The sequence below is a fragment of the Schistocerca gregaria genome, chromosome X (assembly GCF_023897955.1).
Source record: "Schistocerca gregaria isolate iqSchGreg1 chromosome X, iqSchGreg1.2, whole genome shotgun sequence".
Classification (NCBI taxonomy): Eukaryota; Metazoa; Arthropoda; class Insecta; order Orthoptera; family Acrididae; genus Schistocerca; species Schistocerca gregaria.
The window spans coordinates 642,034,378-642,095,325 of record NC_064931.1 but is presented as its reverse complement, the minus strand read 5'-3'; the positions used below and the strand labels follow the sequence as shown (position 1 = coordinate 642,095,325).

At 39.9% G+C, this 60,948-nt stretch overlaps 1 protein-coding gene across 2 annotated transcripts; it reads left to right on the top strand.

The window, feature by feature from the left end:
• Positions 1-11,801: 11,801 nt before the first annotated feature.
• Positions 11,802-58,065, top strand: LOC126298811 (steroid receptor RNA activator 1-like). Of its 2 annotated transcripts, XR_007552685.1 has the most exons (5): positions 11,802-12,006; positions 18,934-19,244; positions 39,005-39,140; positions 44,045-44,150; positions 56,440-56,552. XR_007552685.1 is itself a non-coding variant. In XM_049990276.1 (4 exons), the coding sequence occupies exons 1-4, from the start codon at positions 11,982-11,984 to the stop codon at positions 56,568-56,570; spliced, it is 573 nt and encodes a 190-aa protein (XP_049846233.1). In that variant the 5' UTR covers positions 11,808-11,981; the 3' UTR covers positions 56,571-58,065. The 2 variants fall into 2 exon arrangements, 1 of the variants encoding a protein (XP_049846233.1); XM_049990276.1 differs by lacking the exon at positions 39,005-39,140 and having other exon boundaries at positions 11,808-12,006; positions 56,440-58,065.
• Positions 58,066-60,948: the final 2,883 nt, after the last annotated feature.

The window sequence follows — 60,948 nt, the reverse complement described above, 5'->3', positions numbered from 1 at the left end:
GCTGTGCCGTGCGTGTGATCATTGCTTGTACAGCCCTCTCGCAGTGTCCGGAGCAAGTATGGTGGGTCTGACACACCGGTGTCAATGTGTTCTTTTTTCCATTTCCAGGAGTGTATTTTCCACACCGTTTCGATTTATCTGTACCTGTTGCAGTTTGAGTGGACGTCTAGGCGTATTGAAACAGAATAGCTCAGTAGCACGTTTAACGTCTACGAAATAATCATGTTTCGTTATTTTCAGCTGGAATGAATGAGGTAATGCACATGGTTCCGCAGTTTTCTTGACTGAGGTTTCAGGAATTTCTGCAGTCATTGTCTTGTGCTTCTTATGACCTATCAACGTGAACCCTTGATCATTTTGGAAATACACGTGTCCTCGCACTGGAAATCAGTATGCGATTCTTTTTTAGAGCTTCAAGATGTGCGCTTTATTGTACAAGAACTGAATTATAACTATTTTTGACCTACTAGGACACCCATCACTAAGCATAACAAGCTCAGCTCTCCGATTTTATAATGGAATGGTGTTTAGATAGTCCAAAAGTCGTAGACGTTGCTTCGTTATTACCTTTCCTTTCTCCCTGTTCTAGACAGTGGTAAACTGAAACTGAGTAATCTGCCAGACCGTGAATCGAAAAAAAGACCATAATTGCTTTGCATAGTAAATGGCATTTGACTGCAAGTGTGGTAAGGCAACTTTTGCGTATAATCAAATTAAATACAGTTAATGAGGCCTTGTTTTGCTTTTAGAATATTGTTTCATTTAAGGGTTACGAAAACTTTTGGGCTTTTCCAGTGCTGTGTTTTTTTCGGACTACAAAATCACTCTTCTCAGTTCCGCGATCGGTTATCTCAATCTTTGTCATTTCGATGTTTGCTCGACGATTGAAAGGAGGGACAGTGTTACGATCTTCGATGGTGAAACAACTTTGGAAGACGGAATTCAGTATTTCGGCCTTCTCTGTGTTACCTTCCGTTTTGGTGCCACTGTGGTCGCTGAGAGAATGAATAGATCATTTTGACCCACTTACTGATATTACATATGACCAAAATCTCTTAGGGTTTTTACTCAGGTCGGTTTACAAACTCTTACTTTCAAAATCATTGAACGCTTCTCTCATTGCTCTCCTTACGCTCATTTTCGCTTCGTTCAGCTTTTGTTTGTCAGCTACGTTTTTAATCGTCTTGAATCTGAGATGAAGTGCTCTTTGCTTAAGTTGCGTTTTTCTAACACAGCAATTAAACCATGGTGCATCTTTAGCATCCGTTAATACCTTACTCAGAACATACTTGCTAGGGCATACTGAACGATGTTTCTGAATTTTTTCCATTTGTTCTCCACATCTTCGTCCCCATCACCGAATATTTGATGCTGACTGCTGAGATATTCTGAAATTTGTATCCTGTCACCCTTGCTGAGCAAATACATCTTCCTACCTATCTTAACATTCCTTGTAGGACCCCTCGTCATATATGCCATCACAGCCTTATGATCACTGATACCTTCCTCTACATTAACTGAATCGATAAGTTCAGGTGTGTTTGTTGCCAGGAGGTCCAAGACGTTACCCTCACGAGTTAGTTCTCTAACTATCTGCTCAAGGTAATTTTCGGACAAGACATCCACAACAATGCTACACAAATCCGTGTGGCACCAGTTTTTATGGCATAACATTCCCAATCTATACCTGGCAAGTTGAAGTCATCCCCTCTTACAGTGGCATGATCAGACAAATTACTAATGGTATTCTGCACGTTCTGTCTGAAGCGCTCTACAAGTACAGATCCTGACCCAAGAGGTCTATAAAAGCATCTGACCACCATTTTTTACTGCTCTTTGATACTCAATTTCACCCAGACTAATTCACATTTGCAATCCGTGATAACCTCGCTAGATTTTACAGAATTTTTTACTGCAATAAACACCCCACCACCATTGGCGACTAGCCTATCCTTACGATAAATATTCCAGTCTGAACTTAGGATTTCGTTGTCATTGACGTCTGGCTTCAACAAGCTTTCTGTTCCCAATATTATCTGTGCGTTATAACCTTCAGTATGCGATCCAATTCTGGGACCTCTCCTTGGATGCTCCTGCAGTTTACTAAAATCATATTAATCTTTTGTATCTCTGATCTGCGTGGATCAAGATTCTCCGAGGTTGCTGTGGTTGATTTAACAGGCAAATCGTCTTTCAAGGGAGGGGTCTTTTAACCTAAAGAAGCCCCATGTGCACGCCACACGTACTCTGCTACCCTAGTAGCCGCTTCCTGCGTGTAGTGCACGCCTGACCTATTAAGGACAACCCAACAATTCTGCACCCGGTAGCAGAGGTCGAGAAATTCGCATCCGATACCGTCGCAGAGCCGTCTGAGCCACTGGTTTAGACCTTCGATTCTGTTTCAAACCAGAGGACTGCGATCAACCTGGGGTACGGTGCTACAATTAGACAGCTTAGCTTGCACCCCGCGTGCATTGCTAGTTGCCTTCAGCAAATCAGCCAGCCGCCGAAAGGAGCCAAGGATTGCCTCAGAAGCCAATCGGCAGGCGTCCTTCTCGCTGACATGTGCCACTACTTGCAGCCGGTTGCACCCAGTGTGCTCGACAGCCACCAGCAGGGCCTCCTCCACATCACGGATGAGACCTCACAGCAAACATACTGAATGCACACTGGAATTCTTTCCTGCCTTGCCTGCTATCTCCCTGAGGGGCTCCATCACCCACCTAACACTGGACCTCCCAATGACTAGCATGCCCACCCTCTGTACTTGTCTGGACTGGGCAGGAAACTCGACAGCTGGCCCAACAGGAGAGGCATTCCATGCTAGCTCAGAGTTATCATCAACACTGGGAAGCACCTCGTACCTGTTGCTAAGACATAGGGGCCGACCGCACGGCCTGCTCCCTCTTTTTCTTTCTGCCCAGTGACACATGAACCCACCACTGTCTGCCACCCACTCTGGAGTGAGGATGAACTGGTCAGATGTTGTGTATCGGACGCCGCAGTTACGTCCAGGTCACCAGAGGATTTCAGTGGCACCAAAGCTGTCCCAGGTCTCATCACTAGCACCCCGGCGTCACCGCAACTTCGAGCATTAGCTAGAAGCTTGTCGACGGTAGACAACATAGCTTCCAGCTGTTTACAGACAGCAGTCACCTCCCCTTGTGTGCGCTCACAACAAGCACAGTCCCTCGCCATATCGTACTGTGTATAAAATAGATATGAGGCCTCAAATGGCGCTACTGAGTTTGAAAATATACCAAAGGAGAATAAAGTATCACTAAAAGTTGATGTGCACATTCCTCACTGTACTCTGAGACCAAAAGCTATTAAACAGAAATAAATTTCTCTACACAGAAAATTTACACAAGGAAGGCGCCCTACACAAGGATATTCACAAGAGCTATGCAACAACAAAAACTACAATTAATTTTCTAACCACTAGTCTACATAGTACAATACACATGTACAGTTCATTTCTTTGCCGAAGCAAGTGAACAAAAAACGATACAATACACATGTACAGTTCATTTCTTTGCCGAAGCAAGTGAACAAAAAACGAAGACTAAATTAATTTACAGTTAATGAGACAACTTCTGCTGCTGCTCTGCTGCGTATCCTCTCGGGTTTTAGCATTTTTCAGTGGGCCGATGTTCTCTGCCCATTTTGTCACATTTACTCTCCCTTCAGTCATGAAGAAACGTAAGTCTTTTGAGTAATTGTCTACTTTATCTACAATTGTGTTAATGAATAATGCCTTTGCTTGAATAATATCTTTTAAAGGGGTTTGCCGTTTCTAGAGGCTCTACCTCACTTTTGCCATCTTTCAGTTGACAGATGTCCTCTGCCAATTTTGTTATGTTTCCTTTCCCTTCAGTTATGAAGGACTATAAGTCTTTTGAGCATTTCTCTCCCTTACCTACAACTGTCTTAATGAATAACACCTTGCTTCTCTGATGAAAATGCAGTAATCTTTCTCTTTCTTTTTTACTACTTATTATTCCTATATGTCTCACTTCTTTTTTACTTACAGAAGTCATAATACACTTTCAATTTACTTCTTGGATGGAGAGTACCTCTCAAATCATCTAGCTTTTCTTTTAGGTACTTGTTTACCAGGCTTTTGGTGTCAGGATATGTAGCGTTTTAATAATTAAATAAAGAAAAAGTTCGTCTCATTTAGTATTAGCAGCAGTGCCCTTCCCATTTTTCTGCTTTCAGCATTTTTTAAATTGAATTAGGCTTGCGAGTTAATCTGCCTGTTTTGCTCACATATCCTCTGCTCAGTTCCATCAGTCTTTATATTAATGTCTATCATGGCTGCAAAATGGCCTGCTAGTGCGGAGTTTATTACCTGTGTGTCACAGCAGCGTGAAAGAATATTTGTTGTTATGTGATCAATAGTACTTTTACTATGCTTAGTTACTCTAGTGGGTTCATCTGTATTTATGATGTAAGTCTACAAGACGTCTAATAGTGACTTGCTGTTGTTTGTATTTTTCTTTGTGTCTTTGATCACACTCCAATAATCGTTAAATAAGGATTTTTGAAAGTTCTTAGATTGTAAATTCTAGCTGTTAAAATAAAGTTTTTATTTCACCATTTGCAGATCAGTGCACGCCTAATACACAGCATGTCTTCCCAGCAATTTTTATTTCCACTGTTGTAGCTTCAAACTTCACCTCTGTAGTATATTTTGTAGTACTTTGGATAGCTTTTTCGGTTGTAGCTAGAGAAAATGGCAACCCCAACCACCTTTATGGAATGCTCTGCCAAAACTGGTTGGATTTGCATAATTTTTGAAATTGTAGAGATCTCCATCTGATTTTCATTTAGGGCATGTTCTGTAACTACAAGAATGTTTGGCTTATATTTCTGCACTGTTACCTCTAATTCGTCTGCTTTATTGTTTGTGTACTGAACATTCTGGTGAAGTATTCTAAATGTTGTTTTCACTTTAATGATTCCTTTTCCTGTGATGCACTATTCATTTCGCTAGCTCCCCATGCTTTAGTTACACTGCAATAATTTGTTTCTGGTTGTCAAATTAAAATTGATTCATCTGCCTCTACTGAGTTTAAATTCTTGGCAAAATTTGTATACTGGCAACTGAGATGAGTACTTTCACTTACATATTTTTCTGAAGTCTTCCTCTGCTTACATGATGACATAAAAAAATCATCATTTAATGTAGCTGGTCTCCTAGGTCTTAGGCACCTACCTTGACTTTACACTTCTACTGCTGCTGCTGTAGTCCTCCTAGGCCTCGGGTACTTCTGTTGTGTGGTTGCTATTGCTGATTGCCCTGGTGTTCTTCATTTCTCTGGCTGACATTGTTTGGCTACTATTGCAGCCAATGATACTTCTGTGTTTACTTTTGACACTGGCAAGTAGCCTGTTTGCACTTCTGTGCAGGGTAGCGGAAGATACCAGGAGAGAAGGAGTCTGCAATCGACTTTCCTGTTTTTAGGCCTTTTCGGTAGTTTGAAGTAAAGTCTTGAAATCTTTACATAGGAACACAGAACAATCATTGTTAATTACCTAAGCATTTTTTGACATCACAAATTTTCCCTTTCTATTTAAGTGCATGCCATGCCTTGATGTCTTGTACAATTTTCTCTGGCCATATCACATGTTGCAGTGAATTACGGGTTTCGGAATCCCTTGCAGATTTTTCTGTATCAATAAATTGTTTTCTTTATTTCTTTGTTTACAAATGAAAAACAAGCAAGGTCGTATATATTTTAGGAACACCTTTAACAGTTACTTGATGTTGAAATAGAACACACAGTGTTTCATGTAAACAATGGGTGTGTTTAGATATCATCTGATCCTGCTGTTAACAAAATTTTCTAGGAACCTGGAACATTGCTGGGGCAGTTCTTCAGTACATCATACCATAAACTTTTGGCAGCTTTTCTGCTGTGGATGTTTGTATATGTTATTATGCCACAACATTTTGCATTATCTTCTTGGAGGTTATTTTATGTGGTAAAGTGCTGGGACGTGAAACAATATTTCAAAACATCTACATTCATTTAATAGCGAAAATATATACATACAGATACTTCAAACACTATTTATAAGGGAATAAACACAGCTTAGTCACCTTATCCATTATTCTTTTCCTTATGTAGCTAATAACGTCAGAACGGTATTTTTCGCTTTCATCAGAGCGGACTCTTTCACTTAAAATATTATTTGATAAAAATTGCTTCATCAACTTACGTTCTTGTTTATATATAAAATGGGCATCAGCTCTGTTCGGTCATTCTAAAACCTGAATAAATTTTAACTTTCAGATGTCTGACCTAGCATGTGGACGAACACTCAATGGAAAAATATCCAAGTTATCATGGAACATTTGCAATTTGCCACGAAAAACAGCACAATAATAAAATAAAGGTTCAGGAGTCACAGATGTTCAGAATCCGCTACTGTAACATGAGTAAACACGGGGTCATACACTGAGGTAACAAAAGACGTAGAATATCTCCTAATATTGTGTTGGACATCCTTTTGCTAAGCACAGTGCAGCATCTCGCATGGTGTGGACTCAAAATATCATTGGAAGTCCCATGCAAAAAAACTGAGCCATGCTGCCTCTATAGCTGCCCACAATTGTGAATGTGTTGCCAGTACAGGATTTTGTGCACAAACTGACCTCTTGATCATGTTGGGCGATCTAGGTGATCAAATCATTCGCTTGAACGGTACAGAATGTTCTTCAAACCAAACACGAACAACTGAAGTTTGAAAGTATAATGAAATGTAGACCGTTAGCTGGTGACAGGCATTGATAAATACCAACGGGGACAGTTGAAAAATGTATGCCTCGACTCAAACCTGGGACCTCCTGCTTATATGGCAGACGCTCTATCCGACTGAACCACCGAGGACATAGACGATAGTGCACACATACCAGCTTCAACTGAAGTTTGGTGACATGGCGCATTGTCATCCATAAAAATTCCATCATTATTTGGGAACATGAAATCCATGAATGGCTGCAGATAGTCTCCAAGTAGTCGAGCATAACCATTTCGTCAACGATCGGTTCAGCTGAACCAGAGGACCCATTATATGTAAACACAACTTACACGATTATGGAGCCAAGACAAGCTTGCACAGTGCCTTTTTAACACCTTGGGTCCATGGCTTCGTGGTCTGCGCCAGGTGTGAACCACACCATTAGCTCTTACCAATTGAAATCGGGACTCAAGTGATCAGATATGGTTTCCCAGTCGTCCAAGGTCTGGCCGATTTGGTCACGAGTCCAAGAAAGGCTCTTCAGGCGATATCATGCTATTAGCAACGCTACTGGTTGTCTGCTGTCATAGCCCATTAACGGCAGATTTCGCTGCACTGTGCTAATGAATACGTTCGCCGTACACCCCACATTGATTTTTTGCAGTTATTTCATGTAGTGTTGCTCGTCTGTTAGCACTGACAACTATTTGCAAATGCCGCTGCTGTCGGTCATGCGGTAAAGGTCGTCTGCCACTGTGCTGTGCATGGTGAGATGTACTGCAAGAATTTTGGTATTCTCGACACACTCTTGACATTATGGAATGTGGAATATTGAATTTCCAAACGATTTCCGCAATGGAATGTCCCATGGGTCTAGCTCTAACTACGATCTCGTGTCAAAGTCTTTATATTCCCTCTATGCGGCCATAATCTCGTCGGAGCTCTGTATATGTATATATCGCTATCCCATGACTTTTGTCATCTCAGCTTAAGTTAACTTACGATGTTAGCAGATGTTGACTCCTACAAAACTTTCTTCCCAAGAAACCTTGACGTGACACGGCGCTCCGTTACGAGCCGGTTTGAATACCAACATTTAAAATGCATGGTGGAGAAGGTTTTCACGTGACGGCCAATGTGAATTTGCCTTAATACTCGTATTTCGCAAAGAAAGAATATGGATTTCGCATCATATTTTCCCATATTCGAAGGCCACTGCCAAGTCACTATGGTAGTTACAGTCGTTCTCTGTTTCTGTACCATAGGGGCCATGCACCTCTTCTTAGTTAGTTGGTTGGTTGGCTGTGTGTTCCATTGATCAATCGTACGATATGGTAGCTGTAATGATGTGAACGTGCCAAGTGCACAAGAAATGCACACATGAAACAAGGTTTATATATATATATATATATATATATATATATATATATATTACAGAGGTAAGATTAATATTTCAATTATTTACCCCATTCCATTAAATGGCACAAATGCATATACTATATTAGTAGATTTATTTATTCCTGTTCAAGAATTCATCTATGGTGTAGAAGGAGTTGTCAAGGAGATATGATTTCAGTTTAGTTTTGAAGCTATTACTGCTGTCTGTCAGACATTTTATTTCATCTGGCAAATTTGTCAAAAAATTTTATAGCAGCATATTGTACCCCTTTCTGTGCCAAAGATAGGTTGAGTAAAGGATAGTGTAAGTCTTTCTTTTTTATGGTATTATAATCATGAATGTTACTGTTGTTTTTAAACTGGTCCATGTTGTTGAGAACAAATTTCATTAGTGAGTACATGTGCTGTGAGGTTGTTGTAAGAATTCCCAATCTTTAAAAAGATGCCTACAAGATGTGTGACTACGAACCCCACACATTATGCTAACCACTTTCTTTTGAGAAGTGAATACTTTTTATCTAAATGTTGAGTTACCCCAAAATATTATTCCGTATGACACCAGAGAGTGAAAGTATGCAAAGTATGTTAGCTTACTAATTTCTATATTCTTATAATTGGCAATTATTCTGATTGCAAAAGTTGCTAAACCTAGTCACTTTAGAAGATCAAAAATATGAATTTTCCAATTAAGATTCTCGTCTATATGTACCCTAAAAAACTTAGTATGCTCTATCCTGTCTACAGACTTCTGTTGAGGGTATTAGATTAGGAAATGAGACACTTAAAGTAGTAATGGAGTTCTGCTATTTGGGGAGCAAAATAAATGATGATGGTCGAAGTAGAGAGGATATAAAATGTAGACTGGCAATGGGAAGGAAAGCGTTTCTGAAGAAGAGTATAGGTTTAAGTGTCAGGAAGTCGTTTCTGAAAGTATTTGTATGGAGTGTAGCCATGTATGGAAGTGAAACATGGACGATAAATAGTTTAGACAAGAAGAGAATAGAAGCTTTCGAAATGTGGTGCTACAGAAGAATGCTGAAGATTAGATGGGTGGATCACATAACTAATGAGGAGGTGTTGAATAGGATTAGGGAGAAGAGAAGTTTGTGGCACAACTTGACAAGAAGAAGGGATCGGTTGGTAGGACATGTTCTGAGGCATCAAGGGATCGCCAATTTAGTATTGGAGGGTAGCGTGGCGGGTAAAAATCGTAGAGGGAGACCCTAGAGATGAATACACTAAGCAGATTCAGAAGGATGTACGTTGCAGTAGGTACTGGGAGATGAAGAAGCCTGCGCAGAATAGAGTAGCATGGAGAGCTGCATAAAACCAGTCTCAGGACTGAAGACCACAACAACAACAACAAGCTTCCTCTGAAGTGCTCTATAGATACCGGCTGAGCGACCTCATACTTTTACTTAATGGTTTCTGAACTGTACACCCTGTTAGGTTTTGTAAGTTAATCAGTTGTGCATCATGGTCTGACAATTCATTTACCACAGGGAAAGCATGTGTTTGTTTTATATTCTCTTTCTGTACAAATACATTATATATTAGTGTGCTACTGTCTTGAGCCATATGTGTAGGGAAAGTGATCACTGATTCCAAGTTATATGTTGTTAATAACACTTCTAGTTCACTTTTCCTATCAGAATTACATAGAAAGTTTACATTGAAATCACCACAGACAGCATACAGGCAGTCAAATCTTTTTATGAACAGCTCCCAGCCTCCTAATGGGGACCTGTACATTGTTGCTAACATCAATACTGCATTATCTAGGTGAAGTTCACATGCACAAATGTCAAAGTGCTGATCAACACAAAATTTGCTTACTTCTACAGTTTTGCATTTACACCCTTGTTTTATGAAAATGGCAACTTCTCCTTTATCCATCCTGGATCTACAAGTGTAAGACGCTAAATTATACCCACTTATACTGACACTATGCATGCCCACAGTTACATGGTGTTCAGACAGACAAAGTATATTAATCTCATTCTTATTTCTGAGATCATCTAAACACACTAATAGTTCATCTACTTTAGTTTTTATTCCCCTGATATTTTGATGAAGTAAGTTGATACTGCCCTTAGCTTTACCCCTATTCACTGTACATGAAGTTTCTTTTATTATATTTATCTTGATTGTCATCTGTCTGGACTTTGGCTTTAACCTAAAAAACCTGTCTGCCTGGACCCATTAACCACAGGGATCACCCCATACAGTTTCTGCTAGTAGAGAAGCTAACTTATTTTTCCCCATCCTATTCAGGTGCAGGCCATGTGTAGTGTATCCCCACCTACCAATAGCATTTACTGGAACAACACTTATGTGAGATTTTGCTGGTGTCTGGAGCATCCTGTTCAGCTCAGTGTTAACATGCCTTACAGCAGTGCTTACCCAGGGCTGATCATGGCACTGAAAGACCTGCACAAACCCCACATTCGTGTGCTCAGTTTCTGCTCCTATTTTATCCAGTTCATTCCTAATACTGTACCTTGAATTCATAGCCAGGCTGTTTCCTGCTCCCCCAACTATAATTAACTGATCTTCCTTCTCAAAGTCCCTGCATAGCTGACCTAAATTTTCTGTCACCTTCCTTAAGGCTAGCACTTGGTTTCACAAATTTGTGACCTGGTGCCCAGCAACTAATATCTCCTAAAGGTACTGGCCCACATCCCTCCTATGACTGCTGCCTATAAGCAGAATTCTTCTTTTCCTATTTTGCTTTGATCCCGATCTGTCTTTGTTCTTTAATCTAATATTCTGCTTCAACCTACTTTCAACTACATCTGGATGAGGTCCTTCCTCCACTTCAGATAGCAAGCCAAACTGATTTACTAATTGAATTTCTGGAGTTTTTCAAGTGTTTCCCTTTTTCGCCCTTTGCTTGTCACCTTTTCCCATTTCCCAGTCTGTTTTTCCTACCTTAATCTAGATAATTCCAAGTTCGTGTTTTCTAATCCAGCCTTAAAGGCACAAATTTTTGCCTCCTGTTCAGCGATTTTTCTGTCCTGTCCACATAATCTACACTACCATGGAAGAGCCTCATTTTCTACCCTCCTTTCCTCGCCGCTACATTCGCCCCAATGAAACCATAACTTACAGGCTACACACAACACCCCCTCTTTCAAATTTCTACGGCAACCACCACATTTGCCACACATGGTTTGATAGACAAACTTAACACAAAAGCAGAGAATGAGTTGGCACAAGACCACAGTAGTTTCGCAACCTGTAGTCTATTAACCCGTCAATAAACACTAATGTAAACAAACTTTTAAACTTACTTCCGAAAGCTTTAATTACCTAAACTCTGTATGACAGACACGAATTAATTTGACTTTGAAGCGGTAACTCTAGTCAAAAACGAAAATCTACACCCGCACGAAATTTACGTCTAAAAAACGTAAACAAAACTGGCGACTACCGGCCTTTTACGAAATACTTCCTTTTCGATCTAAATACGGCCAGAAAAGTGAAACCTTCAATAGACAGCCTAGAGAAGACACTAGTCTAAAATGTAATTGTAACTAAATTAGCTGTTATTACAATATTAATCACTTAACTTAGCGAGAGTGTCCGTGCTGTCATGTATGTATCCAATCGCTACAACATACGTCATACAGCCTGCCTTTGGCAAAGGGCACATATTATTTTGACAACTGCGGCGTAATATCTTAGCAAGATTCGAATGTAAGTAGTGGATGAGTGCCTGAGTGGTGAGAAGCGCGTGGACTCTGGGCTGTGAGCTACCCGTAAAAATAGTCTGAAATGATAATCGCGTTAAAAAAAGTTTAAATTGTAAACTTGAGAGAAGATATAAAAACATGAACAGTAGCACTGTACCAAAAGGTATAACATGTCATGTGACACTTATGTGACAATTGCTAAAGGATAACTAAGTAGTGTCATTGTGCTTTTAGATTTAATTTCAGACGCTTTCAGTATTTTGTTGGAGAACACATGGTTTCAAAAAGTTATTTTGACCAAGTGCTTCCATGACGTATTTTTGTGTAAGTAACATGACTGCAGTGGCTAAAGGAGAGACATATGGCATGTAATTTTTAGAAGTGTGTATTCAGTGAGTCAAGGGTGTGTTTAAGAGCGAGTAACGTACTATAGAGACAAGATTTTATTTTTTCCAAGACTCATGTTATAGTTTCCAACTTACGCTTTCGAATCCATAACATGCCCCGTTAATCACTGTCTGATGACATTTGCTAAGAATGATCAGTTAGTGAGCACTGACAGTAATTTTTAGTGTATGATCTTTCATGATTTGTTGTCCTTCGTTTTTCTTAAAACGCACACACAGAGTTAGCGCTTGCTGGTTTTGGAATGCCCGTGAAGGAATTAGTTGTTTGACGGCCCTAATTGCCATATAATTTCCTCGTAATGTATTGAATAAGGTGACATCAGTCACAATTTGAACAAGTAATTTCACATTGTTTGCCCTTGTAGCTACCTTATGCCTTCCTATTACGACATAATGGATCAATTTTGTGTATAAAAAGTCTCATGTAGACAATGTACAAGAGCTCTTTATTTGCATAGTGAGCCAGTTGTTTGATTACATCACTGTGACAGTGGAAACAGTGTCTTGATGGAATGTCGTATCATTCTAAATAGTCCACACTTCAATGTGCATGTCCAGTATTCTTTCATCTAAAATTACTTCCATATGTTCCCCTTTTTGTTTATTGTTGACTTCCTTGCATCTTCATCTGTTTGTTTATAAATAAAATGAACTAAGTACAATATACTGTGGCGGTTTCCTGGGAGCACAGGATTCTGAAGCCAGATGAGCAGGGACCTGTACAGATTGTACCCCTTGCCAACTTTAGCTAGCTGACAGTACAAGCATGCCATAGCAGTATAGCATTGCAGTACACATTCCTAATACAATGTTGATTCCAGTGAGTTGCTTGCCCTCTGTACAAGGATACAGCGTGTCTGCCTAATGCACATCTCTCTTATCATTATTTTAAATATCGTGATGGATGATTGCTTGCCAGTTATGATCAATATGTGAACTAGTCACAGGAACTGGTTTCCTCTATTTTTGGTTTTATTGTGATGATACAGAAAAATAATGTGATTTAATCGCATCCTGATTGTTGTCATAATATTCCTCATGTCAATTGTGGACCCACATCTTCATGTAATTTGAAATCGAATGCATCCACTCAACCATCCTCACTCTATATTGCTTACTGTCCACTCATCTTGCCATTTTGTGGTGACTATATTCTTTATTACTGTCACTGGGTTGGTGTATCGGGGGTGAAACTAAATAATGTTGTTGTTGAAGCCAGCTTCTTTGGGAAGGTTATCATCTTTCTCATTGAATTATGCATTATACTGAACTCTTATCCACAGGAACTTTACTCTTTTATCCTTGCTACAAGATTCTTCCACCACCTGGCCAATATTTGCGATGTATCTCTTCGAAGTATTGTTCTAGTTATGGTTCTGAAGTGTTCTGATGATAACTAATTATTGTGTGTAATACAACACAACCTACTAAGTTTCCTCCTATAATTTTGATGGTCTAGTTAAGTATGTGAACCAACAATGTATTCTTTAAAGCTTGATGTCATATGTTACGTAGATGGTGTATGCAGTGATTTTGTTTTTATGTTTCAATTCTAGATGTCATTAGTGTGTTTTGTTTGCAATGGGTCATTTAGTTATAGTGAGTTGTGGCTTCGATTGCGTTGTTCCTTAGACTTCCTTGGATCTATTGGAAATAGTGATGCAGTGAGGGATGATAATGAGTTAGATTGCACATTGAAGATAATGATAAAGCTGTTTTCTTTGACTAGTGGTGTTGAACAGATTCATGTGTAGCATAGGTGTAAATATAGCTGGAGTTCTAGCTTAGCTTGGAACTGGAAGGTACTATAGCATATTAATGTTTTTGAAGCAGCAAATGTGGTGACACTACCTTTTTTTACATTTTTCATTCCACTTTTAAATTCCTGATAAAACACTAATTTTCCCACTTTGATATGATATTTTCAAGTTACTGAATTTGAAAGTTGTTATTGGTCACTCATTACAACAGCGAACAAACGTAAAAGCACACAAAAATTTAACTCCAGAAATAGAATGAAACCAATGGGACAAACATGGGAAATAGTGTGGTTTTCAATGGAGACAAACTAAGAATATGACAATAAGAATGATGAAATCATTTCAAAAGAAATATTAACCCAAGAAACATACTCTCAGAATATTCAACATTCATCACAACCAGAAAATGTAAAAACAAAAAAGCCCCTGGCAGCATCAATTTTGCTTGGCATATACACTGAGGTGACGAAAATCTTTGCCTACCTCCTAATACCATGTCGGACTTCATGTTGCCTGGTGTAGTGCAGCAGCTTGATATGGTGTGGGCTTAACAAGTTATTGGACATCGCCTGCAGAAATATGCCATGCTGCCTCGGTAGCAATACATAATTGTGAAAGTCTTGCCAGTGCAAGATTTTGTGCACTAATTGAGCTCTCAGTTATGTTCATAAATGTTTGATGGCATTCATGTCAGGCAATCTGGGTGGTCAAACCATGTGCTCAAATTGTCCAGAATGTTCTTCAAACCAGTCACCAACAATTGTGGCCCGGTGACATGGCTCATTGTCATCTATAAAAATTTCATTTTTTGGTTGGGAACAGGTAGCCAAACGTACAGAGGACCCAGTTTATTCGTTGTAAATCCAGCCCACACCGTTATGAAGCCAACACCAGTTTGCATAGTGCCCTGTTGAAACTAGGGTCCATGGCTTCAGGGGGACTGTCACTCGAACCCTATCATCAGCTCTTAACTACTGAAATTGGGACTTGTCTGACCAGGCCACAGTTTTGCAGTTATCTAGGGTCCAACTGATGTGCTCATGAGCTCAGGAGAGGCACTGCAGACAATATTGCGCTGTTAGAAAAGGCACTTGTGTCGGTTGTCTGCTGCTGTGGCCCATTAATGCCAAATTTCACCACACTGCCATAATGTTTATACTGGCACTTGAATGTTGGTAGTTTACTAAAAGAGAATATTTTTAGATAAAAATATAGTGCCATGTAACTATTGTCTAAATAAGGATATTTATGCATGGTCTAATTGTTGTAGATGTTTAATGCATCTATTAATAACTAAGTTTGGTTATTAGGAAAATTGTTGAAGTTAATTTCTATGTGCAGCAACATTTCTTTTTCTCCGAACAGCATACCATTTTTTTTTGTGTTGATCTCATAGCTCTCAAACCAATAACACAAGCAGACAGTGCGTGGTTTGCCATATTATGTGAGGGTAGATTATGGATGTTATTTATTATTGATGTTTTTGTCATTAACAAAGCTGGGGTATGTTCACCCCCACCAAAAAATCTATCATTAATCAAAATACATAAATGAGTTTATTACAAGTATATATTTAGCTCAAAAGTGTGGAATCTATCTCAGTTGTGATTCATATATCATACCCATACACAACAATACATTACACAAAATTTGTCATCTTCAGTCATCCTATGATTTTGGATAACAAATCAACTGTGAAATGAAATGAAATGAAGTGTCGTGTGGCTAGTGCTTCCCGACGGGTAGACCAGCTGCCTGGTGCAAATCTTTTGAGTTGACGCCACTTCGACGACTTGCGTGTCGGTGGTGGTGGTGGTGGTGGTGGTGGTGGTGGTGGTGGTGGTGGTGGAGGAGGAGGATACAAGGGCCCCGTTGCATGACATTCCGTCGTGCTGACCACTCAGCTATTGGGGCGGATGGTTGTCAAATGGAATTACTGTAGAGTTGGTTGCTTTTATACTAGTGCAAATTTCAAAGAGGAGTCTTTTGACTCTAGCCATAGTTGAAGTCAGTATACTCTGTTTTTAACTATGCTTGTCAGCAGCGTAGATGTAAAAGTCACTCATACCTTATGTATGTATTGTGGAGTTTGTACTTTAATTTCCAAGTCACTTACGTAAATTATGCACAGTAATGGATTTAATGTAGTTCCTTATGGCAGTACCATATTGAAGATTCTCAATCCTGATTGGTAATTCTTATATTTAGTAAATATTTTACAGTTTGAGGTCACCATGTAATGAGGAACAACAGTGTGCAAGGTATTGACTGGATATGTAACTTGTGATAAGACTTCATCAGCAGAGAGTAATACTAGAAAGAAAAGGATATTCATTAAATGGGCTCACCAAATGTTGAAGAGTATATTGAGTGAAAGGAACAAGTGGTATAATTAGTCAGACAGTAATACACACCGATTATTTGTAAGTTTATCCAACTGTACCACCATTAAAACAACACTAATCAGTTCTCAACACTTTCTCTTGGAATTCCTGAAAAGCCTTGTGATGCTCATTCACACTAAACTGACTGGTTAAAACTGTAGCACTACTCCTGTAAATGCCTTGGAATTATGTCTTCAGACCATCTCTATGACAATACCAAAACCTACATGAACAGTATGCAGGAGTTGGACGGTTCTTCCTTTGCAGGTGCTGTGCACATTCCCACAAGCTTTTTAACAACCCAGTCTTATGAATACTGCAAATAGTAGTTTCTGTACAAAACTTCCTGTCAGAATAAAACTGTGAGTCTGGCCAGGACTTGAACCTGGGTCGTTGCCTTTAACAGGTAGGTGCTCTGTCACCTGAGCTACCAAAGTGCAACTCAAGACCCATTTTCACAACTTTGTTTCTGCTGGTACCTCATCATCTACCTTACAAATTTACAGAAGTATTCCTGAAAAACTGCCAGGAAGTTTTGTATGAGGCATACTCTGCTACAGAATGAAAATTTATTCTGGAAACCACACTTGGGGTCAGTCTCCAACAATCTCATCATCAATGGGATCCTCCTTCCTTTCTTCAGTTGATTGGCCTTCAAGCTATCCATTTCAGGTATCCAGCAATTAAAAAGTTCAGACCACCCAGGTTTCCAATCTCTGTGTATAAAGGCCAACGAAAGGTACTGTATTTTTCTGGATACCAGACCACATAGGAATTTGAGGAAACTTATTCGCAGATGTAATAATACCATCTCAGGTAAACACTGTTGTCCAGTTTGCCATCCCACAAAGGGTTGTCTCTCAACTGTTTACCGACTGTCATGTGTCAGCTTGATGAAGTGTTACTGGAAGTGATGGACAGTAAGCTGCAGTTGCTGAAGCTAACTTCTTCTGTGTACATGTCTATCTTCAGTCACTTGAGTGAGATGAGGTTTTACCAAACCAATTCCATTTTTGTATTGGTTTACACTGTAGTAAGAGTGTTGAAGTACTGTCAAAGACCTGTCTCCTTCCTTAAAAACCGTGCGAGGTGGCGCAGTGGTTAGCACACTGGACTCGCATTCGGGAGGACGACGGTTCAATCCCGTCTCCGGCCATCCTGATTTAGGTTTTCCGTGATTTCCCTACATCGCTCCAGGCAAATGCCGGGATGGTTCCTTTGAAAGGGCACGGCCGATTTCCTTCCCCATCCTTCCCTCACCCGAGCTTGCGCTCCGTCTCTAATGACCTCGTTGTTGACGGGACGTTAAACTCTAATCTCCTCCTCCTCCTCCTCCTCCTCCTCCTCCTCCTCCTCCTCCTCCCTTAAAAATGTGTTATTTGAAAGAAAATCAATAAAGAACATGGAATTAAAAAAATAGTTTTGTGCACATTGATTAGAATGTGAGCTGGATGTTGCATATTTCATATTTTCTCCAAATGTCCAATTTGTGGCATCTTGCTATGGGTAATATCAAATTTTAGAGATGAAAGTGATAGAAAGTTGGCCATTTTGCTGTTTTCCATTCCTTTCTGTTTTTATGTTATTGCATGGCAGCTTTTCAGTGAGTAAGATACTGTCTGGGTTGTCTAGAAGTTAGTGTCACAGCCTACTATGTGGAGAACCTGAGTTTGGTTCTGATTACCTCAGATTTTTCTTTGATGGGAAGATATGGAACAGTGGCCATTCAGTCCTGTGAGACCAAATGAAAAGGTGATTGAATAGATAACAGTTGAATTGACATGACAGTCACCAAAATTGCCTCAAAATGAAAGATTTGCACCAGTCTAGGAGCCACATGGTGATTACTTGCCTCTTCAGCTGGGGTCACTAAAATACCCTTCTATGGTGGTACTTGGCTCAGAGGTTATTGGTTTTAACCCTGATTGGGTGAAAAAATTTTGATTGGCAGAGTGTAGACATCAAAGGTATAAAATTTCTGCAAACGGATGTCCTAGTTTATATTCCAAACCTCTCCACAGTGTCTATGGATTGAGGGCACATGACTTTGTTGATAGTGGTGACGTTAAGCTCACTAGCCCCATTGCTATTAACTTACATGAATGCAAAACATTTACATTTAAGACTCCTAGTACTCAAACTGCCCAAGTGCATCTACTAAAAAGGACTTATTTCATGCTATTATCCTCAAGAGCAGAGGGAGGGGAGAGGAATGAGGGAGTGAAAGGGTGGGGGGAGAGAATGAGTGAGTGAGTAGTTGGTTGGGTGGTTGGTTTGTTTGTTTATTGCTCAGAAATAACATAATATGGTCATCCTCAGGCTTATTCGTGGTGGCTCTCTAGAGATGTTTGTCTTTCAATAACAGCTTTTAAGTGTGTGTGTGTGGGGGGGGGGGGGGGGGGGGGGGTGGTTCAATGGTTGATAATGCTGTAAAATACAGAGTGAATTTGTTGAACTAGAGTGCAAATTTGCTTTTAGACTGAATCATATGTTTTTTTCGAAATTGTATTCACTATGGTTATTATTTTTTCATCTACAGTTGCCACTCCTGGTTGGAATGATCCACCACAGCTTTCGTATGACCCATCAAGGCCTCAACAAACAGCATCAGGAAGAGCTAAACTGACAAAGAGGGTGGCATTCCCAATACAAGGAGCAGAGCAGACATCATCACAGAGAGTTCAGACAGTACTTCCTCCTTTGTCAGCTCCACCTGTTAGCTCTGTTACATTGGACAAAAGTAAAGAAACTGAAGCTTGCAGGCCTGAAGAATTAAGTATTTCAAATGAACAGTGTTCAAAGGTGGTCAGAAACCTCTCTGAATGCCTGGACCGCAGTGGTTGTGACATGGTTTGTTCACTTTGCTGTTATTGGGCTCCAAAAATAGGCTTAGTGTAACATTTATGATAGTGCTTGTGGGTCATTGATTTACAGTGCCAGCTTATATTTTTGTGTAATTATTTAGTCTATAAATGATGATTAGCTATGAATTTGAAGTGTTGATTCTATTTAGTTCAGTGTTCTACTTTTATAAACCCGAATGAACGTGTTAATTGAACAACCACCTTCAATCACAAGTGTGATTTTACTTCAGTTTATGGTGCATTTTGAGCCCTGTGGGCTCATCTTGAGGTGTTTCAACAGTCTACATCAATGTATGTGCATTTATACACTTACGGATTATGTGACAGTAGATACATGGTTTTTAGCATAGCATGAGTAAACATGTTTATGTGCACATATATACATAAGTGTATAAATGCACATAAACATGTGTCCTAATACTGTGCTTCAAAACCATGTATCCATCACTGGAAACAGGAAGTTATTTTTCTATTTGTCTTAAGTTTGTAAATGGATATTTACAATCTGCCTCTTTGTAATATACCATTGTAATCTTACCACGACCAGAATTAAACTAAATCTGATATATAGAAAGAAACTTCCACATGGGAAAAATATATTAAAAACAAAGATTCCAAGACTTACCAAGTGAGAAAGCACCGGCAGACAGGCACATGAACAAAACACACACACACACACACACACACACACACACACACACACACACACACACACACACACACACACACACACTCTGTGCGGATGGATGTGTGTGTGTGTGTGTGTGCGCGCGCGCGCGCGCGTCCTTTTTTTCCCCTAAGGGAAGTCTTTCCGCTCCCGGGATTGGAATGACTCCTTACCCTCTCCCTTAAAACCCACATCCTTTCGTCTTTCCCTCTTCCTGAAGAAGCAACCATCGGTTGCGAAAGCTAGTAGTTCTGTGTGTGTGTTTGTGTGTTTTGTTCATGTGCCTGTCTGCCAGCGCTTTCCCGCTTTGTAAGTCTTGGAATATATATATATATATATATATATATATATATATATATATATATATTGTGTGTGTGTGCGCGCCTCGCTCTTAAATCACCTGAAGATGAGTCTCCAGGTCTTGGAATGTATTGTGCACTGAAATAAAATCACGATTGTGGTTGAAGGCAGTTGTTCTTTATTGTATGAAAGTCACGGAAGAAATACTTCACAAAATACAGCTCAGTGTTTTAATATAAGGTTCACTACTGTGGGGAAGAAGGATCTTAGTGTTGAGTTGAATAACTTATAAAGTTAAACGGGGTCAAATATTTTTTGATAATAGCTATATTTTTCTTACACTCTTGTATTTGAATTTTTAACTTACCTGAAACCATGTCCGAATTTCTTGATCAAGTCATAACATTCGAAGTTCTTCAATTCAGCCTCAAATTTAATTAAAGTATCTTTCATTTCATTAAAATTCTTCAATTTCCTTTAGTGATCAAAAACTTTTTAATTTTTTTTATTTACACAGTTAACTATACCAATCAAATTTATTTATAAATCAAAATGGGATACATAGATCATGTGAGCTGCAGTATTGGGATCTTAACATTGATTCATGCATTAATGTCAGCTTGAGTCCAAATGCATGTGACATCAAAAATGTGCCTGTATTTATCCATTGTAATATGGTTATAAAGTCTTTGATGCTAATAAGCTCATCTACGATGTTCAAAATACATTGTTATTTATGATTTTTATGTATGAATATATTAGTGTTGCAATGGTTGGACTCACTGTTTCGAGGATATTATTACTAAGACATTTCACAATAGAACATCATTCCTGTAGTAAAACTTGAAGCATGATGTATCACTGTTCTACAAATGAGCCATCTTTATGTACAGAACATAGTACAAATTGATGATTGCTGGCCACCTTCCACTGTAAATGTGGGTTTTCGTGTCAGGAGTCTCTGAAGACATGTTCGGCTTGCCTTCATTGCATCTTTTCATTTAGAGGGGCTGCATATTTAAGGGAATGTGACTCTGTCAAGAAAGAAAGGTATTCGGAAGGAAATGACTGTGGCCTATAGTAAGGGACCAACCCCAGCATTTGCCTAAACTGCAGATGGGAAACCACAGAAAAGAACATTCACAGCTACTGGCTGATAGATTCCAACCACCAAGTCTCTAGAATCCAGGGATTGCTAGCTCAGCACCTCAAGGCACAGAGCTACCCCAGTTGTTGAAGAATATGAAAAAACTGGTTGTTGTACGTTGTTTTCAAATAAAATAAAATGCATCACAGCAGAAGGTCAAATTCTGATATTGCAAATTTATCCTTTGATTGTAGATTCATCAGTTGATAGTGCATGGATGCATACATTTTAATATTTAATTGTGTGGGGAATTAGTGACCTCAGTTGTTATAGTATAACAAGGGCGTAAATGGACTTAGGATGAAGACGGATGGGAGATGCATGATACAGTCAGCTCAGACGAATTGAAGTAGCGTCTTGAAAAAATCTTTTAGAAATGAATGAACTATAGACTTTGTCATCTCATACCCTTCTGTTCCCCACAAACACTTCCCCATCATTCCGTATCAGAACCGGTTTTCATAATTGGGTACTTCCCACATGACCTGATTTGGACGAATGATGACAGAATTTTGAGCCAATTTTTTAAAGAAATGAAACCATCACTTTTTGGACAATATTGTTGTTGATCAACGAGATTTTTGGGTGACACAGGCAAATCCAAGTGTGGTTATATGGTCTGATTTCGATGTAATGTTGTTTGCAATGATGATTAACACTCCACTGCGTGAAATATTTTGACCCCTAACTTCTCACAGTCTCCAAATGATGACTCCAGTGCTAACATTAAACTGCAACAGATGGGTGATTAGCCAATTATAGTCATGTGGACATATTTTTAACTTATCATAACACTAGTGGAAATATTAAAATCAGTTTTTCTTTTTTGTTTTACAATCTTATCTGTAATTAGAAACTATCAGAGCAGCATACAGCGCAAAAATAATAAATGGCAGCACATACATTAAATTAAACTGAAAGTAAGAACTGAAGAAGTGTGCAGCTGCCTGCTACACATTCTCATCTGAAGGGACTGAAGACATGATAATCGCATGACAAGAGATCAGGACTAGAGGGGAGTGTGCTCCAATGTTTCCCATTTGAGTTAGTGTAACTTGCGCGTTAGAACATTTGCAGTGTGGGAATGTGCGTTACATGCTGCCCCATACACAGTCTTCATTCTCCTGTGGATGTCTACCAGTATCTGTCCCTCACCAGCCAAGAAAAGAATAACAGCATGTTAATTGTGTTTGGATGTGTTTGTCGAAAAGACACGAATGCCAGACTAATCCCTTGCTGATATGTCGGTTCTTATATTCCTGTGTCGGAGTCATGCTACATTGCATATATGCCTCGGCAATGCCCCCGCACAGAAACTTTTTGATCGCCTCTTATATCCATCAATTTGATTATATGGCATCTAAGTCACGTGTAATTTCGTTTAGGTGATGGGGGGTCCAGACCCCCCTGGACCCCTCCTTTGGCTTCGTCCTTGAGATAGTGCCCCACAATGATTTTAAACTCAGGGATATACTTTTAGGTTGTTTATTATTTCATATTTTATACACACATTTTAAAGTAGTATTATATCATACCTTTGAGGAGTTAGACAATAACAAAATTTTTTATTTGATGCTCAACTTGCTCTGTCCTGTGCCAGAGTAAGACTGAGATGCCAATAATGAACATCAATTTTTATCCTGCTGTCATAGTCTGAGTGCTGCCGTATACCACCTGTAACAGGGTATTAATGACAGACTTCAGAAATAATTAAACTGCTTTCCAAAAATGATAGAAAAATTTTGAAGCTGCAGTAAGTCAAGAAATAAATGCCATTAAAGTGGAATATATCACTAACACAGTAATACTATTCACAAAGACCACATGCTAGTCAGTGATGCTTAAGTTCCTTTGCATTCTCTCTGCATATATGAAGCAAGGGGAATAAGACAGTGACTTGAGCTGTCTCAGTGATAGAAGACAGTCAACTAAGATGAAGTTGAGTCGTCATTTACCAGACAGACTGTGATTTGGGCATTCGGCAGATTGGAGCCACAGCAAACCAAAATAGAGGTGGCTAAGTGGTTAAATGTTTGCTTTTGAGTTGCTTGTAGACTGTAGATGTGATTTGAAACCACAGATTCGGTGTCTTAGAAGTTTCAAGCGAGGCTCACTGTGTGTCAGAGATCCTGGCAAGAATCTGGATACAAGCATTCCAACAGCTCAGCCCAAATTGGGATTTCTTCCTAGGTATTTATATAAAATACAGTAGTTTGTTGATAGCAACTGTATTGAAACAATGGTATCTCCAAACATCTGGAGACATTGCCCATTCGGTCATGAGGCATGTCGCCCAGCTCAACACCTCAGCAATCCTACAGTGAGCATCCTATCTCTACACCCCCAGGACACTCTCAACACTTTTGTGAGTACATGGATGGTGAGCACGATGCCCCAAGCCATCCTCTCACTGTGTCTTTTTCCCAGATTTGTTGTCTACGACAGATTCCTTGTGGACAACGTAGCTTTGTCATAGGACATCTATTAAGGCTTTAGAGATTTTTGTTTCTTTATTTTACACCTCCTATTTCAGTTAACTCATGTTTGATCTCCACATCTGGGTTTGCTCTCCACCTTTCAAAGTTTGTACAGAATTGTGGGCCATGGGGTGAACGTCACCCAGTACCCAGCATGGAAACCAGTCCACATGGGGGTTGTCAATTAACTGCATGGTGTTAGTTCCCTCTCCCCATCCGACTAAGCAGGGAATGCACTATTTTTGCCCAAGGTGTTACCTCCTCACACATATTGAGGAGTGGGTGCCTGTTGGTTTGGGGGCACTGGGCAGTGTCTGTCAAGCTAGGTGGCCATTGCTCTGTGTGGGTGATGTCTGTGGGGAGATCCCTTGTTTGGAGTAAGCAGTGTCAGGGCTGATGTCTAACACAGTGAAAAGACCAAAATTACCGTATTTACTTGAATCTAAGCCGCACTTTTTTTTCCAGTTTTTGTAATCCAAAAAACTGCCTGCGGCTTAGAATAGAGTGCAAAGTAAGCGGAAGTTCTGAAAAATGTTGGCAGGTGCTTCCTCATCTAACTTCTGCCGTTGAATATATGTAGTGCTATACAATCATGCTGCTTTGCAGGCACAAAGATAAATGCTGGTGCTAAAATCTGTGCGTCAGTAAATAAATGTAAAAAAAAAAAAAAAAAAAAGTGGAAGACGAGCTTTTTTCCTCCGCCCCGAGTTTCGACCACTGCATTTTCATACATTATCCATAGAAGTAAATACAAATTCTGTATTGTTCATCTTCGAATGCTGCAGCGTTTCAATGTACTACTAAAATCCGACTGGCAAGACTGTCAGGGATGTTTGTCAATATGGCCAATTCTACGTTCTGAATTTTTTCCTACTTGTGAGAAGAGATGGTTGCTAATAGGACCTTTTACGAATTGTGAGTCACATGCAGTATTATCTTCACCATAAGAATAATATGAATATAAACATTTTGCCATGTATTCTTTTGTGTTTGATGCTATCTCATTTAAATTCTGTCTGCCTAATAAACTACAAAACTAGAGTGAGACAACAGCAAATGTGGAAGAATATACATATCATGTCATGTTTTTATTCGTATTATTCTTATGCGTAATAGTGATAGTCAGAAATGAAGCATGGCAACTGACTACATTTTTCAATCAAAGATGACTCTAATTACTGTGCAGAATGTAATGTACTAAAGAGGCGTTTGCAAAGATTTTCAAATGGAGAAAAATTTTCGCTAAACTCTTGCTCAGAACATCTTTAATCATACGCAGTCTATTATTTGGTTCTTGTTGATCATTATCAAAGAAAGCAGCAGTGTAAGTAACAACAAATAGCAGGCTCTTGCCAGTGTATCGCTAATGAGACGATTCCCCCCCCCCCCCCCCCTCGCTCTCTCTCTCTCTCTCTCTCTCTCTCTCTCTCTCTCTCTCTCTCTCTTTCTTTTTGTAAGCGGCGGTAGCACGCACAAAAGCAAGCCATGCTGCTAGCGGCGACAGGCCATAAACACTCGATCATCAGAATGCGACAAACAGTGCATGACACAGTACAGTAATGCATCTTCAGCTTAGAGTGACGTAAACACCTACAACAAAGAGAACGGCACTTATCAGATCAAAGAAAATTAAGCAATCAATTCAAACCAGACGAAGCATGTGGAAAACGAAGGGTACTCGTATAAATACGAACGGAGCGCCTGACATATAGCAATGGCTACCTGGTTAAGCTTAACTGCTAAGCTTAAGACTTGAACCAAACTACTGTAGTTGTATCGTCATTCATTCGACCTAAATTGTCTCATATTACAATGGACCAACTTTGTTTCGATTTGGAGAGTGTGGCCTAAAACTTTACTCTCCCCTTGAATATTGAGTCTCGAATTTCAGGTGCAGCTTAGATTCGTGAAATTTTTTTTTTTCCTTGATTTCGAGTCCCATTTTTCAGGTGTGGCTTAGAATCGAGTGCGGCTTAGATTAGAGTAAATATGGTACCAGCTATTGGCCATGACACTATGACTGTCTCTTCAGACAGACCAGAATTCTTCTGTGTAGATCATAACGAGCTTCAGAACTTTCCCTACTTGGCCACACCATGAGAGGAAAGCAAAATCAAACTAATTACAAAAACTTACTCCTCTTAGTTCGTGGTTGCATCTTTACTGATGGAGTGCCCTTTTGACCTACCAAGCCAGTGTTCTTTTTGGAAAACACTGAAAATATTTTTGGAGAAATATCTTTCCTTATTAAATTATGAAATGGTTCTGTTTTAATTAAAACAGTGAATCCTATCTCTTATAAGAAATCTTGCTAATGTACATGTTATTGTAACACCCAACAAGAACCTGAGTAATCTACAGGGTTTAATTTTTCAGTTGGACATACCACTGCAGAAATTGAAGTAGTGAGGAGTCCACTTCACGTATCATGTACGTCGAGGCCAATCAGAGTATAAGGTTGACATCAGAGCAGTCACCCTCACTTTTGAGAGGGACGCACTTCCTGAGAAACTGAAAACCGTGGCCTTTCATTGTAATTTGAAGCCATATTTCCTATCATCAATGCGGTGTTTTAAATGCCAATAGCATGTGTTTCCCCAGTGTGTGTAAAACTTGATTCGTAGAGAGTTTGGTCAACCACTTCATCCCCCCTGCGGTTCTGAGGGTTACAAAAGGCCCAAGGTATTCCTGCCTGTCGTAAAAAGTGACTAAAAGGAGTCCTCACCTTTTGGCTTTTATGTGATGGTCACCGGTATGGTTTGACCTCCATTCTTCAAAATTTTCCTGAAGAGCGAGCCAATTGGGGAAGGGCACCTCACGTGGTGCGTCACTTCCATCTTGCATTGAGATCTTTAGCCAACTTTCTCGTTGTGGCATTGCAGTCCCGCTCATCCTTCATCTCTTGGGCGAGGACATCTTCTGGGGTGCGTTTTCCTCCCCCCACTATGAGTGTCGTTTTGTGCACCAATGATGACCATGGAATTCTTTGCACCTCATATCCAGCACGGTAGCCAGTCCATTGTGGTACCATCTTGGTTGTAGCCCCCTGAATACACAGGGATGGCTCTCCTGATGACTGCGCCATTAACTCCCCACATATGCCAGGTGGCCTTTGTTGTGGCTGGGTGGCGCCCATGGGGAGGGACCCTGGTCAGAACAGGTGGCTTCAGGGCATATGACGCACAATGAAGCGTACCACATCATCACTTGCCGGTGATCAAACTCCAGCAGTCTCTAAGCATTTGAAGTCTCAGTACAATGCAAGGAAGTATGATCATAAATCGTCCCCCTCCCTGGCCACACCATGGGAGGAACACCAGGCTATGGATGGCAGAAAACCTTATTCACCCCGGTACCTCACATGTACGATAAGCAGGTTGCCACCTGCCTTCATCTTGGTGTTCGAGGGTGACACATTACCCGAGCAGGTCAAGGTGATGGTCTACCACTGTGATGTCAAGCCATATATCCCTCCCCCAATGCGGTACTTTCAGTGTGGGAAGTTCGGCCATAGGTCTTCCCGCTGTACTTCCAGCATCACATGTCAAGATTGTGGGTGTCCATCCCATCTCAATACTCCATATACTTTGCCTCCCATCTGCGTCAACTGCGGAGAGCATCATTCCCCTTGCTCACCAGACTGCAGGATTTTACAGCGAGAAAGGAAAATCATGGAATACAAGACCCTGGACCAACTGACCTACATTTTGGCCAAGAGGAAATTTGAGCGCCCACATCCTGTGGCTGTGACCTCCACTTATGCCTCCGCTACGAGAACAGAAGAGTTGTACTCCCATCAGTTCTGCAAGTTTCAGTCGGCTCTCGATGAGTGCTTCCCTCCCTGTTACTCCAGTACCATGTACCTCAGGAGCACTGTCTCTCCAACCATTGGGGGTCATTCTCAGCCATCAACCCCTCTTTCTGTTCTCCTGCCCTCGCTGACTGTTCAGTGAGAGGTCATTGACGACCTTCATTCCAGTGACCACTTCCCAATCCCCCTTCACCTCCTAAATAGCTCACCATGTGAAGTTAAGCCACTAAAGTGGATGGTCAGCAGGGCTGACTGGATGCGTTCCAGCCAGCTGGCTGTGTTCCAGCCAGCCAGCTGGCTGTGTTCCAGCCAGCCAGCTGGCTGTGTTCCAGCCAGCCAGCTGGCTGTGTTCCAGCCAGCCAGCTGGCTGTGTTCCAGCCAGCCAGCTGGCTGTGTTCCAGCCAGCCAGCTGGCTGTGTTCCAGCCAGCCAGCTGGCTGTGTTCCAGCCAGCCAGCTGGCTGTGTTCCAGCCAGCCAGCTGGCTGTGTTCCAGCCAGCCAGCTGGCTGTGTTCCAGCCAGCCAGCTGGCTGTGTTCCAGCCAGCCAGCTGGCTGTGTTCCAGCCAGCCAGCTGGCTGTGTTCCAGCCAGCCAGCTGGCTGTGTTCCAGCCAGCCAGCTGGCTGTGTTCCAGCCAGCCAGCTGGCTGTGTTCAAACACTGCAACAGCATCCAAGGATGGGTGGACCACGTCACACGAGTGATCCATTGTGCCGCTGACCTCTTCATGCCACAGTCCTCAGGTCATCCTATGACACAACCTGTATCTTGGTGGACAGATAAGTGCCACTCCGCGATCCAGGAAAGTCATGCGCCTCTCAGACATTTTAAATGCTGGCCAACAGCAGACAACTTTAGGGCCTTAAGAGTTATGAAGGCCAAGGCTCGAATTAAGAAGAGTAAGAAAAGGTCATGGCCAGTGTTCCTTGACTCCATCAATCATTCCACTTCCATAAAAGTATGGGAAGCCATGTGGAGGACTTCCGGTAAACACAGCTGTTTACTGATAGCAGCAGTGCTGAAACAGGGGTGCCTCCAAACAACACCCAGGCACATTGCTCAGATGCTGGCCAAGCATTTTGCACAAACTACTGCCAATGCAAGCCTGGATCCGGCATTTCGTCGCTACTGTGTGACTATGGAGAGGAAAAAGTTGAACTTCAGGTCCAACAGTTCTGAGGCCTACAACTCCCCTTTCTCTATGTGGGAGCTCAAATTGGCACTGACTGAGATTCATGACAGTGTAGCTGGTCATGACCAAATCCGGTACTGCATGCTTCAACATTTGCTAGCAGCATCAAAGGAAATTCTCTTCGAATGTTGTAATCTAATATGGCAGTGAGGCAACTTCCCAACTCGAGGGACGCAATTCTGATCCCTCTCCTCAAATCAGGAAAGGACTGCACGTGTCCCAGTAGTTATCAGAGTATTGCCTTAACGAGCTGTGTAGGAAAGACCATGGGGCGAATGGTTAGCCATTGTCTGGTCTGGTTGTTAGGAACCAAACAAATCCTTATCCGCTATCAGTGTGGATTTCAGTCCACTGTCAACAATCTGACCCTCCTAGCTTTGATATAAGTAAGACATACGGTAATACTTTCAGATACTGTATTCTCACACAACTGCATCAATAGGGCTTTCATGGCAACCTCCGCATCTTCATTCGGTCTTTCCTGCCTCAGCGGTTTTTTAGGACTCAAGTTGGTGATTTGAACATGAGAGTGGTGTTCCTCAGGGTAGTGTTTTAAGTGTTACCCTGTTTGACATAGCCACCAACAGTATCACATCTACGGTAAGGAATCCTGTATAGTGCTCCTTATTTGTAGACAATTTTGCTGTTTTCTGTTCCTCCTCCAGTGGTGTGTGTGTGTGTGTGTGTGTGTGTGTGTGTGTGTGTGTGTGTGTGTGTGTCTGCGTCTGCGCGCGTGTTTTAATCATTCTTCTTGTCTTATTACTTTGCCTGCCTTGAATATAGGGGACACCACCCTACATTTTAGAGACACACAATGGTTTATGAGCCTCATTTTTTGACTGCCGATTGTCATGGTTACCACATCTGCAAGACCTGAAAGCCAGAACCCTGAAGGCACTGAACATCATCAAGTACCTTATCCACAGGTCTTGGAGCGGACAGGGCCCGTCTCCTTCAATTTAATTGGGCTTTTGACCGTTTGCGGCTGGAATACGGGTACACGGGGTACGAGCCAGCGAGGCCCTGTTACTTGCGGATCATTGATGCTGTCCATCATGAGGGGATTCGGCTGGCCATGGGTGCTTCTGGGACCAGTCCCATACCTAGCATCTGTGCTGAGGCGGGGGAACTGCCACTTACCATCTGGCACCAGATCCTCATGGTGTGTCAGTTCCTTGCAGCTCCAACTTCACCCATGCACCATATTGTTGCTCATCCACCTGTGGAATGCTTTTTCTTCAATGGTGTACAAACCACGATGCCATCTGGAATCTGCATGCAACATGTGCTGGTGTCACTTGGTGTGGAGCCAGTACGACCCAAAATTCAGGGTTTTAAGCGTCTGCCATGGCCCGGAGTGATTTTAAATTTGATGCGGTACAGGAGAGGTAGCACTCCTGCTTCCATTCTTAATGTGATATTCTCTGTATTTTCTCAGAGTATCATGACCATGTAGCTCTTCTTATGGATGGGTCTAAGCAGAGGGCTCTGTTGGTTTCTCTGTCGTTTTCCCATATCATGTCCTCAGGGTAAGACTGCCATCACAATTTACTGTCTTAGATGCAGAATTATCGATCTTGCGAGCACTGGTGTAGATGAGGCGTTCTCCCGGTGTTAGATTTCTCTTCTGCCCAGGTTTTCTGAGTGCCCTTTACTCTCTGCTGTGTTTGTACCCAGCAGGTACAGTACCCCAGAGTATCAAGGATGCCCTCCTGCGACGACGACAACTGGTGAAGGCCGTGTCTTTCTGCTGGGTACCTGGGCACATTGGAATTGTGGGGAACGAAAGGGCAGGTCAGGCAACGAAGGAGGCGTGCCGTGATCAAAAGTGGTTCAAATGGCTCTGAGCACTATGGCACTTAACTGCTGAGGTCATCAGTCCCCTAGAACATAGAACTACTTAAACCTAGCTAACCTAAGGACGTCACACACACCTATGCCCGAGGCAGGATTCGAACCTGCGACCATAGTGGTCGCGCGGTTCCAGACTGTAGCGCCTAGAACCGCTCCTTCACTCTGGCGTGTCGTGATTCTCAGGTATTTCGGTGTGCTGTCCCCTTGCATGCTATCACCTCACAGTTGATGTACGAAGTCATGTGTTGGTGGGAAGACAAGTGACTGTCAGTGACCGATAACTAGCTCTGTCCCATCAAGCTGACAACTCGGTCGTAGAGTACTTCCTTCTTACTTGTCTTTGCATATTCCACAGCTCTATGATGCATGGATTCTTGCTATGACGAGTGATGCTTGTGGTGTGCAGACTACAGTGTGTCACATTTTATTGCACTGCATTTTATCTGCCGACCTGTGAACTGCAGTGGGTTTGCCAGCTGATCTCTAGTCTATTTTATGTAATAATCAAACAAATGTGGTTAAGGTTTTAAAGTTTTGTGAATTGCCCAACGTTCCTAACAAGATTTTAGGGAGATATTCTTAAGGTGTCAAAGGGTGGCTGGCTCACCCTAGTTTTTTGCAAGTGCTCAGCCAGTCGCATTTTCCTGTTACTGTAGGCTTTCCCAGTGTATACTGCTGATGAAACCTTCTCGGGCTTCCATCTGGGTAACTGCATCGAAAATCTGCAGGTTTTCGACGCAGCTACACAGATGGAAGTCCGAGAAGATTTCATCAACATTTCCCTGTGCCTTTCATTCAGTTCTTCTGTGTTTTGTTTTCTCTGTGTTTTAATTTCTTGGTTAGCTATCTTCTCTCCTAATTGGTTTAGTGCATGTGAGAGTGCATGTGATACAGAGTGACTGTGTTAAAGTGCATGTGTATACAACACTTTTAGTTCATCTCCACATTCATTTCTTTTAAGAAGTGCAAGGGCATTGATGACCTTATTGTTGGGCACCCATTAGATTCAAATGTCAGCCGCGCGCGCGCCTACGATTCTCTGTTGGAGATGACCACCCTCCCTGATCTAAGAAATGGGCTTTCCTAATTAAGAAATCAAAAATTCAGAAACTTACTGTCCCCAATCACCTCTCATATTTTGAAGCTTGGAAGTAGTCTCATTGGTATTGGCTTTTGCCACTGCTGTGGCATGGTCATCAACAGTACCTCGAGTATTTACTCCCATAGAACCATCTTTGAAAAAGCAGTATCCTCATATGGAACAGTCTGTTGTCAGGATTTCTTTTTAGGAAACCCTCTCCCCAGAAATCTACAGACCAGTGACACAACAGATGCCAATGGCTGAAAGAATCACGGACTGATGGCCCTAGGCCAGCTCGTTACTCTTAATCTCCTACTTCCACAGCAGATAAGACCTCACAAGAGTGCTGACCCTCTAAATTAGTTAGAGATACAGAATAATTCTTGGGAGAAGACTAATCCATTAGCCCAGGAGGTGCCAGATCCTCCCACACCACCGGACACTGAAGCAATCTTTTCAGATTGTTATTCCATCCCCACAGGTGACAGACAGTGGTCTTGGGTGCGACTTGTACTCCTGGCCTCCTTAACGTAATACTTCAGTGGAGCAGCAATGGATATTACTGTCACGAGCCAGAACGGCAATTAATGCCATCAGTGGAGCTGCAATTGATATTACTGTTACCAGCCAGAACTACAACTAGTGCCCTCTTGTTCTGTGATCTGTGTTGCTCTCCAAGGAATGTATTTCACTGGTGTCAATTCTCCATCTCTTTGAGGTTACATTGCACTCAGATTGAACAGTGCTGATCCTGAGAGAGCTTATGGAGGGGTCTGTATATTGGTTAGTACATACAGATGTCAGTGAGTGGAGTCCCCCTAGTACCACACTGGAAACAGTAACAGTGTGAGTGATCCCAGCAATCACTGTAACATTGAGAATGAGATTTTCACTCTGCAGCGGAGTGTGCGCTGATATGAAACTTCCTGGCAGATTAAAACTGTGTGCCCGACCGAGACTCGAACTCGGGACCTTTGCCTTTCGCGGGCAAGTGCTCTACCAACTGAGCTACCGAAGCACGACTCACGCCCGGTACTCACAGCTTTACTTCTGCCAGAAGTTTCACTGTAACATTGATTTACTCCTGGTACTTATTTACCTTGCGATGACCTCTGGCCCCACTACCACTACCACTACCACTACCACTACCACTACCACTACCACTACCACTACCACTACCACTACCACCAACAACAACAACAACAACAACAACAACTTTCTTCTACTTGAGGGCTCTCAATGCACACCACCACCACCTGTGGAGGATTACCACTTCATCGTCTGATTAACAAAGTTCTTTCTGATCTCTATCTATGCCTTGCCAATGATTGTACTCATATCCACCTATGGCTATTGACCTTACTCTCTTTTTTTCCCCAATCTTGTGGCTTCACTGCATTGGTCACTGTATGACAATCTTTGTGATAGCTATGATGTTGCAGTGATCCTTTCTTGGCATTGCCCTTATGGACCACTTGCCATGTTGAGGTCTCTGAAAAGCCAACTGGCTGTTGTATATCTTTGCTGTCACTTCCACCCCCCCCCCCCTCCTCCCCTGTATTGGACCACTTTCACCAGTGGCCAGTACCATGGTGAATCAAAGACATTGCAACAGATCTTAAGTACTGACAAAGAGCCCTGCAATGCCTCAAGTGACATCCTTCACCAACCGCCCTCATCACTTTTATGGGACGCAATGGAAAGGCTCACTAATTAACTGAAGGCAGTAAGAAGAAATACACGGAGCGCTGTGTGTCCTCCTTGGGAATATATACCACTTCATCCCAGATGTGGACCAATCTCCTTAGTTAACTGTGCCACAAAAGGTAACTGGTTCTGGGTCTCCTCATTCATGGGAGTATTTCTACTGATGAGTCAGCTATTACTGATCACCGTATCATCCACTTTGTGACAGTGTCCACATCCTCTTCCTACCTGGAAGCCTTTCCAAAGATTAAATGACAAAGACATCCCTCTTTTCTCACCCCCCCCCCCCCAAAAAAAAACACACACACACACACACACACACACACACACACACACACACACACACACACACACACACACACACACACACACTTGCTAAACTGAATTATGTAATCAATCTTTCATTGATTGAGAACTGATTTAGGTTCTTGATTTGTCACACAATATTGCCCCAGTCTCTGATCCAATTCATAATCAGACAATCCAACATTCAGCACTTAAATGTGATCCAGATTCCATCTGCTCAGGGTCTTCAACTGTATTTGGCTCGAAGATGCTTTCCTTTCTCAGTGGATAGATAGCACCATCAACCCTATTTTTAAACCAGGCAATAACCCTACGTCCATTCACACCTGCTAACCGATTAATGTTGCTGGTGTGCTCTACAAACTGCTTGAAAGGATGGTAGTCCAACAATTACACTGGGTTGTCAAACCATAGAATTTTTTGTTGTGCTATCAATGTGGTTATCACGATGGATGATTAACAATCGACCATTTGGTTAGGTTGGAAATAGCAGTCCAACAGACACTCTCCTGAATGCCAACATGTCATGTTAGTTTTTGTGTGTTTTATCACGGCTTGGCACTATCATGTTTTACTTACTCTCATGACTGGGGCTTTCTAGGTTATTTACCAACTTTTGTCAGTTTTTATACCACCGATGGTTTCGAGCTAGAGTGGGTACATGGTTCAACAACTCCCCAGGAGTCAAAGAGAATGGTGTTCACCAGGGCTCCATGCTACGTGTGACACACTTTCTCATTGCCATCAAGGGGCAAATGACCTCCATCAGACCTATATGTCGGAGAATTTTGCATTTGGTATAGTTCCCAGTGTTTAACCTTGGCTGAACATGAGCTCCAAGGACCCAATTGAAGGGTCTCTGTGTGGAAGCTTTTATGTGGCTTCCCCATAGTCATGAACTAAAGACTAGTGTCATGAAAAAGCTAAGCTCTCTTTACTTCCTGACCCATATACCTGCTGGGGCATGGATTGCACTACTCCACTCCATATTTACTGGGTACTGGTCTTGCCTGAACTGGACTATGGTTGACAGGTTTATGGCTCAGCAACGCCTTGGTTTTGAAATTATTCGATGTAGTACATCATTATGTAGTAAGACTGATCACTGACATGTTTTGGACTATCCCATAGACAATCTCCTGGTCATTAATGGCTGATGCACCTGCCTAGTAAGCAGGAGACCTGGGTTCGATTCCCGGCCTTGGTTCAAATTTTTGATCTTTGCTTCAAAGTTTATATAAATAAAATCATATCTGTATGAGACCAGTAAGTCACTGAAAATGTGTAATTTGTTTGCGTAAGCCTCTAAGAAATCTCTTTGTATCCCCTTCAAATAAGAGTTTGCTGTGTATTTCTGCACACTGCTGCTTGGTTAGTACCCAGACCATTAGGGTTTTTTTTTTTGTCATCAGTCTACTGACTGGTTTGATGCGACCCGCCACGAATTCCTTTCCTGTGCTAACCTCTTCATCTCAGAGTAGCACTTGCAACCTACGTCCTCAATTATTTGTTTGATGTATTCCAATCTCTGTCTTCCTCTACAGTTTTTGCCCTTTACAGCTCCCTCTAGTACCATGGAAGTCATTCCCTCATGTCTTAGCAGATGTCCTATCATCCTGTCCCTTCTCCTTATCAGTGTTTTCCACATATTCCTTTCCTCTCCGATTTTGTGTAGAACCTCCTCATTCCTTACCTTATCAGTCTACCTAATTTTCAACATTCATCTATAGCACCACATCTCAAATGCTTCGATTCTCGTCTGTTCCGGTTTTCCCACAGTCCATGGTTTCACTACCATACAATGCTGTACTCCAGACGTACATCCTCAGAAATTTCTTCCTCAAATTAAGGCCGGTATTTGATATTAGTAGACTTCTCTTGGCCAGAAATGCCTTTTTTGCCATAGTGAGTCTGCTTTTGATGTCCTCCTTGCTCCGTCTGTCTTTGGTTATTTTACTGCCTAGGTAGCAGAATTCCTTAACTTCATTGACTTTGTGACCATCAATCCTGATGTTATGTTTCTCGCTGTTCTCATTTCTACTACTTCTCATTACATTCGTCTTTCTCCGATTTACTCTCAAACCATACTGTGTACTCATTAGACTGTTCATTCCGTTCAGCAGATCATTTAATTCTTCTTCACTTGCACTCAAGATAGCAATGTCATCAGCGAATCGAATCGTTGATATCCTTTCACCTTGTATTTTAATTCCACTCCTGAACCTTTCCTTTATTTCCATCATTGCTTCCTCGATGTACAGATTGAAGAGTAGGGGCGAAAGGCTACAGCCTTGTCTTACTCCCTTCTTAATACGAGCACTTCGTTCTTGATTGTCCACTCTTATTATTCCCTCTTGGTTGTTGTACATATTGTATATGACCCGTCTCTCCCTATAGCTTACCCCTACTTTTTTCAGAATCTTGAAGAGCTTGCACAATTTTATATTGTCGAACCCTTTTTCCAGATCGACAAATCCTATGAACGTGTCTTGATTTTTCTTTAGCCTTGGTTCAATTATTAGCCGTAACATCAGAATTGCCTCTCTCGTGCCTTTACTTTTCCTAAAGCCAAACTGATTGTCACCTAGCGCATTCTCAATTTTCTTTTCCATTTTTCCGTATATTATTCTTGTAAGCAGCTTTGGTGCTGGTGCTGTTAAGCTGATTGTGCGATAATTCTCGCACTTGTCAGCTCTTGCCATCTTCGGAAGTGTGTGGATGATGCTTTTCCAAAAGTCAGATGGTATGTCGCCAGACTCGTATATTCTACACACCAACGTGAATAGTCGTTTTGTTGCCACTTCCCCGAATGATCTTAGAAATTCTGATGGAATGTTATCTATCCCTTCTGCCTTATTCGACCGTAAGTCCTCCAAAGCTCTTTTAAATTCTGATTCTAATACTGGATCCCCTATCTCTTCTAAATCGACTCCTGTTTCTTCTTCTATCACATCAGACAAATCTTCACCCTCATAGAGGCTTTCAATGTATTCTTCCCACCTATCTGCTCTCTCCTCTGCATTTAACAGTGGAATTCCCATTGCACTCTTAATGTTACCACCGTTGCTTTTAATGTCACCAAAGGTTGTTTTGATTTTCCTGTATGCTGAGTCTGTCCTTCCGACAATCATATCTTTTTCGATGTCTTCACATTTTTCCTGCAGCCATTTCGTCTTAGCTTCCTGCATTTCCTATTTATTTCATTCCTCAGCGACTTGTATTTCTGTATTCCTGATTTTCCCAGAACATGTTTATACTTCCTCCTTTCATCAATCAACTGAAGTATTTCTTCTGTTACCCATGGTTTCTTCTCAGCTGCCTTCTTTGTACCTATGTTTTCCTTCCCAACTTCTGTGATGGCCCTTTTTAGAGACGTCCATTCCTCTTCAACTGTGTTGCCTACTCCGCTTTTCCTTATTGCTGTATCTGTAGTGTTAGAGAACTTCAAATGTATCTCGTCATTCCTTAGAACTTCCGTATCCCACTTCTTAGCGTATTGATTCTTCCTGACTAATGTCTTGAACTTTAGCCTACTCTTCATCACTACTATATTGTGATCTGAGTCTATATCTGCTCTTGGGTACGCCTTACAATCCAGTATCTGATTTCGAAATCTCTGTCTGACCATGATGTAATCTAATTGAAATCTTCGCGTATCTCCCGGCCTTTTCCAAGTATACCTCCTCCTCTTGTGATTCTTGAACAGGGTATTCGCTATTACTAGCTGAAACTTGTTACAGAACTCAATTAGTCTTTCTCCTCTTTCATTCCTTGTCCCAAGCCCATATTCTCCTGTAACCTTTTCTTCTACTCCTTCCCTTACAACTGAATTCCAGTCGCCCATGACTATTAGATTTTCGTCCCCCTTTACATACTGCATTACCCTTTCAATATCCTCATACACTTTCTCTATCTGTTCATCTTCAGCGTGCGACGTCAGCATGTATACCTGAACTATCGTTGTCGGTGTTGGTCTGCTGTCGATTCTGATTAGAACAACCCGGTCACTGAACTGTTCACAGTAACACACCCTCTGCCCTACCTTCCTATTCATAACAAATCCTACACCTGTTATGCCATTTTCTGCTGCTGTTGATATTACACGATACTCATCTGATCAGAAATCCTTGTTTTCCTTCCCCTCCACTTCACTTCACTGACCCCTACTATATCTAGCTTGAACCTTTGCATTTCCCTTTTCAGATTTTCTAGTTTCCCTACCACGTTCAAGCTTCTGACATTCCACGCCCCGACTCGTAGAACATTATCCTTTCGTTGATTATTCAATCTTTTTCTCATGGTAACCTCCCCCTTGGCAGTCCCCTCCCGGAGATCCGAATGGGGGACTATTCCGGAATCTTTTGCCAATGTAGAGATCATCATGACACTTCTTCAACTACAGGCCACATGTCCTGTGGATACACGTTACGTGTCTTTAATGCAGTGGTTTCCATTGCCTTCTGCATCCTCATGTCATTGATCATTGCTGATTCTTCCGCCTTCAGGGGCAATTTCCCACCCCTAGGACAAGAGAGTGCCCTGAACCTCTATCCGCTCCTCTGCCCTCTTTGACAAGGCCGTTGGCAGAATGAGGCTGACTTCTTACGCCGGAAGTCTTCGGCCGCCAATGCTGATTATTTATCAAAATTTAGGCAGTGGCGGGGATCGAACCTGGGACTGAAGACGTTTTGATTAGGAATCAAAGACGCGTTTATCAAACCTAAGCTATGGAAAATCTTGAACTGCCTTATTTACATATGTTTGAGAGCAAGTCAGACATGTCTGCTTCAGTTTTTGTCATGCTGGCTAAGTAATGGTACACTTTCGTAGGCGGCCAATCTGATACCAATGTAAGTGGGGCATGTTGGCAGTCACGTGACTTCACTGCCCGTCACCAGATTCAAACCTGGGATCTCTGCTGGGTGTGAGGAAAAGGATGGTGGGAGTATGTCCACGGATGACTCCTAATGTCAGAATAACAACATTTACTGATCAACTGCAATACATTGGTTGTGAGCTCTCTGGGCGAGGTTTGCTTCCACTTGTAATATTCTTGGTGACAACTGAGGTGACTGGCGGATTTTAACGTGTTCCCACTGCTGTGCTAACAGAACTCGGATCTGCTGCCTCGATGGTGGCACTGCAGCCTTGAACAGATTTACTGCAGCAGCTGGAACCATGTGCTATGGGCCTCTGTTGTGTTGGCAGGTGGGAGGCATGGCAGCCGGACAGGTCCAGGATACCCGGCTCCTGCCCCAGTCATGGTGTTTTGTGGTGGCAGTGTTCCAGGACGATGGCGACAGTGTGTTACTACAAAGTATCCACGCGATGACTCCCATGACAGGTGGCTGCTCTTTGAGCACACAGTACACAATTTTTCACTTAACAGTCCACATCTTGCCCATGCATCGTCCACACTGAGCTGGCCAATGAAACATCACTCCCTTCTGTTGTAGCTGCATGAGAGATCTTGTAATTTCTGCAAATTTTGGAGCATACTTATGGTAAAAATTCACTAGCCCCAAATAAGATTGCAATTCCATTAGCTTTGTGGGTGTTGGAAAATTTTGAACAGTCTCAACTAGGTTTGGATTGGTAAGAATTCCACCCTGCCCAGTAATGTGACTCAAATATCGAACTTCTTGCAGGACAAAATGACATTTCTCTAAACTCAATGTTAATCGTGCTGCACGCAGACAATCAAACGCTTGGCGTAACTGCTCCTGATGTTCAGGAATATTCTTTGAACACATAATTATGTCATCCAGGCACTGTTTTGGTTATAATTCATGTAACACACTATCCAACAAATGCTGAAAGGTTGCCATGGTTATTTAAATTCAAAACACATGGAATAGATTATCAGGGAATAGATTTCAATGCAGCTACAAATCAACGGAGGTTGTAGATAAAATGTTCTCGGCTAACTTGCAGCATCAAATTTGGATAAAATACTGAGCTTTTGATGATTTCCTACATGAGCATTGTCTGGGAATAAGTCTGATTGTCATAAAATTGGCGAGGCTCTCACTTTTGTGCCCAGAGGAAGGCATCCGATTGGCTACGTTATGTTGCGAAGATGGTGGGTGCTGATGTCATATTGTGTACGTCCATAAATTATATTTGCACTTGCTGTCCTGTGTCACTTGCAGTGTCACCATGTACATCAGGAGGTAACTATGAGAAGTATTCCATCACACTCTTTCTTTGTCAAGTGCACACTTCAATGCCTTATAGAAATCAAGCCGTAGTCTAATTTCCAATGCTTCCATTATCACAGAGTACCAATAACTTATTGTGTGACTCGGAATTCTCATACATTCAAACATAATGTTGTGTTTATTTAACTTACTATGCTTGACACCACCATTTTTCAAAATTCCTGTATTTAAGGTCCCATTTATATTCACCACAGTGATCAATAATAGCCTGAATTGACTGCTCTGCATAATTGCTACCACACAACAGTTTGCAACATTTCTTTAGTTTTCGAGAGTGGCTGGAAGACTGGTGTGATTCCTTGCCTGTTTAGGACTCCACCCATCTTCCAAGCTCTTGCACCACAGAACTTGTGTGCTGATGCTCCTGGCTTGATTGAACAATATCATATCTTGAATTCCTCAATAACATTGACCCAATATAGTGGACAAAATACCCATTACTTCTGAATAACATCATCAGAGGAATAATCTTTGAGCTGAGGTGGTCCTTGCCTGAAATAGTCATGGCTCTGTGTATCAGGGTGTTTATCCTAGCTACTGTCTCAGCCAGCTGGTGAAAGCTACACTTATTGAGATATAGGTCCATATGCATCTGTTTTCAGTACACAGAATGGTCAACCGGACTACCTGCTTTTCATTCAACCAACACAAGGCAACTTCCCATTCTTTCACGTCCACTGTATATTTTGTTTGGATGTACTCTGTTCATGTGGTCAATGAGCTGCTGAACTGCCTGACTGTCATGTGACCAGATTAAAATTGTATCATTAATATATCTGAAAGAGCAGAATAGACTGCTCGACACTTGGTCATCAGAATCGTCCGTGAAAAGAATAGCTATAGCTGGTGACAGCAGCAAACCCACATTTGTTCCATCAGTTGTTTCACAGTAATTTCAACCATACAAAAAGTAGGCCTACACCATCTCAAAGTGTGTTGAAACAGTTTTAAAATTTCAGGGGAGACATGAATAGCCAATAGTTTTAATGTATTTCTACTTGTACCTACATAAAAAGGGAGACTAAATCGTGAGTGACTGGGACTTCACACGGGCCTATCTTAATCTTCTTTATGATATCAGTGAACAGTTTAGTGTTATTAATGTGATGTCTGTAGTGCTTAACTACAGGCACCAATAATTTAACCAGGCTGTATGTAGGAGAGCTGATCACTAACATTTGGTCTCACTGGTATGCCATCTTTGTGTATTTTAGGCAAACCTTTGTGGCATGGGTTCTCTTGGTCTTAAGTTATTCATAGGATTGTCAAAATTTTGGCTTTTCTGACAAACTTTGAATAATTTAAATCTAACTTTATGTTTGAACATACGATATTGCTGGCTCGTACATAAAACTATTAGGGCTTTTTGATAAGAGTACAGTGGAAATTAAACTACCTCTTGATTTTTACAGTGCATGGAAGTGTGCTTTTAACAAAGAAAGAGCACAGAGAGAGACTTAACATAATGTACCGCTTCATGTAAGTAGTGGTACTGCAGGCGATGGTGGACAGAAAGTGCAAACATAATTGATGGACACAGGTAGTGCCACTTCAGCATGCACCATCTTCATGACCTACTCTAGCCATATGTCATCCTTGGGTATACAAGTGGAAGCCTTACCAGTTTCATGACAGACAGACTTAATCCCTGACAATGACGAAGGAGGCAGTCATTGAAATCTTGGAATTTTATCCAGATTTGATGTGGCATATTAAACAAGATGTTAATGTGTTATTAAGGTGGCTGCTTCATATAGATTTTGTTTGTAACTGAGCTACAGTTTACAAGTTGTTGTTTTAACCCTTAATTTGTCATTTAATAGAGGACATACATGACAAAACTTATTGTACTCAAACTGTAAACCCCTCGAGTTTTAAAAAATCCATCATATCTATTTCAGACTTTACTTACCAAGAAGGTTTCAATAAAAAGTGTGATCATAATATTGTAACATCTTTATGAATGTAAATGTCAATATGTTGATAATTTTGTACAATCTCCAGTCGAAATATTTTTTGGGTGTGTATGTAAATTGCTATGGAGTGGATACTAACTAATGAATTTTTAGCTCAGGGACTGGACAGTATTTAAATTATAAAATATAATTATTCACCACAACTTTACAATTTCTGCCCTGTTCTGATGAATTCTCTCAAACCAAGTGTATTACACTAGTATCATGAATTCTTCCCTGTATCAAAAGCAGCAAAGGAGCTTGTCTCTCAGACCATATTAACTTAGACAGCAAATATTGCCAGATTATTATTCTTTCCACTCATCTTTAACATAAATGACATGATTGGCTTCTGCAGCAAAATTGTGACGTTTATGCAGTGCGATCAGAAATGAGACATTACCCAAACTTACAGACTCATATTTTGTGGTAGTATTCCATTTCCCATTGATGCTCTATAATGTACTTGTCAGACCCTATTACAACCTGAGAATGCTAGTACTGCTCAAGGTTCCTTCCTGTGTCAGCAGTCTCCTGTAAAATGGTACCATTACCCCTGCCCCTGCTTCACAGTATCGCATATTGAAGCCCCACTACTGAAAATATGAGAGATGATTCACATTATCTAGTCTGCAAATTCTGTTTACAGGGAAAACACCTAATTTCCTGATTCTGATTATGCCTTTGTATCCTTGCCTCCCAAGATAAATATGTTCAAACTTAATGGATTGCAGTCTGTCCTTGGATATATTTTCAGCACCTACTATACTTGTGATTTTACATGGCAGTATTTTCTTCTCATTTTCCTCTTCACAACTCTCTTCCACTGAGCAAGGTGGTGCTGTGGTTAGCACACTGGACTCAGATTCAGGACGACGACTGTTCAAATACCCATCTGACCTTAAAGATTTGGGTTTTCCATAATTTCCCTAAATCATTCTAGGAAAATGCAAAGGCACAGCCGATTTCCTTTCATATTCTTCCTTAATCTGAGATTGTCTCTAATGACATCAGTAACGGTACATTAAATGTTGATTTTGATTGAGTCTACAGTCTACTACCATGCATATTTTCATTCGTTGCTTTCTTACGGAATCATCTTTTGGGGCAATTCATCACTAAGAAAGAAGGTATTTATTGCACAAAAACGTGTTATCAGAATAATGTCTGGGGCTCATCCAAGATCATCTTGTAGACAATTATTTAAAGAATTAGGGATATTGCCAGTAGCTTCACACATATACAGCCTAATGAAATTTGTAGTTAGTAACCCAGATCACTTCAGAATTAATAGCACAGTCTACAGCTACAATACTAGGAGACAGGGTGACCTTCACTACCGTTCATTGAATTTGACATTGGCACAAAAGGGGGTGAATTATACTGCCACAAAGATTTTTGGTCAATTGCCAAACAATATCAAAAGTCTGACAGACAACCAATCGGCATTCAAAAGTAAGTTAAGGGAATTCCTGAATGACAACTCCTTCTACTCCATAGATGAATTTTTAGACATAGGCCAAAGAAATACAGTAAGCATTAACAATTGTACCGTATATAAGACTAACAATGATTTTTTGGGATAAATGAATCTTGTGTACTTTTACACGTTCCACATCATTACGAAAGAATCGTGTTCATGATCCATGGAACAAGTAATATAACTAAATAACTTACTTCTGCTTTGATAGTTATTATTTTTCAGTTTCCCTTGCTTGTTTTCCTTCAGTCTTTGTTTGTATATATTTTTATCATTCATTGTTTTCTAAAATTAGCATTTTTTCTGTTTTTTCACTCTTTCTTATAATTCACCTGCAGTGCATTAATAATATCCTGGAAGGTTGGATATTTACTCTTACAGACCTTGATTTTAGACCCACCACCACCACCACCACTACCATCAACAACACTAATAATGGTTCAAAAAGATGGAAGAAAATGTCTTCTACATATCTGCACAAGCTGTACTTCATTTGTACACTCTATTGTTGATAAGTAAATGATCTTATGTGTTAAACTGCATTTTTTTACTTTCATATTTTGAATTTAGGGTAATTTAAAATGTTTTTCAGGATATGAAATATGACTTCAAGATGAGAATTAAATGTTTTGAGTCTCAGTGGAAAGAAAATAAATTTCCAGCAGATTTAAAAGAAAAATTGCTAAGGCTCTCTGAAGGTAAGCTGTGAAATGTATTTTTCATTTCTTTGACGCGATGTGATTAAATTTATGATGATATGCACTGCAATATGAATATTCGTGTGTGTGTGTGTGTGTGTGTGTGTGTGTGTGTGTGTGTGTGTGTGTGTGTGTGTGTGTGTGTGTCATGCATCTGCAGAAATTGGTAAGGCAGCTTATAATATTGAGGCAACCAGAATGTAACATGAATAACTGAAATCTCTGTCTGTATGAAAATAAATAAAACTGGCCAATTTTATAAAATATCGTCATTGTTGAGCCATCTGTCACAAATAGAAACAGTTAATAGTTTGCAGTGATTTCAATGTGAATTTCTTAAAAGAAATATAATGAACTGGAAGCCTCATTCAACTGTTATAGTCAAATTTGATTAATGAATATTTCAACTCATGTACAGAAAGATAACAGAACCCTGATTGTTTAAATTTTCATAGTGGTCAGACTGAAAAAATTGGTTAACACCATAGTTAATGCCCTATGCCTCTGACCATGAGGGACAACTAGTGAAAATGAACTATGTAGCTCTGAGACATGTTAATAGGAAATTTTGAGGTTTATTAATACCAGAATACCATTATTAAAAGCCTGATAAAGGTGAAATAGGATGAGGCACCATAGGAACAGAGATGCTAACGTGAAACTTAAACTGTTCCATATTAAAGTAATGACGTTACAATAAACTGGTGTGGATCATTGCTAACAAAAGAGGGTGTAAAGTAGTGCAAAACAATTCCTACAGTGTTGGAAGTAGATAGTTTTGCCACCTAGGTAGTAATCATGCATTCAGTCTAACAGAGTTCAATTTTACTTCTCCTATTTCTTACATATGTAATGTGTTGAGTCAGTCCAATGGTGGGTGCCGAGGAATAGGTGGGTGCCGAGACAGAAAGCAAACTGATTAGAAGCACATGTAATATTTATGTAAAATTATTTACTTTAACATTCTTCGACAAGTCCAAATAGTAACCTACACTAGTCCATTACATAGGTACATTCATATAAACAATTACAATAACAGAGGTACAGACTGGTAACATTGCGAAGGCTCAAAGTGAACTCCACAGTTAGAGTGGCTGGCGTCAGTGTGACATCTTCTTAAGGTGGCTTGATGGTGGTGCAGCAGAGGGTGTGTCTACAAGCCAGCCATGGATTAGCAGGGCAGTCACATGTGTTAGTGCCAACCTCTGGATGTAGAATGTTAGGCATGGTGTCACTAGTGTGTGACACCGCATAATGACCCACTTGACATTCATCAAGCATAATTGGTACTTTCAGCAGATGAAACAAGTGTTATAATTTAGTCTGTTGGAGACTCCAACAGAAGACATTGTTAAGTGTCTTTCAAATAATTGGGAACTGGCTTTCAGGGATTTGCCAGTTACATTAGAAAAAAAAATGCAGTTCATTAATTAATGTACAACAAATAGAATAACACCATAAGTTGATGTTGCACATGAATAGGGTAGTGTGTTCCAGATTTTTCTTATTCATATTGATGAAAACTGGAAGTGCGAAAAGCCTGGTATTGAGCTTCTCAACAGCTAAGTTTAGAAATGTTTTAGAAACAAATATTTAACATCTTTACATATTTCCACTCACAAATGTCTTAATTCAACACTTAAGGAGAAATTAGTGAGTACACAAAAGCAAACAATGAGAAAAAATATCAAAAATAATTAAACATATATTAGTAATACCCACAAGTACAACATTAGATGGAAAAAAAACTTTTCATAACTCATTACTACAGCTAGAAGTGTTTCAGTTTAATATGCAGCCACAAAAGTATTTGATCTTGTGTCCAACAGTTGCACTGCTGCTGTCTGTCATCAGAAATTTTTTTTTCCCTTGTCTAACATTGTCTGGAAATTCATTAATGTATATCAGATATGTTACTAAGCACCCATCCCAAAGCCTGGGGCATGGTACCATGACCAAATTGTCATTGAGCATTGCTGATGATGGGATAATTTTGGAAATGACTGCTGAAAGTATAGTTTAAATATTATACAGAACTTAGACAATTTTGCTTCTACATTATTTTCTTTTCACACTTCATCCCAGCTTTTGTCTAACAGTACCCTTGAAAAATCTTGCATTTTGGGTTTAGAAAGAGCTCTTCTGTATGTTTGATGGAGACTTGAAACTGTAATGTTTACGTGTGTAAAAAAACTAGCTTTTTCTTAAAATGTAGCACAAATTACCCAGTTTATGTTCATCCAGTGTTTCATGATGAGAGCACTCGTTGACTTCCAACAAATTTTCAGCATAATTTGAAGCCTTTCCTAAGCTTTTTCTCACTTATATACTTAAAGCAAATATTTAACACACTAACTTATTTGTAACCAAATGTTTGAAGCTGTTTTATATGTGGGATTTAGATTCTTTAAAGAATTGGTTGTTTACTGTGGGTCCTCAAATGCTGCCATGATGGTCTCATCTGTATTAATGTGCATGGGATCTGATAAACAGCTTATTTTGTATTATTGCAAAATAGGGGAGGTTGTGTCAGGGATATGATAAGTGAGTTGGGGTGGCAATCATCCAAACACAGGTGTTTTTCATTGTAGTGAGATCTTTTCATGAAATTTCAATCACCAGTTTTTCCCTCCAAATGTGAAAATATACTGTTTATGCCCACCTACAGAGGGAAAAATTATCATTGCAATAAAACAAGAATAATCAGAGTTCACAAGGAAAGATTTAAGTGTTCGTTTTTCTTGCATGTTGTTCAAGGATGGAATGGTAGAGAGTGAGTGTGAAGGTGTTTCAATGAACCCTCTGTCATGCACTTAAGTATGCACTGCAGAGTAACCATGTATATGCAGATTCATATGTTAATTATGATGGTGTGCAACACCCATGGAGATGCTACAGTAAAATGGATCACCATCAAAACAAATCATACATACCAATATTTAACAGCTATCTTAGTAAACCATCATGCACACACAGCTCATGAGCTAGATACTTGTTCTTGCAACTAAGCTAAAACGACACAGTGATAAAAGAATTACCAGTTTGCACAGCCACACAGAATCTGACAGCCATTGACTGATGACAGAGTAATTTTTCATCTTTTCCATTTCATCAATCTGAAAAATATTGATGAATGAGAATAAAAGCATCAGAAAAGCAACCCAAGTAACAGCAGTATTACTAACTGCAGAATATTCTTCTAGTGTGTTCTGGGATCATTAACTGAAGTGTCAAGTATCATGTTGAAGTCAGACACCAAGATCTGTAACTTGGAACCAATAATGGAACAAAAGGTGCAAAGGTCATCATGTTCACAAAGTGCCGCCACAGGCACAGTATATTCTTTGGATGGAGCCCATTTTCACTGCACGTATGTAATGGCAGGCAACCACTGGTGTGGTCTTCTTGAGTACCTGCTGCTAAATGCTACCTTGTTCTTACTCATTAAGTGCTTACTCTGACAGCTAAATAAGAGATCTCAATTTTCTGTGGAAAGTTTTAATAACATGATTTTGTGCTCTATTGACCTGCTAGTGCTGAAAATTCAACAGCTTGTGTGAACTTGATGTTTTTTTTTTCTTTCTAATGTTAAACACTAGCTACAATACTATTCATTAACAAACTGTGTTTCAGCCCAGCCAAGGGTTTTTGGTAATGATGAGGCTGGATTTCATATGTGCATCTTTTACTACTTCATTGTAGAGTCAACTATATTGGAATTTTTAAAGTGATAACAGATTCAGCATAAGCACCAACAGAAGCAACTCCCAGCTAAGTAGTAGTAGTAGTAGTAGTAGTAGTAGTAGTAGTAGTAGTAGTAGTAGCAGCAGCAGCAGCAGCAGCAGCAGCCAATTCAGCACTACAGCTACAACATACACAAGCTAACAATCCCCAACATGATATGTCGCATTTACTGATGCCAAAGAAAATTTAGAATTTTATACAAACCATGTCAAGTAACATGTAGTTGCTCTAAAGGTAGAAGATCACTATGAGGCTTTTTCTTGTTGTACATAGTCAAAAATTTGCCGCCTTTTTAGGAAGTAGATCCTAAAAAAATGTCACTTGGATAACTATGTAATTTCCTGGAAATCTATTGCACTCAGAAATACCATATAACATCACCATCTCCATCAATGTCAATCAATCATGTTATTCTTATCAGGAACAGATGACTGATTTTGCGACTTTGTTGCAAATCTGTGCAACCTGCCTTATGTCAAAACATCGATTCAAAATGTACTCATCATACAATGAAATATCTCAGTTGCATAAGAAGAACGCATAGTGTGTCAGAGTTCAAATATTATTCTCAAAGATACAAAAGATTTACAGGAAAATGTTGCATGTCACAAAAAGCGCCAGTAAATGACAAGACAATACTAAATGCAGAAAATAAAAGTAAAGCGACCTATAAGGTTGGGATTCGGTTTCCCTGTTTCTTGTTTTACAATCATTTACAGATAAAGACATGGGTAGGTCAATAAATGATACACAGAAACTACCAAATTTTCTGAATGAATATCTTTCAGGTACAGCAGAGAAACAACAACAAAAATTCCCGCAACATTATGTGGCAAGTATAATGATGTTAACATTGTAAGAGCATGAAATCAGCAAAACATAACAAAAATTCAAAAAGAATAGCAAGTCAGCAGGCATAGATGAAGTGCAGGTCAGTGTATTTAAAGAATGTGTACACATTATACAAGCACTATTAAACAACATGAGTCTTTCAGCACATGTAATTTACCAGGGTATTTGAAACAGGGAGGAGTTGTGCCTCTACTAAAGAGAGGTGACACTGAAGATATAGTAAACTTAAGGCTTATTTCTGTACTGTTACCAAGTGAGGTGGCACAATGGTTAGCACACTGGATTTGCATTTGAGAGGACGACAGTTCAAATCCACGTCTGGCCATCTAGATTTAGGTTTCCAGTGATTTCCCTAAATCACTTCAGGATAGTTCCTCAAAAGGGCATGGCTGACTTCCTTTCCCATCCTTTCCTAACCCGAGTTCGTGCTCTGTCTCTAATGACCTCATTGTAAACACCATCTCCTTCCCATCCTCCTCCCTGCCATCATCGGTCTTAAAAATACTAGAATTCATTGTGGAAGACAGACTAACGTATTACTAAAATAAATATAACCACCTCAGTGAAGCACACTTTCGTTTCCAGAGTAACAGAAGTACAGAATCAGCTATAGTAGAGGTTACAATAGTGGTACTTTATGTACTAGACAAGGATGAATGTGTCACAAGTATATTTTTAGATCTATCAAAGGCCTCAGACACTGTTGGCCATAAAATTCTAATAAGAAACTAGAAAAAATAGGAACACGAGAGGAACTGACCATGACTAATTTTGATCACATCTGAAACACAAAGCACAAAGGATGCAGACAGCACAAGCTTCAAATAAAGTGAATTTTTTAGTGAAACATTTATCAGATCCCATGCACATTAATACAGATGAGACCATCATGGCAGCATTTGAGGACCCATCAGTAACTATTTGGATGTCCTACATCAATCCTACCTGGTAAGGATCCCAAACTGTGCAGCAATACTACAGAAGAGGACAGACAAGCATAGTGTAGGCAATCTGTTTAGTAGATCTGTTGTAGCTTCAAAGTGTCCTGCCAATAAAACACAGCCTGTAGCTTGCCGTCCCCACTGCATTCTCTGTGTGTTCATTCCATTTCAGGTTATTAATAGTCCCCAGGTAGTTAAATTGACAGCCTTCCGATTTTTGTGATTTATCTTGAAACCAAACAATTACTGTTAGTAGTCATCTGGTCTGACCTCTCACTTCTTATGGTTTAGATTCAATTACCACTTTTCATGCCATACAGATATCTTGTCTAAATTGTTTTGTGATTGGTTTTGATCTTCTGATGACATTGCTTGATTGTTTGCAGATGATGCTATCATTTACAGTGTAAGTATGTTGTTAACATAGTCTCCCAAATTGTGACTATAGATGGGGAACATCTGAGGGTGTACAACACTTCCTCGGGGACACCAGATATCACTTCTGTTTTACTCAGTGGCTTTCCTTCAATTACTATGAACTGTGATCTTTCTGACAGGAAATCATGAATCCATTTGCACAATGGAGATGATATTCCATAGGCAGGCAGTTTGATTAGAAGCAGCTTGTGAGGAACGGTGTGCAAAACGTTCTGGAAATCTAGAAATATGGAATCAATTTGAGATCCCCTGCCGATAGTACTCAATACTTCATGTGACTACGGAGATAGTTGTGTTTCATAAGAACAGCATTTTCTGAATCCATGCTGACCACATGTCAATAGATTGTTCTCTTCAAGGTAATTAACAATGTTTTAACACAATACATATTCCAAAATCTTACTGCAAATTGAGGGGAGTGATATGGGTCTAAAATTCAATGGATTACTTCTATTTCCTTTCTTGGGTATTTGTGTGGCATTGGCAACTTTCCAGTCTTTAGGTATGGATCTATCGCTAATTGAGCAGTTGTATGTGATTACTAAGTGTGGAGCTGTTATATCAACATACTCTGAAAGGAAACTTATTGGTATACACACTGTAGTGGAAGACTTTCCTATATTAAGTAATTTAAGTTTCTTTGCTACTCTTAGGGTATCCACTTCTAAATTACTTATGTTTGCAGCTGTTTTTGTTTCAAATTCTGGAATATTTATTTTGCTGTCTTTGACGAAGGCATTTTGGAAAACTGTGTTTTGTAACTCTGCTTTTGTGGCGCTGTCATCGGTAATATTACCATTACTGTCGCACAGTAAAGATTGATTGTGTCATGCTGCTGGTGTACTTTACATATGACTTGAATCTCTTTGATTTTCTGCCAGAGTCTGAGATAGAGTTTCATTGTGGAAACTATTAAAATCAGCTCACATTGAAGTCCACACTAAATTTTAAACTTCTGTAAAACATCGTCAGTTGTGGAGATAAATCTTATAAATCTCACTTGACACTTTTCAATGCTTCTGCAACAGAGTTCTGGTCTGTTTTATGTATCAGGAAATCTGTCCCATCGGTTATTAATTCATTTGGAATAAATCTCTCAGTTGCTGTTGATAATATTTCTTTCAATTTATACCACATCTGGTCTACTCATACATAGTTCGGAAGGAATGGAGACACTCTTAGGAAGCTGGTAAACAGATTTTTATCTGCTGTTTCACATAGATATAGTTTACATTTACTTTTGGTGGATTTGGTTTATACACTATGTGATCAAAAGCACCCAGACACCTGGCTCGAAAAAAAAAAAAAAAAAAAAAAAATAAAAAAAAAAAATAAAGAAACCTAAAAGTACGTGGTGCCCTCCATTGGTAATGCTGGAATTCAGTATGGTGTTGGCACACCCTTAGCCTTGATGGTAGCTTCCATTCTCGTAGGCATACTTTGTCAGGTGCTGGAAGGTCTCTTGGAGTATGTCAGCCCATTCTTCAGAGTGCTGCACTGAGGAGAGGAATAAATGTTGGTTGGTGAGGTCTGGCAAAAAGACGGCGTTCCAAAGCATCTCAAAGTTGTTCTATACGATTCAGATCAGGACTCTGTGCAGGCCAGTCCATTACAGGGATGTTATTGTCATGTAACCAATTCACCACAGCCCATGCATTATGAACAGGTGCTCGATCATTTTGAAAGATGCAGTCGCCATCCCTGAAATGCACTTCAACAGTGGGAAGCAAGAAGGTGCTTAAAACATCAGTGTAAGCCTGTGCTGTGATAGTGCCATGCAAAGCAACGAGGTGTGCATCCCCCCCTCCATGAAAAACATGATCACACCATAACACCACCAACTCCAAATTTTACTGTTGCCCTACACACGCTGGCAGATGACATTCACTGGTCATTCGCCATACCCACACCATGCCATCGGATCGCTACACTGCATATCGTGAATCATCACTCCACATAAGGTTTTTCCACTGTTCAATTGTCCAATGTTTATTCTCCTTACGCCAAGTGAGGCGTCGTTTGGCAATTACTGTTGTAATGTGTGGTTTATGAGCAGCCGCTCGACCACGAAATCCAAGTTTTCTCACCTGCCGCCTAACTGTCATAGTACTTTAAGTGGATCCTGATGCAGTTTGGAATTTCTGTGTGTCGGTCTGGATAGATGTCTGCCTGTTATACATTACGACCCTCTTCAACTGTCGGCAGTCTCTGTCCGTCAACTGATGAAGTCGGCCTGTATGCTTTTGTGCTGTACATGTCCTTTCATGTTTCCACTTCACTATCACATTGGAAACAGTGGACTGAGGGATGTTTAGGAGTGTGGAAATCTCACGTACATATGTATGACACAAGTGACACCCAATCGGCTGACCATGTTTGAAGCCTGGGTGTTCCACGGAGCATCCCATCCAGCTCTCTCACGATGTCTAATGACTAATGAGGTCGCTGATATGGAGTACTTGGTGTCTGGACACCTTTGATCACATAGTGTATGCTACTCAGTCTCGCTGCAATGACCTTGTGGTCACTAATCCCTGTATCCGTCATGATACTTCTTATTTGCTCTGGCTTATTTGTTGCCATGAGGGAAACCGTGTTGTCACAACCATGTATGCTTTGAGTTGGCTCCTGAACTATTTACTCAAAATAATTTTTGGAGAAAGCATTTAACATAATTTCGGATGACATTTTATGCCTGGCACTAAATTTAAACATATATTTTCACCAACATATTGATGGTAGATTGAAGCCACCACCAACTATAATTTTATGAATAGGATACCTGTTTGAAATGACAATCACATGTTCTTTAAACCTTTCAGCAGGTGTCTTGTTAAAGGAAGTTTTTAATATGCAGTTTCCACATTGGTTATTTTTAAATGTGTCATTTTTCTTGCTATAATATGCTTTCATAAATATCGGAATCGATTCAGAAGTACTGTCACTCCTCGCCCAAAAGTTTATAACATCTTTTTTAAAACTTGGGTAAATAAATGAATTGTCTGTGAGAGTACAAATGATGACATATCTGTTATGGCTCATTTTTATATATTTTGACAGGCAACCTGTGTTAGAAGTATGTGATAACAAGCATAATACTTTTGTCAAACACAGCATGAATTTAATATCACTGAAAAACTGTGAATTCTTGTCAGTGAAAGAATCTTAGACTGCGAACAATATCTTTGCTGGAAATATGTTAAAGGATTTTACTTAGTATGAATGACTGAAAAGGAGTATACCGTAGGCAGGTTGATAATTTCATCCAAAACAGCAAGTTAATAAGCTTCCTTGTCTGTCTCTAACCAAAACTAATGCCCAGATGTTCACAAAAACACAACCTATATCCCTTGCCATACTAATGTGTTGAATGCTTGTTGCTCTGCAGGGTACAACCATCAGATAATGTGGAGATGCATTTGTGGAGACTAGGCAGATGTGAAATTTCATTGCACAGTCAAGTCTCATTTATCATGAGAAATTTTAGGCAAAATGTGTGATATACTCAGTGGGTGTATCTTGAGGGGGAAGTGGACCTATCAGACTATTTGGTTGAGATTGTTTAGTAGAAACCATGAAAAGGAAATCAGGATGGCCAGGCAACAATTTCAAACACATTCCTTTGAACTATGAGTGCTATATTTTGACTACAATGATAATACACTCAGTATTATGTTGAGAATATGTGCACAGGAAGCAACAGGGTATCTAAGGTAGCCCCTGAATAAACTCATCTATGAATGCTATCACATAGTTATGCTGTTAATTTGAAATATAGCAGTAGTCTGATAGTATACTTTGAAGCAAATTTGTCTTTTGTGACAGAAAACATAAAATGAGCTCCCAGAATGGAAACTGAATTTAATTATGATTAAGGAGTGAAGTTATATGTATTTCATGACATTATACTGTGATTAAAATTATGATTTGCAGATTTCAGTGGTTGTGGGGAGGGATGTGGAAGTGTTTTTAGTGTACAGCAAGCCACACAAGACAAAATGCTGCTTGTACCTACATAACAGGTGACACAAGAAGCATGTGGCATTTGAGAAAGAACTGTGATTGGCTGACATCTGACCTCTACCTCTCAATGCCGTAGAAAGACAATCACAAAGTTATTTTAATCAAAGTATAGGTCGTACTACAAACGAATTCCAAAGGACCACATTGCCTGCATATGATTTATGAAAATCTTGATAAGTCAGTTAATGGGTGGGCACACACATCTTGGGAAAGCCAGAGATTGAGAGTGTTGAAAATGTGCATCGCACAATAAAAATGCTATAAAGACAAGAGACATAATTTTTTTATTGAGTTTTCCATTTATTTCACTGCCAAAATTTGCCAAGAAGAGCCACTATGACTACCATGAAATGACTGTTCCAATATTTTGGGTTATTCATAAATACTTGTGGGGTTTCAGAAGATGACTGCACGAAAATTACAAGATGTGCAGAAAACACACAATGGATAGAGAATCTCTCCAAATTTTAACTTGCATTGCAGGTACACAATATGGGCACCACATGCTACTTGGCAAATACCAGTGTGATAGTCAAACATGTTTCCTACACATCCTGACCCATCAGGATCAATATCAGTGACCACGTTAATTATACTTCCTTGTAGCTCTTCCAAATTAAGTGGCAGTGGAGGCATGCATGCATGGTCTTTGTCATAACCCCTCAATAAGAAATCACATACAAGTAGACTAAGTCAGTTGACTGTGAGGCCACTGAAGAAGAGGAGAGTATGATGGGAAGCATGTCGAATCCAGCACTGAGACAGTTCAACATTGTGGTAATCATGAGTGGCTGAAAGAAAGGGTGGTGGGGCACTGTCTTGTTGCAAAATGAAGTCTCCATTGTCTTTCTGTAATTGTGGCATAAGCTGTTGCTGCAGTGTGCCAAGGTACATGAAACCAGTCCAGTTTTCTCTGCACAGAAAAATGGACCATAATCTTTTTGAAGAGACTGTGTCACAAAAATTGTTAAATTTAGCTGAATGGCAAATGTGTTGCACCATCTCTTGTGGGTTTCTGTGCCCCAAATGTAAACATCATGACATGACTCTAAACACATGAAACGTAGCTTCGTCACTGGAAACCAACTTCTGTGAAAAACTGTCTTCCTAACCACTGTGTGTTGTTGCAATAGTCGGAATGAAGCTGTTTGTCTCAATTAGTCAGGGCCCATAATAACTTCAGTCAGTATTGCTTTATACACAGACATCTGTGTAGGAATGAGCAGAACAGTTGACTTTAGTATTTGTAGTTATCTGCTTGTACATGTTGTATATTTCTTTGGGCCCCTGGTGAATGATTCCCACACACCCTGTACAATCTCTGCTGACAGTTCCAGCTGGCTTGTTTTCTTCACACCTTGTAAGCAGGCTTTCGCATGGAATGTTGTACCACCTTTGGATTGTTCTGTTTGTTGAAGCTTTTACGTGATATTTGGTATAAAAGCTTTGCTGAACCATCACAACTAAATAACATTTATCAAATTCAAGAATACAAAATGCACACATTTCTTTATAGTACACCATGTTCTGACACACCTGCCCCCAAATGATGCACTCTGCAACTACACCATGTCAGGTTTTATGATTCTGAACTTGGAGAGATGCTCTGTCCACTGATACTTGTACTGTATATGTCTCTTTGTTTTTCTTTTTTTTCCCATGCCATTGTCTTATGAAGCTCTGTAGGTACTTACTGTATGAATAAACCTGTATTTACAAAATAAATTCTGTGAAAATCACACATTTATTTATTAAATTTAAGAATAAATAGATCTATTAAAACTTAATAAATCATGTGTACTAATAGCTAAAAACATGTTTTAACTGATTGTTTTTCATATTTTGATAAACGAGCATTTGTTAAAAGTTTCTGATAACAAGTCTTCTATTTTTGCCAAATATGACATAACTTTGGATTCTTTAAGCTTTTGTGTTAGGTGTTATCTCATTATTAATCATCTAGGTCTGCTCATCTTTATTACTCTAGTTCTAGTAGATGATACTGTTACTGAATTTATTATATATTTTGTTTTAGCCATGCTCAATTACTTATTTGTATTTTAAGTCAATATCCTTGATCATATTAATATCTATTATAATTTATTCAACTTTCTGGGATCACAAAATTTATTCATCATGTGTGAAGACAGTTTGGTTCCTAAGTTACTAGTTACTCCATAATGTGAGTAAAGCTGAAGATGGATGATATGAATCTAAAACTTGTCATTTAAAGAAATTTTTCAGTCCCTGGCTGTTAAATAAAACTACTGTTCATGTTAATTTGCTTTCAGCACTTGTTGACAAGAATGACGAAACAGCAGAAGACCTATTGAAGTACGTGTTGGAGAATTTTTCTAGCATAGCATCTGGATGGATCCCAGTAATAAGCCATATTCTGACTGTGATGGATTCAACCACATGAAAAAGAAAAATGCAAACAGTATTTGTGTAACTGAAAAAGAGTGTGGATGTTTATTGTGTTATTGCAATGAGGCATGTTGAAACATACAATTTAACATTTTTCTTTTATGAATTTATTTATGCTGGAGCGTAAGCAAAAAATGTATTATATTGTTTTCCTGAACACCATTGATCTTTGTATGTTGAGTGGAACTGGATGTTGGGTCAATTCCATCAAATAAACTGTTTCTCACTCTTGTTTCTTTTCTATTTACTGTATGGTAACTTTTTATGTTAAGAATAAAAACAGTAAAAAATTAATGAATGTCACATAAGTGAAATAATATGAATAACGCAGTGTAAGACAAAACAAAAAGTTAATTTGAAAGCATTGTCTCACTTTTTAATCTGAAATTGATATATTATTTTAGAAAAAAAATCAGCATTTTCCACTCATCTATTTTCAGTTGGTAGCACTAACAAACGAAATAACCGATCCTAGCACATGGAAGTAGTTTCCTTATCATTTTTATTGTGGAAAAAGGAAATAGCTCTTTCTGCAAAAATCATGTGTACTGTTGAATAAATTGGAACTGCTATACATATGTTAAGGTAACTCAATGGCAGTGTTCTAAGTTTTACTGATAACAGCTCTGTCTCATACACCAGACAATATCAATATTAGTACTTTATATGAATTTCTTACTAACATTAATTATGACAGAAACAGAGGAGATGATCATTAGTACAGCCCCAATTTCATGAACTATAAAACTGTGAAATATGCAAGTATTCATGAGCTAAAATGCATATAAATATGACCTTAAAATGAAATGACATTATAAGAGTTTATAAATAAACATTATTGTTGATGTTTTTAAAAATATACAATGTAAAACAAAATTCACTTCTTAACAGAGTACAGTATCTACTTTTTGCAATGTTTGAAACTGACTATCATTTATTTTTGAAATATTTGTGTGTGTCTGGGAAAAAGAAGAAAACATGAAATACAGTGAAAACAGTAACACCTATCCAAACACAAAAACATGTTTTTATTATTGCACGCCCTTTATTTTAAAGTATTCCAGATTAGTTAACACACCGTGTGAATATCCCATTTCTGCAGAGTTGCACTGGATCACAAGTTGCATTTTCAGGTTTTCCATTTTCAAAGATTTAAAATTGTCACTGAGGATAGTTTTGTACCTGGGAAACCACCTCCCCACATCATAGGACATTACGCGAGCATATTTGAAGGTGAAGAGGTCACTGCAGGCCAGATTTGGTTCATCGTCTTTCTGGAAATGCCACAACACTAGAAGACGGTCACTAATTTTGCACATTGTAGAATATCCAGGATTCCACTGGAGGTGTGATTGCTTTTGGTACTTCTGAAAAGTTGGCATTGATGCAATTGATGTATGCCAAGTTTTCAGACATGCTATCTGTAAAGACCTTTTTCACAATTTTGATAGCACTTAATTCATTGCTATCAGGCTGACAAAAGATTCATTATTTTGGTGTAGTTGGTGCAATTATACACAGGAACATTAAGCCAAGGAATCCTTCATGTAAGAACAGGCTGAGGGCGAAGGGCAGCAAAAGTTCTTGTTCCTAGAATTTCTGCACCCACAGCAGAGCTTTCACATAGATTTTCTTGCAACAGAAAATCAATTTGTCCACAACAGGGTAAACTGACCACACCTATACTGCAACTCTGTTTTAACAACTGTGCAAGGTAAGTGACATGCACCATACTGGCGTAGAGAATTTGAAGCCCCTTGGATGCTTTATCCATGTATGAAGCACTGTCTGTTTTTAGCAGCTAAACATAGTCTCTGTTCACACCATCTGGCCACAGTAGCTTCAAAGAATTTTCAAACAAAATGCCAATTGTAGAGTCACCATCATTTGCAGCATAATGCCCACTCACATCAGTGGTTTGATGTATGGACACCCAGACTTTTTGTGAGTAACACTGATTCCTATTTTGTTGAACACCTAGTAGCACACGTATAAATAGTTCTTTCTTTCTCAGTGTAGATTCATGTGGAACTGGAAGTGCCATGTTGTCCAGCAACAGACAAGTGTGGATTCTCCAGCTTCTCCAGTGGGGTGTTTCAGGCCACTAGTATATGAGCAGCGTACAAGAGTATAATAGACAGGAAGCATAACACTTGAAAAAATAATTGCACAGTTGAAGATGGACCTGTCTGCTCAAATAACAGTGTTTGTCTGCTGTTATTTTGAGCACTTCTCTACACACAACTGCTGTTTTTGGAAGTATTATAATGTTGTACATTAAAGTTTACAAAATATTTCCTCGTCAATTCTGAACAACTTCCCTGCATAATAATGAACAAAACCTCGCAATTTGAGGGTGTTGGAGACCTTTACTTTTGGCATGTAGAACCAGACAGCATTTGATAAGTGAATAGTGTGACCACATGTGCACTGTTTATTACACTGGAAGCTGTCTTTCTTGGCTTTGCATGTGTTTTGTTGAACCCATACAACAATATCTTATTGTCAGCGAACCAACTAATGTGTTATGCTTCCCGTCTATTATACTCTTGTACGCTGCTCATATACTACAGTCCTGATAAATGAAGTTTTGTACTAACTGTTGTGTTTGTGACCTGAAACATTCTCAAGTGACAACATTTTCACGTTTTTATTCTTGTCTTCTCAAAGATATGAAAGATATATGCATTTTTGACAGAAGTTGACCTATTATTAAAAAGCTGTAAATACTACTGTATATGAACAATATAAATATATTTTTCTGCACTACAGTACATGGATTGCAAAATTCACCCTAAAGATCAGGAAAAATATGCCTTGCCATTAAAATCTGGACATTTGTCATTAGGAAATGTCATTGTAAACAGAAGACCATCCCTTTTCAACCTACCCAGGCTGTGGATATGAACAAAGTTTATATTGCTCTGTAAGCTGCTGTCATTCCTTAAAACTGAATATTTAGTTGCTACTAACTGGTATCAGTTGTACAATGCCTGTAAATCTAGTTACAGGAGCCATCAAATTTTGAAAGCTTAATGAAGCAGTTTTTTTTTAATAGTCCTTGGATGCTAACTATTTCTGACAGTGCTGCTCCAAAGACATCGTGTGCATTTGTCATGTTCCTGCTATCAGATTCCAGGTTCACAGATGCTTAGATTGATTTTTCCCCACGTACTTTCCATTAAATTACTAAAAGGGCAACAAATGATGACTTTTTTAAGACCTATTGTATACTTTGTTCATTATATTGGTTGATTGTAAGAATTATGAGGGGTGTCCTCTAAGTGAAGCAACATTTCTTTTTCTCAGCCAAGTTCAGTTGAAAAATAGCAGAATTTGTTGTGAGACATTGTAAAAGATTCTCAGCTCAGCCCCTATAGTTTCATGAAGTTTCAGTATGAGGCAGCACTATATGTAGCCTTCAAAATGGCGTCTGCAACGTAGGTACCTTCCAAGCAGAGAGCTGTTGTTGAGTTTCTTTTGGTGTAAAGCGAGAGCATCACAAATACTCGTAATCGAGGTGATCGTAAACAAATAACCTGCTGTGTAACTTGTCCACCAGTTGGCATACTGAAAGATATGTGCCTGCTGGGTTGCTCACCGTCTAAAAGGAACTGTAAGGAGCAACGATGGACAAACTGTGGATAATTGCTTGTGTGTTAAGAGGCTGATCATAACAGTTTTTGTCAAACTTTGTCACAGATGATGAAACATTGGTTCATCACTTCGAATATGAAGCAAAACTGCAATACATGGAGTGGCACCACACCACATCTTCTCTGAAGAAAAAGTTGAAAGTCAAGGCGATAGTCTTCTGGGACTCTAAAGGGGTTATTCTGTTTGATTTCCTCCTTTATGGTGCAATGATCAGCTCTGAAACACATTGTGCTACCCTCAAGAAATTGAGTAAATAGCTAAAGCATGTTCGTCACCACAAAAATGTAAACAAACTTCTTTATAACAACAGAAAGCCTCACACAAGTCTGCACACCCGGGGAGCACACTTTGTCTCCAACATCGACAACTAGAGTCCTACCATATGGGCCCTACCAGTAGAGTAGCTCAAGGCTGTCGCATTGAACGGAGATTGGATCATATGAGTAAAATGGAGAATATACTTTACTCAAAATTTCGAAGAACATTCTTAGAGTTGCATGAATAAAGCAAGTCGGAGAGTATGAATCACCCGAGAATGTCCTCAGTCAGTGAAAGTGTGAGGGAAGTTGCTCAAAACCAAACACAGTCTCCAATTTTGTATGAATAAAACTAGACGAGTTTCTCACAAGCAGAGAACTAATTTTTTTTTTTAAGTGAGTTCTGTTGAGTTTGTTTTACCAACTTTTTGTAGTAGTGGCAGAATTTATGTTCCTTGG

Coding starts and splice junctions, on each gene's coding strand:
- LOC126298811 (XM_049990276.1), top strand. CDS start 11,982: ATGAACAGTAGCACTGTACCAAAAG. Junction 12,007..18,933: donor CAGTAGCACTGTACCAAAAG/GTATAACATGTC, acceptor TTTCATCTACAG/TTGCCACTCCTGGTTGGAAT. Junction 19,245..44,044: donor ACCGCAGTGGTTGTGACATG/GTTTGTTCACTT, acceptor AATGTTTTTCAG/GATATGAAATATGACTTCAA.